At 29.8% G+C, this 64,680-nt stretch overlaps 5 protein-coding genes across 5 annotated transcripts; 3 read left to right on the top strand and 2 right to left on the bottom strand.

Moving 5' to 3' along the window:
- Positions 1-16,631: 16,631 nt before the first annotated feature.
- Positions 16,632-20,421, bottom strand: LOC132939432 (thioredoxin-2-like). The gene is made up of 4 exons (XM_061006591.1): positions 20,229-20,421; positions 17,626-17,730; positions 17,064-17,189; positions 16,632-16,991 (listed from the first exon to the last, which is right to left on the bottom strand). The coding sequence occupies exons 1-4, from the start codon at positions 20,250-20,252 to the stop codon at positions 16,929-16,931; spliced, it is 318 nt and encodes a 105-aa protein (XP_060862574.1). The 5' UTR covers positions 20,253-20,421; the 3' UTR covers positions 16,632-16,928.
- Positions 20,422-27,387: 6,966 nt separating this feature from the next.
- LOC132939170 (ATP-dependent DNA/RNA helicase DHX36-like) lies at positions 27,388-35,894 on the top strand. Its single transcript, XM_061006202.1, has 18 exons — positions 27,388-27,668; positions 28,198-28,350; positions 28,434-28,618; positions 28,688-28,839; positions 28,910-29,081; positions 30,445-30,625; positions 30,709-30,901; positions 31,072-31,246; positions 31,332-31,480; positions 31,545-31,634; positions 31,724-31,935; positions 32,013-32,090; positions 32,152-32,540; positions 32,600-32,785; positions 32,858-33,189; positions 33,270-33,576; positions 34,613-34,710; positions 35,525-35,894. Exons 1-18 carry the CDS (start codon positions 27,620-27,622, stop codon positions 35,589-35,591), a joined length of 3,168 nt encoding a protein of 1,055 aa, XP_060862185.1. The 5' UTR covers positions 27,388-27,619; the 3' UTR covers positions 35,592-35,894.
- A 3,081-nt stretch (positions 35,895-38,975) lies between these two features.
- On the top strand, positions 38,976-43,779 carry LOC132937969 (uncharacterized). The gene is made up of 4 exons (XM_061004612.1): positions 38,976-39,091; positions 40,051-40,277; positions 40,330-40,826; positions 41,321-43,779. Exons 1-4 carry the CDS (start codon positions 38,976-38,978, stop codon positions 43,133-43,135), a joined length of 2,655 nt encoding a protein of 884 aa, XP_060860595.1. The 3' UTR covers positions 43,136-43,779.
- Positions 43,780-46,088: 2,309 nt separating this feature from the next.
- On the bottom strand, positions 46,089-46,870 carry LOC132937966 (probable cyclin-dependent serine/threonine-protein kinase DDB_G0292550). Its single transcript, XM_061004605.1, has 2 exons — positions 46,247-46,870; positions 46,089-46,205 (listed from the first exon to the last, which is right to left on the bottom strand). Exons 1-2 carry the CDS (start codon positions 46,868-46,870, stop codon positions 46,089-46,091), a joined length of 741 nt encoding a protein of 246 aa, XP_060860588.1.
- Positions 46,871-47,001: 131 nt separating this feature from the next.
- On the top strand, positions 47,002-55,923 carry LOC132939290 (calphotin-like). The gene is made up of 2 exons (XM_061006377.1): positions 47,002-49,190; positions 55,301-55,923. The coding sequence occupies exons 1-2, from the start codon at positions 49,170-49,172 to the stop codon at positions 55,640-55,642; spliced, it is 363 nt and encodes a 120-aa protein (XP_060862360.1). The 5' UTR covers positions 47,002-49,169; the 3' UTR covers positions 55,643-55,923.
- Positions 55,924-64,680: the final 8,757 nt, after the last annotated feature.

Here is a 64,680-nt window from a genome sequence, read left to right as displayed (position 1 = left end):
TACAGGTTTAGAAATAATAAACCTTGATGCTTCAATTCATAGTGGGAGTTCGCTATTTAGTACTAAATAGATATCTGTGATGCAAACAACCGCGAAAACATTATGACATATTATTGTCATATGTCCATACAAAGTGATTGACCAAACGTTATAAATTATGATCAACCAAATTATATCATTGAATTACGAATTTATAAAATTTCGATTTTTGAGTATTTGAATTACATAGATATACATTTCATGTTCGTAATATTTTCAAATACTTGACCTTGTCCTCATGTAATCCAAACCTAAAACCATACATGAACTGAATCATTCTCCGTAAATTATGTTTAATTTAACAAAACTCAGACTATTTTTATTGTATTCGTTCGGATTTTGATTTAGAATATTATTCAAAATTTTCAGTTTACAGGAAAAAGAAAAGTTCTCATATTTAAAAAAAAATAAGTTGTTTTATCACCACAGGGCACTCCTTAAATTTCATAAAAATTCTGATCTTCTGAAAATGTAACATTATTATTTATTAGTATAAATTAAAAATTTGAAATAAAGTATACAAAATTAAGGGATACAATAATAATGGAGTGTAAGCATACGCCTCGGTGAATCACCCTTTAAATAATTTTAGTCTCTCGTCGTACCCATATTATACCATACCGAGTGTATTGTAACCACGTGCTGCAGTTAGGCGATTATGTCTGTACCGGACGGTGATGTACGGCGGCGTTGTTTTATGCAGACGAGAAAATTGTATAAAAATAAACGGCTCCAACGAGTGCAGTGATAAACCATTTCGGGGATGGTTCGAGGACCCGACGTCGTTATGATGAGAGCTCAGTGTATATAATATATAATATAAAAGGTGCTCGCAGCGAGAAGGATAAGAACTAGACATGGTATAATAGGTTGTTCCATCTTCGGTCGAGTGCGGTACATGGCTGTGGAAATACTATTATTATACGCTCTTTAAGACAATATATAATATTATTATAAATTATAATATATAATATACGAACCGTTTACCAAGGGATAGTAATAAAGCGCAGCATTCCTATTATATATTATAGTCGTTCATCATAATATACAATTTAATAATTATTATTTCGTTATACATCGTTATGTTTTGCTTCTGGTTAGTCTTGCCCGCCGCCACCGCCATAGGCCTTAAGTGGTCCCATTTTTTTTTTTAAAACGTTTTTTCTTCTTCTCTAGAATCGCAGGTGGTCGGCATGTGTGCCGTTCGCAGTGGTCCGGCGCCGCTTGCACCACATGCCTGCAACAGCTCTCTGGGTATCGGATTACTCGAAGCTCCTGAGGACGAAACACAGAATGACGAAACGTACGAAGAAATACCTACCCTACACACAGAACTGTGTATTTAATATTTTAAATTATAATAATATTATACCAACACTCGAAAAGACTCCATATATAGGTGGATATTTCGTCATAAATTTTAGTGGGTGATGGGGGAGGGGGGGGGGGGAGGAGCATTGTGGTTGGTTTATTTCATCGTACCGTTTTAGATATATCATAGTCAGAAGGCTTATTACTTATAAATTGGTATTTTATTGAAACGTTCTTTTAAGGAATAGCTGTTATCATTATTGAAGTTTCTGAAAACAATTAAATTGTAAAAATTAAACGATGAAACGGGCGAAAAAATATTTACGTTTATTATGTTTTACGATAAATTTCATAATACAATATTATGACATTTCGATATATTTTATGAAATATTAAAATATGTCAATAAAATAAAATCTGTGTACAGATTTCCGTAGAAAATAATATAGGTAGGTATTCGTCAATCATATTGATTGACATACATTATATTACAGTACGTCATAATGTCAAAAATGGGTCGTACAGTACACACAGTATTATATTTAGAAAATAAATAAAACGTCAAACAATTTCAATTGATATATATTTTTATTTAAATAAAATACAATATCTTTTTAATTAAAACAAAAACTCGTAGAGTATTTTTCCACTTTGATTGAAAAAAAAAATCATTAATTGTTACTTTTTTTCTTTACAGTTACAGAGTGAAAACAAAAATCGTCATTGTTTTTTTTATTTGACATATTATTTTTAACGAGTTTGTTTTGAATTATTGGGAACTCGGAATACTGATAGAAACGTGAATCGGAGATTATTATTTTTCATACATAAATATAAATATACGCTCTTTATAATAAACTAGCTGATCCCGTGCACTTCGTTGCCCGTTAAATGTATCAACTCTATATGACTTAAACTTTGTTCAATTCGTTATTTAATATTCGTTGTATAGTATTCAAAATGTATCTTAACTTTTCCGTTTCCCGGAATAAAAATTCTGATACGCAGCAGTACATTAACAGGTAGGCAATCTACATGCGGTAGATCGCGGACCCCGTGCTGTTTGTACGTATGATTTAACTCTTAAGTATCAAATTTTTACCAAGTTTATCGTTTGTACTTAATATAATCAATTTATACAAAATCCTATTCTAACCTAACCGTACTAAAATCCGATGAATGAAATAAAAAAAAAATTACAACTAACTATATAAATACACAGACTATAACTATACAGACTAAACTCTGGAACTACTTATTATATCTTATTTATCTTATTTGACAAAAGACAATAATACAAATCAACAAATATGCCCGATTAACCAATAGCAACCAATATATTATACACAGGTGGATTTTCCCGTATTGGCAGTGAATAATTATAATCGTTAATTACTCCACTAAAACGCAACATTTTTGAAAATCCTTTCTTATTGCACGGTGAAAATGTGAGAAGAACCTATATTCCAAATTTCAAGTCCGTACGTTGAGTAGTTTTTGAGATACAGCGATCAGTGAGTCAGTGGTATTTGGATTTTATATGTATAGATAACTAATTATTGACTAACATTATCGGACTTTATTTATGCCTAAAACCTGCTCCGTGATATCCTCTTTCATTTAAAAAAAACTGCATGACAATTGGATAAGAAGTTTCGAAGCCAAACCGTAACAAAGATTTCCTCTTTTGCTTGATTTCAGTTTTATATATATAGATTGACGTCGACCGCTTTAAAAGTGTGTTTTAAAAATGTATTTCCATGCGGTTTGACCAAAACTTACGGTAAAAATGTAGTGCTGCATACACAATAGCATACACAATAGACGTTTTAGGTATTAATAGACCATTCGATAAACAGCTATTATAATTATTGTGATTAGTAAAAAAAGAAAAAATTTAAAATGAAAAAAGACCAGACAATTTAATACTTATTGCATTTCGTACGGTGCATAATTAAATAATTCCCCCGCAAAACTAACCGTTCGATGTAATTTTATAATAGTTATAACTATTATGACGATGTTATGTGGAACTTGCGTTAATAGTTATTGTTTTAGCAGTTTAAAACGTCTTAAGACATTGCGAGGAACTCTTATTACCACATCAGTTACTAAATACAAAATACACCGAGATTTTGGTCGTTTCATTAACTATTAATTTGTATCGTGTTTGTTTTTAATATTATACATTATATTATTATTTAAACATACTCTGTGCTTACTGAGTTTAAGAAGGAAAATAAACAACAAATCTATTGAACTTATAATCCTAATTTTTTATTCAAGTAACCAAATTAATAATTGTTATGGTTAATACAAAATTGTTGAATTTTAAAAAAATATTTAATATATTATTATTAATATATAGATAGACATTATTTTGCAATAATTATAGTTAAGTGGATCAGTAAGCGACACTCATCTTTAAACATTTTTAAACCTGAACCGTTAAATGGGTTGGACATCAATAGATTAGAAATAAACCATTTCTTGGACATTGTTTTCCGAATTTGGCGGAACTGAGTTTTTGGTCGTTCAATTAATTTGTGTCGAGTTTTCTTATGATAGTACAACTATTTTACAAGTATTATATAGATATTATATTATATTACTATGTAAACATACATCTATTATGTACCTACAAAGTTTAAGAAGGAAAATGAACAACCCATCTTTCGAACCAATCGTAACTTTATTATATAAGCAATCAAATTAATAATTATTATGATTAGATACTTTAAGATAAGTTTAAATTTAAAAAAAATATGCAATACCAATGATATATATTTTAAAATCTTCCAACATGATGAATGCGCACTTGAACATTATTTTGTGATAATAATTATTCAGATCGGTAAGCGAAACTCGACATTAAACATTTTTTTAAACCTGAACCGTTATAATATATGGATTGGACACCAATAAAATATTATAAATAAAGCACTTCATGGACATTATTTTCCGAATTTCCCGGTGGCAGTGAAATAGGTATAATATAGTCGACATTGAGGTCAGAATCTAATGTAAGTGATTGCACTCTTTTTTATTTCCAAAATTAAACCGTTTTTTTTCTGTATATGAGCTCCACTCATCAGTCGTTTTTTTACTTTTTCGATCGTTTGTCACTTCTAACGAGTCAGTTTTTTCCAACATTGTAATACCATAGACCCGTTAGTGAACATATGTGCGGTTTACCAGCCATAATATTGTGTGTATATACACATATCACTATATAGGTGCCTACGCATCACTACAGGGGCGTGAGGTAGCTCCAGACAATTCGTTCTGTCCGTAACCTCCCTCGTCTTCGTGAACATATATTATTATTATTTTCATGCAGTTGCAGCTTAACGCTGTACGTCACTCACTCACTCATTTACCCCCCTCTGACGCGGTTTTTGTGTGTATAGAAATCTAAAAGTCACAATAGTCACGTATACTACGATATGCGTGTGCACTAGGTATATATATTATATAGTATATATTATGTATTATATATTATATATTATATATATTATACTACAACTGTCGTGTCGTTTTGAATTAAATTAATTATTATACCGCCAGAAGGTTTTGTTTTTTTCTCAAAATGACCGATATCGCTTCGTAAAATTGTATATTGTACTATACCTATCGTACGTGTTAATTAACCTCGTATAGTCGTATATTAGCTAGGTAGCTACGAAAGGTCAATAAATATGATTGTGAATTCGATCCCGATTTCACATGTATATATAGTAAAATTAATGTCAAGCCCAACCCAATTTTTTAAATTACATAATATATAACTACAGATACTAGATACTTTCCAGTATCTACTCCTACAATAACTACTGACTTGCAACATTTATCGGAAATTCGGCAAGTATTATCCTGTGTTGAAAATTCCGAAGAAATGTTAGGTTGTCTTAATAAAATTGAAAACTTTCTTGCTGAAACGCATTGTCAGAACCTTAAACAATCAAAAATAGATAATTTTTTTAATAAACAATAATAAAATATGTATGTAATAATAATATTTTTTAAAATTAAATTCAGTAGCACAAAAATATAAGTATGTATGTATATTGTAATTATAATTAATTTATAAGTGTATTTCTCATTAAATTATGTTTAATAATAAAAAAATAAACTCGATATTTCAACCACATCATTTTGTTTCATTCCCGCATAAGACGCTTTCTCGCTTAAGACGTTCTAGAGAACTGGTCCCTTAAAGAGCGTCTTAAGCGAGTTTTACTGTATATAAGTAGCTATTACAATTTGTAAACTGGATTCAAATTGATTTTATTTTATAGAATCGAACACGGAAGAAACCGCATTGAGGAGATTGTTTGTTATCATCTATAGCAGCGTTTTCAAACTGTGGTCCGTGCATTATTATTATTTATTATTGTTAGGTTAGGTTTAAAAAAATATATTATATATAAAATATTTTGCACCCAGTGAGCTAATTCTGCGAGCGTCCCTAAATGACAATATTTTTGCCGCAATATCGTAGTATTCTACCACGGTATACAATAATAGTGAATTTTCGCGGGGATAATTCTGAAAAAACCTTAACCACTTTATATACATAATGCAATAATATTATATTGTCTTACCATTTCCACCGCTCATTTTAAATATTTGATTTTTAATCTTGTAGACTCTCGCGCAACGTTATCGCGTCTACGACAGAACTGATATGTCTACCGGCAGATAAACGATATATTATAATTTATAATAATGTATTATGCATTATGGCTATGTGAAATACTATGTATATGACGCGTATAATGATAATATACGAATAATAATAATAAGACATCGTCTGCACAGCATCTCGTCGACCGGAAAACGGATCTCGCGTGATTAACGAACCCGCGTGAACATTAAACATATTATTACTATTATTATTATTATTATTATTATTATTATTCCACGTGTACCATTTTCTGTATACAGGGTGATTATTTTTCGTGGTAAACCAGTCTGCGTGTCTCAGGAATCGTCACGAGGAATTTTCAATTTTAAACACAAACACTGCTGTCAATCATCTCAATATAATATAGAAACCCGTAAGACAGTGATTGGTTGATTTACGCATTTAAATCGAAGAAATTCGAATGATTTCAAAAAATTACCAAAGCTGTGTATGTCACGTCCTGGTTCACGATAAAACAATCGCTCTGTATCATAATTATTATACTTGTATAGTGTGTACGTGCAGCAGGTGTCGTTTGTGCGTTTGTGCAGCGTAAAGGATTAACGTGTAGCTTTTGTGGCTTTTGTGTGTGTGTGTGTGTGTGTGTGTGTGTGTGTGTGCGACTTGGTCCCCGACGTCTGCTGCGGTGATTGATGACCGCACACGGCGTATACGAGACGCGCGAGCATTCGGTGCGACAGACCGTAAAAAGAATAAAGCCCTCGCGACTTATAATAATAATAATAATAATTAGTATAATATAACGGGCGTGGCGCGTACCATAGTAGTACAACACAATATTGTCTCGGTCTGGGGGTGGTGTGAGAATAATATTTATAATTATTATTATCGTTGTGTAATAATTATTGTAATAATCCCCCACCGAGACCGAGTCGGTTTGCCATCATCGCGATAGTCCCGCTGCGTTGTTTGGTTTTTCTCTGCATTAGACGGTTACCCGCTCAAAATTGAAAAATATAATATTATTACTGTTGACGTAATACTGTTTTCGGTGTTTTCCGTCGACGTAGGTCTCGTACTCTCGTCCTCGCGAGCAATTATATAACTTTCATTTTCCAATTCGACTACACTCACTATATTATCGGCTATCGCAACATGGACTAATGAGGTCCATTAAAATGTCGACCCGCGATAATAATTTAACGCGGCGTTACGGATAGGCTATTTAAGTACAACGCGCTGCAGCGTTTACGCGAATTTGATCGACTGTTAAAAATGAATAATGTTAAAATTAAGCGATTTATTAATATTAATATCGGCAGATGTCGACGATTTACCATCCAATATAATATGATCGCTTAGACGCCTTACGAATTTTTTACCAGTTGCCTTTTTTATTAATCGATAAGCAATACGAACCACATTATATGGATACAAGACGTGAAGTTTTATGAAATGGCATGTTATTAATTAATCATAATAATATGCATGCAGAAAATATGATTATAACCGAAGGGCCGTCGCCGCCAATGACGGACGCCGCTCTGTTGCATTTTGAGAAAGCACACCATTGTGGTCACTATAATATTAATATGCTGTAGAGAATACAATCATTATAAATTATGTTATTAATTATTATTATTATTATTATATCGTTCTCAAAATTCACCACGATCAACGGTAAGTTTAGGGATCACGACACCGACGTATCATTAAATGTCGAACTGAGTTAGGCCTCTGCGGTTACTGATTATATAATACCTAATATTGTTGAAGAGATTACAAATCAATATAAATAGGTGGAACTGAAATTTTCCCGAGAGGATTTTATATATTTAAATTTCGTTATTTTTATCGCTATTGAAATTCTATAAATATCATAAATATTCATAAATATCGTTAGTACGTAGTAACTTTTAAAATTCGATAGAAATTACTATAACGAGCATAGAACGAGATACTGCTTACAACAAGCAAAACGTTAGGTCCCGAGCCCATATATGATTGTATGTTAAGAATGTATACGTTTACAACGAGTATGGTTATTACGATTTATGATAGTTATCAGCTATAATACGAGTGAAATGAATCGAATTATAAAATAAATGTTCGGTTATAACGAGCCGGTCAATATCTCTTTCCTATTATATACGTCATATTATTAGTTCAACCTGCGTAGTTTATATTTTATTTATTAATTATTTGTCGATATATACATTTTATCTTAGATTTTAAGCCACAACATAGGTATTGGCCAAATCTCAGATGAGCCATCACCAGTTAATACTGAATTGTGTTCTGATTGACTCACTAACGTTTGGTTATCCTTCCGAGCCGGTTACTGTGATGATTGACCGGTTACAACGAACGCTCATTACAACTTACGAGGTAACGGTTACAACGAAAAAAACTACCTGGCCCTTGAAACTTGTTATAACCGATTTCTACTGTACTTTAAAATATTTTATAAGGTAAACATTCGATTAAAAATTTTTTTTTTTAAATAAATTTAGTTATAATAATAACTGTTGGCTATTGAATATTTATTTATAGTTCGAACAGAATCATAATATGATCATATGCGTGCTATTTTATAAACTGAATTATAGGTACTTTATTATCTTCAGTCTTTACCTTTAATATTATATACATAAATAGTAATATTACAACAATTAGTAATAGTGTCGGGTTATATATTATAAACGGAACAAATGTAAATTGTTGAACTCTTCCTTGGTCCCTTGCCACTTGCCTGCATATTAAATGATTAATATATTATAATATTATTTTACAATTTCAAAGATTTTTAATAATAATGTACCGTTTGTGTGACCATATCGACATATCCAACAAAAAACCGTTTCTTTTTTGATTATTTTGAAATATGTCATGTTTCTCGTCCAGAATTTTTTATCTAGTGATCATAAAAAACCGTAATAAGTATGTAATAGCATGTTGTTTGCTGCGGTGAATTTATTTACGAATTAATTATAATATAACGAATACGTCATAATGTTATTTATATATTATAAATTTGATGATAAAATATTAAAATGTGCGTTAATACGTTGACGCGTCACGTATTATCGTTTTTTTTATGAATAAAATATTATAATTTTTGTAGTTAACTATAATATGAAAATGTTTTTTGATAGTATGAAAGGTTATTTAATGTAATATTTTATAATTTATAGTGAAGATTGGTATTATGTGGCGCTCTCTAGTATAAGTATCAGTCCGGCGCATATTATATTCTTTGATTTTCGTTTAACAATTAACACACATTGTATACTTAAACATTGAAATCGAAATTAATATCAATTGAAAAATATCGTGGTATAATTATTGTATTTGATTTGTAACTTTTTTAAATGTTCGATTTCCACTGTTGAACTGTTGAATTATTATTAGTGTTCATATTAATATCAAAACATTGGACATAATCTGAATATAGCTACAATCCGCTAGAGTGGGCTTGAGGTCAATTGTTGAAGTAAAATCTTTTAAATTGTATGCCTTCTCAAAATAGTACTTACTACTTAGCTTAACATTGATTAATGCATTGTAATGCTCGTTTTATTGGCAACTTGTTATTAGATAAATTATTATTTAATTTCTTATTTTGGTAGACTGTTTAGTTGATTGGTGCCTATCTCATTATAGTGTTATAAACTAGCAATTGAGTTAACTGCTTAGCTTATAAGTTGCAGGTAGCAAGACCGTTGATAAGGATAAGCACTTACAATTTTTTTAATGCGTGTAGTTGTGTTCATATATTTTTTCCTTTTAGGTGGCTGTTCCCGACCGATTATTAACTGATTAATTTTTATTTCTGTTAAACCTTGTTCTTTTTTAATTATGTTTATTAATTTCCAAATAGTTGGATGAGATGCTCCTAACAATGAAGAAAATGCTCTGTGCCAACCTTCAACGGAGTTGTTTGTTTTTGGCAGATCTGAGAATGTTACATCGTATTGATTCCATAGAGCTAAACTAAATGTAGGTGGGCGTCGAGTTCTACGTCTATTTGGTCTACCGATCCATGTTTCTTCAAATTAATCTGTCAATGGAAGCAACAGTTCTTCATTTTTTACAAAAAAATTTTGTGACCTAACCTAACCTAACCTAACCAATGACACTGGTCGGAAGCTAATATTTTTAAATTTTGTTCAGTTGAAAACAATATTATTCGATTAGCATAATCAGCACCACTATCATAAAGAAGGAATGGGTGATTACTGATTACTTAATGTGAGTGTGTACGGCTCAATAATAATTATTTCTTCTAACGTTGAAGGATTTACGGGTGGTGCATTTTTACAACGCCTTACTCTTTGGACAGTTTTCTTCATTGCGGCTACTGAAGGTAAAGTGCCAGATATTGCTTGAGATGATATAGCAGATATTATACTATTAGCAACTATTTGATAAGGAGTTGAAGTGACTTGGCTGGATGCTGTATCTTTTAATTCGTTTATAATAACTTTAGCACTAATTTCTGTTACGTCTGGTATGTGATTGTGAGTGTCTTTGTGCAGAACAACTTTAGTATTTTTTGTATGTGCCCGTCCTGTACACTTGTAAGTATTATATTTAATATATTTCCAATAGGTCTTTTCCGTTTTCGTTTGTTTCATTCGTATAGTCCTTTTCAAAAATAAATTCCTCATGTACTAATACATCTTGTCCTTTAGTACTTTTTATGTAAGTCATTTTCTAGTAATAAAAAAATAACTTGAATTTAAGTGGGAAAAAATTGTATGGTACGTAATACGAATATAATCGAACACGATCGCAATGATATAACGACACGACGGTTATCGACAAACTGTTCAATTATTTCAATTTGATTGTTAGATTTGGTCATGTGTACTGGGTACTGATCTTATTATCTTTATGGGTACAAGTGTAAACTATTTTATAAAAACCATAAGAATATTTATAGATTAAGCAACAAAAATAAATAGTTTGTTCATATACCTGGTGCAGTGGTGCAATTATAAGATATATACACATATACAGTATGGACTTCTTTTACGGGGAAATATCAAACGGGGAAAATAACTTGACGGGGAAACGGTAACGGGGAAATGTCTGATGGGGAAATGTATTACGGGAATCTGTCCATGAATCGGATTTCTCAGGTAGGTTTGACAAAATAATTAGACTTGTTGAAAAGTTTAAGTTGTTTATTAAATTTCTTCTGCATAAAATACTCTGAGTCCAAATTGACAAAGTTGTTATGTTGTCTCTTGTGAAGGTGCTCGTCTGTACTATGGTGTAACACGTCTAATCTACAGGCCGTTTCGGGTCTGGTTTTATAGGGTCTCCTGCTCTCAAAAATATACGTACAATCCACAATATATTTTTGTTACATTGGTTTTCAACATTAATTACAATTTAATAATTAAACAATTCATTTATCATTTGTTAATTTTTGTTAGATTACAATTAGTATTACAATATATCATTACTAATTATTATCCATGATAGTTTATACTATTGACATATATATATTTTTCTTTTTTTTATATATATATAGGAAAAAAAAATTTCTTTCACAATATCACTTATTTTAGTGTTAGTATTTATAATATCAATTTTTAAGGTTATTACAATATTTTCTTTTTGTTTACATAATATATATATATACTTCCCTTATGTATTTCATCTCCAACACCATGTTAACAATATTAATTAATTATATAATTTAATATCTTATATATTTTTATTTTTTTACCCTAGTTCTATATTTTACCATTACTTCCTACATGTTTTCCTATTTTCTATACATATATTTTTTTTTCTTTCTTTTTAACTTTGAATTGATTTTGAAATGATTTGATTTTCCACACGTGTAACAACCAGTTTTACTTCTATTTTGATTATTACCATAATTATTTCCCTGATTATTATTATTATCGTTATAATTTTGTCTATAATTGTTACTATATCCGCCGCGATTATTAGAATTACAGTATCCTCCACGATTAACATTTTTGTTGAATTTATTGTATCCGTCACTATAACCATTTCGATTGTGAATTTCTATGTGCTAATATTTAGCTAGTCTTTATGTTGTCTAATGTAGCCGAATACAATAATATATCATGTGTATTATTAGGTCGTTACAATTATATTAATGCTCTGTTTTCGTAATTTCTGATAATTTTTTGGTTAAAGGTTTTTGACTCAATATTATTTAGGTACAGTTTAATATATACTCAATATTAAATAAATAATATTATGACAAATTTTCAAAACAGACTCAATCGTAGCTGACAGCAGTACCTAATGAAATCCTACCTATGTATGTAGTATGTACTTACCTATGTAAAATTAACGAATTCTAAATGAATAGGTAGTGGTTCCTACCTACAACATGAATAAAAATCGAAAACTCAATAGAATAAATAATAATCGTTGGATATGTTGGACAATATTATCGTTATACATGACGAATACCACCCACGTTACCTAGTTCTATAACACAAACTCTATACCTACTGCGGAATGACAAAAACGTGGCATTGTTTTATGTACGTAACTTATAAGTGAGTATAATACGCTCAATATTTACGTAATTGCGATACATATAATATCAAAACATTCAAAACACAGCGTAAAAAAAATTAAATGCATTGAATGAATACACTGATTTTACGGCAACCAATAATTATTATTATAATAGTTTTAAAACCCATGGCAACCATTTATAAACAACAATTTACACCGTAAATCTCTAAATTCCCGTTTTAGCACATCCTCTGGTTAGACCTAGGGGGATGATTTGTGAATCTAAACAATCCGGGGCGTCACCCAAACGCATACAAAAAAATTCATTCAAATCGGTCTAACCGTTTAGGAGAAGTTCAATCACAACACACGTACAGTAGAATTATATATATAAAGATAAATCACTTAGGTATGTCGGTGCAACGGCGCTTATATTTATTGTTGGCAGGACCAAGAAGTCGTTTTAAAAAAAAGTTGGTGCAAATGTACACCCTGCACCTCCCCCCCCCAAAAAAAAAAAATGACGCCCCTGCTCCCATCATGGAGTAGTACAGCCAGATAGGCCAAGACTCTTCACCCAGAGGTCCGAGGAATGACAGCAATTGCAGCAGCAACAACAACTACAGCAACAACCACAACAACACGGCATTGCGGTGGTGGCCTTACAGGTGTCAGGTAAATTATTAAAATGATGTAGGTACCTGTGTATTTTGTGTACTATTAATAATATATAATATAATATGTAATATATTATTATAATTTATTCATGTAACCAAATATGTAATTAAATATATTAAAATCCACGTTTCTCCTACCTAATCAGTCTCGGATCCGTGGTGGTCGGTGCCTTTTCAGTGTCCGACCCGCGACCGTAAGGGTGACCTACCAGTTACTACATACCTACAACCTACTACAAGTTACAACAACATTTTATAATTCATATTAGAAAATAGTTAGTTTTTAGAATCTATTGTATCTTTATTCTAGACTTCTATTAGTTCTCATGGTTTTTCTGGATCTAACAACTGTGATTCTTGATAACAACTACCTAGTTTATATTAAAGTTTATTATTTTAGTAAAATAATATATAATTGTGAAATATTTAATACATCTAGGGTATATAGTATAGACTACGCTAAAAGTTTGTGTAAATACAGATAAGTGTATATTAAATATAAATATAAATACTTAATAAATAATATAATATTATTTTAAATGCTTGGTACAAACTTACGAGTTACGGTGTTACCCGGCGTATTATATAGGCAAAATAGGTACATCTTAACCTGGGCGTGGTGAAACGAAGACGTGAAATAAAAAACAGGCTTACGTGAATAAACATTAACTCTTCCAGGGTAACTAGCTGTGCCAGTGTGCTATATCTATTATCTAGACTCTAGATGTCCATACTCAGTATAAGGTCTATTGATAAATAATATTATATTTTTTTATAGAATTCTTTGTGGTCTGATGTTTGTTGCATGCCAAATTGAACCATACAAATTAATCTACAGGTTTAAAGACATTTTTAAAATTGGGAAATAACATTTTTTTATTAATAAAATTACAATACGAATTACCCTTCAAAAATAATTCAGTTTACATGTCACATACAACTTTAAAATAAACTAAACTTGATATTTAAACTAAGTAAAATGGTTGTTATCATATTATAATGATTGCAGTTCTTAAAGGCCTAAATGCTGTTGGTCCGTATGCAATAAGCCTGAAAACAGCAGGCCGTTTGGAAAAATAATAAGTAGTTTGCAAACAGGCTACCCCATAGGAAAGAGCCTAGTATTTTCGCAAAAAGACTAATTTTCCATACGGCCAACGACATATATAAAAGATAAAAAATGTTTGTTTCTACCTATGTCCTTTATGCATTTCTAAACAGTAAATCGTTTATAATCCAATTGCGATGAAATTTGGTATAGAGATAGACTAGACCTTGGGGAAGAAGATAGGCTACAACATATTGTCACGATAAAAAAGGTTAATAAGAGGTCCAACCTGGGGAGGTTCTCAAACAGTGATTTTGAGTTTTACGATGGAAATTTTTGTTAATAAATGGTTATTATTGATTTTTAATAATAATTATTATTATTAATGCGATAAGCCTGTGCATTTTAGTACAGGAAGTATAGAGTTCGAGCCACGATTTCGGTGGACCATTTTTTTGTATTTTGTTGATACTTTATATAGTTAAATTATACACTTACGTATGCACCACGCGGGGTCCGCGATCTACCGCAGATAAATTTCCTATTTATACTGCTCGTATACTCACAAGCTAATCTCACGGACAACGCCGGTCGGGATGACTATAAATTAAAATTATATGTTACTCCCAAAAGGAGTTGAAAAAAACACAAAAACCTAGTAATAGCAATGTATTGCCGTGTCACTGTGTCAGCTAGTATAATATAGTAAAATATTATAATATTTTTGGCAAAATTAATTCAACCTGTACTATATAACTATAGAAGGTTCAAGACACGTCATAATGGAAAATATTCAATTCTTATTTTAACATAATATTATACTTTATAGGTGCGCTGCACCTTACAATACATTTTGTATATTTATATTAAAGGTTTATAATAGTTATAACTTAAAAGTTATAATATAATAGTAGGTACCACCTACCTATGAATAATAAAAAAAATATTGAATTTAATTTTAAATTCAAACATGAATGTTTAATGTTGATTGAATGAAAAATTATTAAATTATTTATCACTCCGAAAAGTCATTTATATAATGTACACACACACAGACACAGACATTTTGTAGTAGGTATGTACATTATTATATTGACAAGCGATAACTATATACCTATTACCTACGATAGGTAGCCAGGTAGGTATGTCGATATTGAATTATAAGTCAATAACAATGATATACGTTAAATTATTATAATAGTATAATATATATTATATACCATGTTTTTGACAAAAATGAATTCAACATAGCCTGTGTATAATATTAGATAATAATAGAAAAACTAATTACTTATTATATTATGAAACATATACTTCGTAGGCGTGCGCACGAGTTGGAGATTTCAGAATTATGTAGATACTTACATATTATTACCTATGTATATTATATTACATTTGTACACTCGTAATTCAATATTCATGCAATTCGCCCCAACCCGCAGGCCTAAAGACTGGACTTTGAGTCGTTTGTGGTGGAGAGGGAGCGTTCGGTTTCGAATATATCGTTGAAACTCATACCATAGAATATTCTAGTCTATACTCATACGTAACATATTAATAAAAATTTTGAAGGACACAAGAACGCCCGTGTGTAGGTATGTGTTTAACACTATTTATATACCAACTGCCTACCTAAGTATATTGTATGTATTATATTGATTAAACCATTAAACATATTATTTAAATTGAATTAATCAATGTCATTTATTATATATGTATACGACCTGGTAGCAACGAATGAGGAACCTTGTATAAGTAATTTATTAATTGTCAAGCTTTTTTATTCACAAACAATATATTATCAATCATAAATTGAATAAAAACTAAAAATTTGAAATATCTATTAATAGCATAAAAATAGCCAAAATCTTATCTAGAAAATGAAATTATAAATATTTTGTAAAAATGCAGTCTACAATTATTCATTTTTAAATTTTTTAAATAATTATTTTTTCCGTTTTTAAACAGATAAAATTTCAGATCCTATTTGCTACCAGAATCCACCCTCCTCAAAGTTGAATATTGATGCATCCACAGCTCCAACAGGTGACAACACAAAAAAAACATTCTAAGACCAATAAATCACCCTGCTCAAAATCTATTACTCACAGTGTGGCAGAGAATGTGAGAGCCAGTCAAATTGAATGACTAACGAGTAATGTCTTTACGAGAGCAAGAATCTTGTATGGAAACAAAACGTAAGAAATGTATTTAGTTTATTCATCAGAAAATGAATAAATAATAATATAGTAATTACTAATTATATTAATTAAAAATGTTTATACCTGAAATACTCGGGAATTGTTATAGGCATGGCTCTTTTATTAATAGACTATGTCACATGACAATTTAATAAAACTCAACACAGCTTCAAACAAAAACAAAACTTGAATTTAGTTGTTAGCAATTTCAATGTGCATTTTAATTTATTTCTAAGTAAGTACGTAACATGTAAGTATACATTTCGGTTTCAATTGCATAGCTTGGTTATAAATAAATTATAACATGATGATTTTTATATAGTATTTTTTTTTTTTTAAATATATATTTATACTTTTTTGTAGGTAATAATTTTAAACAAATACAATCAATGACGTATAAAATCTATTTTTGTTTAATTATAAAAAAAAATTCATTGAATATATGCAGGTCCATTAAGACACTATGGTTGAAGCCAATTTTGATATTATTATTTGTGTTTCAATAAATTATCCTTTAATTTATCTTTGTTAGCACCAGAAAACCGAACAACCTAAAAAATCAAATAACATTTAAAGTAGAATGATACAAATTTGAATATTTACATTATATTAATTAATTTTACTTCTTTTTTTGATTTTAGGAAGACGAATGTGGGCATTGATTGTATGTTATACTCAATAGCCGCTTCTTCACATTCATCAACATCAACTTTTAACATGACTACATCAGGGTACTCATTGGCCAGTTCCTAAAAATAAAAATATTATATTTTTCATTATCTAGTTTGTTTGTTTTAATTTTTCCTTTAACTAATTAGCTAATAGTCAACATTTTGATTTTTATACATTGAAATATTCTGAATAAATGTTAAATTTCAGGAATGTATTCATTTTATATTTAGCAGTATCAAAAGTATGAAATAAATATTTTTGTATTTAAAAAAAATCACTATTAAAAAGAATAATATAATGAATTTGTGTACAAATAAATTATTGATCACTGTAAGAAATTCAATAGATAATACTTTTTTTTTAAATAGCCATACTAATAGGAATTAGTTAAAAATATCTAATAAATGCTAAATATTATTGATGTTAATTTATGTATAATGTAATTTATAATTCAAATGTCATTTTACTAATATTTGTATTATTATTATTATTATAAAGAAACTTAATAATTACTTCAATGAATGGAGCCATTAACTTGCAAGGACCACACCATTTGGCAAAAAAGTCAATGATGACTAATTTTTCTTTGGCATCAGTCAATTTAGTTGCCAGATCGGCCTGCAAAATACAAAATATTATAAAATATATAATTTTTTATAACAAAAAAAAAGTGAATATAATTTACAAAATATTAATAGCTGTTGACATGTATTAATTATTTAAAAGCTCATTAAATGGATTAAATTTAATAATAATTTATAACTATTTAGTATGTTTTTGTGATAAATTTCATAATATAGTTATAGATAAATAAATTATTAATATTTATCTATAAAATACAAGATAACACCTATCTGAACGGAAGTACTTCAAGTAGATATTACCTATTGTATAGTATATTTTAAATAAAACAGAACCTATTATTAATTAAAATTTTTTAAACAAATTTAAATGTGATATAATATATATCAAACAAGGTTAACAGAATGACAATTATGTCATAATAAACATACACTTATACAATACATAGAAAATTAAATTTACACTAGTATAAGCGCTAATACATTTTCAAGAACTTTTTTTTGTCTAACAATCAAATGACTTAATCACATCAATAAACTCAGGTTTAATGCTGAAGTATTAGATTACGTTGCTATGAATGGAATCACTTGAATATTATTTTGAAATATAAATAAATATGTCCAAATAATAAATTGTTGAAAAATTAGACATATCTTGTAATATTCAGTTTAAAATTTAAATACATGCAACAATAAAGTTTTTTCCAAACACCTATACAAACATTTCTTTCAATACTGAATACAATAATACCTACTAATTATTAGATATAAAATTAATATATTATACCTATCAAGCAGTTATTTTGATTGTGAAAATACTAATGCAATGATAATAAAAATAATAAATAATAAAAACTCAACAAAAACATAAATAAATTAGTTTTATCAAACATAATCATCTATTTTAACATCTTAAGTAAATGCATTGATATAATTAAAAAATATGTCAGTTATACACTAATGGGACCAATCAAATAGTATGCACCTATTAGAACATTTAATTCACGATTGACTTTTTTTTTCGTGGTATCGAGGACCGGAGAAGGAACAAGTTTGCCAATACTTATCCTAATTTATGATTGAATATATAACTAAACTATTTGTTTAAACAAGTTGTTTTGTTGTATCCTTGTGGCTTCTAAAATAAAGTAAAAGAACTTTAATTTTATTGAAACAGGGTTTAAAACAATTATTTCTCAGCCACTATATAAAAACAGTTAATAAAATAAAGGCTTAAACTAAATATGTTTTAAAATGGCCATTAGGATTAGGTATGTCATATATAATTATTATTAGGTACTTAGGTAAATGTTTATTAGTTTTCAAATGTAATATTGTTATTTTCAATTTAATTACAATGCAACCAACATGATTATAAATGTGTTGTGGACCACATTTAAGATTAAAATTGTATTAATGCTCTATATGCCTTATAAAAATTAATTAACGATTCACTAGGCCCATTACTGCACACAATATAACTACGATGATGATCAAATTTTCAATCAATTACTAAATTATATTTGTGGTTAAAACTCGAGGCGGGGCTAGTGTTGAATAGAATAAATTATCAAGCTTAGGTACCCTAGGCAGTTTTTGTCTAAAGCAGTTATGTAGGTGTACCCATATTACATAAACTCGACATAATATTATACTACATAGTACTATTATAATGTCTATAGGTAGATTTACAGTGTTTTACGTCATCGTGACGACCTTTCAACTTTCTAGGAACACATACAGGTCGCATACCGATTGGATGATTCAAAAATTAAAATTTGTCGATGTGACGCATGGCATACAACAGACTATTATTACAGTCGCGATTTTAGTGCGAAACGAGCAATATTCGTTTTAAATTATTGCGCAGACACAATATTATTTTTGTTTTAGTGTCGCGCGGGCAAGTCGGCAACCGATGGGTTTATCAATTTATTTATCCGACGGCTGCACCGGGAAACCATAGATAAGAGAACATGTCCGCTCAATAGTCAATATTGACGCGCACACACACAACACAGGCCACGACCACATAATATAAACCCAACAGATACGACCCAATAATATGTGTTTCATATATATTATATTATTCACACACACACACACACACACACGCGCGCGCGCGGACAGATCTCCAAATTAAAAACTTCAATCATCACTGTTGGCGGTCGAGGACAAATTAAATAAAGCCCTTCACCTCACCCAGTGAGGTCCTCACAGCGGCGGCGGGCGGTCGCCTCGCACAGTTCACACGTTATTATTATTATAGTAATAGTAATATAAAAGCAATAAAAACGACGACGACGACCTTGTCGACGTGCGCAAAACGAAAACGCGTTCCGTACGTCTCGCGCAATAATTTTTACGGAAAACACAAAATATCACGAAGATCGTCGTAAAAAGCGTACAATCTAATAAATGCGATAAAATAATATTGTTATTATTATTAGGCGGGTCGAAAGCTCCTCCGAAATAACTACAAACGAGAACATTCGTACCAACGAAAATATTACAAGTTCCAAGCTTTATACTCACGGCGTCGGTGACGAGTTGAACCATTTTGGTTGATGAGTAGTTGATTAGGCGGCGTGAGTACTGCGTGCGGACAGTGCGGCAACGGACGACACGTCTGACGAAGCGTTCGCTGTTCAAGTAATCAAACCAAGTGTTTGGCGTCGCCGCGTCGGTCGATTCCAACCGTTCGACGTCGTCGCGACGGCGGCCGTTGATCGGCGGGCGGTGTACGCGCGGAACAATGGCGACCGCGCCGATCAGCAGTGCAGCCACGACCGCCACGCACGTTTTGTTTTCATTCCGTTTAGACTTTCCTGGGGGTATCGTTCGTCCGCAACACTTGGATCACACGATTCACGGAAATTGGTATTCGCCATTCCGGCACCTTTATCTACTATTGCAATATAAATTGTAATAATCATAAATTATAAATTACAATACTTGGAATACTGAATAACTAATTTATAATTTATAGACTATATAGTTACCTATTACCACACTGCCACACGGTCAACTATAATAATTTTATAATAAATTATTATTATTAACATGACGAAACAATACCAACTTATTGTTTTCAAACTTTTCATGAAACTTATTACGTAGTCAGGTGCCCAGGTATAATACCTATAATATTTAGGTACCTACCTAAACTTATTTTAGATTCTGAGCGAAGCGATGAATGTATTGATTTTACAATGATGTGTGTGTTTTTTTTTATTTTTGTGTTTGTCATCACCTTTTAGGACAGTAAAAGTGCTTGGATTTTCTTCAACAGTAACTTTTCTGATAGGAAAGTGAATCTAGTTGGTACTTTGGGGGGGGGGGGGGGGGGGTCAAAAGTAAAAATGTCCCAGTAGTTTTCAAAAGCGACGTGAAAAACAAAAGAAAAATTAAGGAAAAACGGGAATTTTTACGCAAAATCTGTTTTTGAGAAAATCGATTTTGGTTTTTGGTGTAACTCTAAAACAAATGACCGTAGGGACATGAAATGTTGACTGAATGTTTATATTAGCATTTTCTATACACCATACAATTTTGAAAATATTTTGACTCTCTTTGAGCTGTTTACGGACAAGGTCAGTTTTCTTTTTTTTTCTATAAATATCAATAAAATTTTATCTGTTGAGTAAAAAATTTAATAGAAGGCTCCTAGGTTATTGTTTCAAAGGCAGATGAAAAAAAATTAAAAATCCTTAGTCACAGTTTTTATTTATAAGCATTTAAAGTTCAAATTTTGACAAAATACGGAAAAATCACAAAAATTAGCAAATTATTTTGAGTTGAGAATTCATAAAAATTTTTTTTTTAAATCTAAGATTTGAAAATGTAATATAAGATTACTCATAAGTTAGGATGTCGCTCTGCTGTACAGTAGGTTACAAGTGGGTCACTTTAATGGATGGTGTTAAATTTGAATTCAATGATATAATAGCATTGGATAAGGAAAACGATTCTGAGCGAAAACGGTCAGTCAGCCTATGATATTACATTATTACCAAGTATATTTGATGATATTATTGCAGTGAATAAAGTAATTTATATATAACCTATTTACGTGGAGCCTTGTTTTAAATTTTCTATCCTTAGCTATAAAAGTTGAACATTTTATAAATATAAACTACAAAATAATAATTAAATTTTAAATTTGATCAATTTTGTCAAAATTTGAACTTAATATGATATAAAAAAAATTGTTTTACACATCGTTATTGAAATTTCATAACAAACCTATTTATTGTGCATTTTCGAAAATGTATTATTGACATTTAAAAACAAATTTCCCGTGACTGAAAAATTATTATATGTTTTTATTTATAAATTATTGACATTTTATTACAAATTTATTATTAGGTATGGGTACTAGGTACAAATCGTTTTTATTATAGTTATAATAGGTTATTTTTTCACGGTGTTATTTTTTCGGGGACTAATTTTCCGGGGTTATTTATGAGGCATATCAAAGAAAATTACGTACGGTTAAGTACTTCGATAAATACTTTGCAGATTCTCTATATAAACCAGGAAGACGTCGAGCAAATAGATAACATACGAGACTCTAAAAAAAATCTCGAAGAAAACAGAGGGGCCCCGACCGAGTTCGCAGCCCAGCAGTCACGGTCAGGCAATTTAAATTTGGGGGAGGGGCTGAACAAATGTATGTCAAACATGAAACATGTGGGAAGGAAGTTTGTTATTTGTGTGACCACCGCACAACTCAGCTGGGGACAGGAGTACACAAATTTCGTAAGATTTTCCCCTATGCAGCATACATTTTATCAGTGACCAGTGTTATACGATTGAGAATGATTGCGAACGATTGACAGAGCTACAGATCAAAAAAATAATATTTCATACCTTATATTCAAACGATTTCAAACGTTTTTTCGAACGACGTTGTCGTTTATTTTAATCTTTCATATCGATGTATACAACGTTACAACCGATAAAAATTATATTAAATACGATATCGTGGTTTACCGAACCGATATTCTATTGTAAATAATTATTAATAATGCTTATAATCGAAATTGTTGGATAAGCTGTTTTAAAATTTATTTGTTTGGTGGACAGCGATAACTAAATTTCCCCACGTTAGTAAATATTAAACATAATATAACTATAAATATATTATAATAGATAGGTACATTTTGGTTTCTATATTTTCATATAATCAGTTCTATTATTTTCTATTATGTTTATTCTATGTTGGAGTAGGTATTTATTTATTGGAGAATTTCATTGAAAAAATAACAAAAAATGCACTATTATTAATTTCTCTCTAGGAATATATTTATATATTAGTATATTACTATATAGCTCTAGCTGAGTTTAGCCATACAACCCGAATTCACGGTTTGACAACAAAATAGTATATAAAATACGATGCTATATCAATGATCAGTCACGATACAGTCACGTCTTGATTTTAGCCATAGATCTTATACTAATGGTTTTAGCCCAGTTTGAGTGTAAGTACCTCAGTAACTCAGTTCACGGAAAATAGGACTAACTCGCTTTGTGATATAATTTTACCGATATGGCCATGGGCGATTCCCCGTGGTGGATTGTATGTTGGAATTGAATTGTATATTTTTTAATGTGATTCAAACTACACTCCAAACTTTCCTGATATGTCTATTAGAACAATCTCCGAAACGTTCGTCAAAATTGGTTAAACACCTAGTTTACTTATGAGTCTATGAGCTACAAATGTCCGGACATTATCTTTTGTTGTACATTTGAAAAACAAACAAATAACTAAATATTATTTTGTTAAATTTAAAAAAAAAATACCATATGAATAACGCATGTAGATTGTAGGTGGACGGCTAAACTAAGCGAATTTTTTTACAAAAAATTTTCTTTAACCAACGACAACCCTAATCCCTATATACTATAGCAAAACAATTATTCGATTATGAAAAATATTTGTCATAAAAATTAAAAATAGGTAATCATTGTAATTGTGTTTATAAGTATGTTTTTTTATTTTAAATATAATATTTGTAACCATTTTTATATGCCATATTATGTTTATACTAATTATAATGGTAATTATATAATAAATAACCAATAGTAACATTTAAATTTTAAAAAAGTACTCAATTTTTGTGGGCCAAAACAAACGTGTTAACCTTCTTATTACTACCTACAATAGGGGTTGAATAAATGAGCTATAACACCCTCCAACTCTTAAAGAATCTATTGATGTAACTTTTATTGAAGATGGTCCAGTAGTTTTTGATTCTATAGAGGACAAACAAAGATCGTAATACTATAATATTATGTTACCAATTATTAGGTTTTGAAATAATAATAATAATAATACTCCATTCACGACCTTGAAACTAGCGAGACCTTGCGTGTATCGTGGTCCGTGGACTTGACTCATACGAAACACGCATAATAAAATATCATGTACAACATAATCGCGGATCGATTGGCGACCACAGTATCACACATTTACGCATTAACTCGTATAAGTTATATGTTATATTTATATATTTATACCATTCTAATACATGTTTGGTATTTATACATATTTTGTCAGCGTCCGACCGACGAACTACGCAATTACAGCAGCTGTTGCATCCGAAAATCAAATTATAAAGACCTGGGAGATTGCACATTATTAAGAAAAAACTGCGTTGTTTGGTGCAGCACCCAGACAAATCTGACTGTTAAATATAGAGATAATAATATCATATTAATGGAAATGTCTTGTTTTTATTTTAGTGCAATAATACTAGACATCTGCAAGTTTTATTTTTTAGTTTTGAGATCGTACAAATTTGATTTTGACAGTTTGTCACTGATTACTACTACACGAATTGAAGTTGGATCTAAATATATTTTTCATTCGTTTTTAAAACATTTTTAAGTGCCTCCTGAAATATTCGGTAATTCAGTAATTGGAGAAGTCTCGTAGTTGGTCACTTGTTCCCAGATCTTCAGTTATTATATCCTTCATCCGGATAACCTTTTTTTCTACTATATAATAATTAATATTATATTAGTGTATTACTCGCGCGATATTAAAGGATTTGAGTAACCTAACCTAAGGATTTGAGTGATTGAAAGTGTTTTTGTGGAATGATTAATTATAATAGTGAGCAGCAAGTGTATGAATGGTTGGGATTTTGAGGTCCCGATATTCTTGTACTTTATAAACTCGAATGCGACGATTAATATTATTGATTTGAAAAGCTTTCACGTAAAACTGTATAAGTAAAACGATTCTGATCAGGGTTTGATAAGTAATTATTTTTAAACTTTACATAATTATTGAATTCCATCGTAACAAATATTTATAAACTAGAAGATATACTTATAAAGACCTATACTGTTGGTACATATTACATCATCATAATATTATATAATAAAAGAAGGGCATTGAATTTATTACATAATATTTATATTTAATTGATCCATGACAAATCAAAACAATAATTTTATAGTTGTCATAGTTTTATATTCACCCTAAGGTTTTGAAATTATTATTTTTACATAATTTGAAGTCGTTACAAAGAAACATTTGTGGCAAAAATTACATTTTTAAAATTTTAAAATTTATAGCATTCATTTTAATTTCATATTCCAAAGCAGGAAATTATTTGAAGTATTTTAGTATATAGTTATAAGTATTTACAGTTTAGATGGGTGAAGTAGTAAACCAACATTTCGAGGGGTAGATACTCCTGTATCACTCCATACCCTTCATCGAAACTTATCTACACTCAGTGGCGTAGCCAGGATTATGAAATATTATATATAACATATATTTTTAAATAAAAAAATGTAGGGGGATAAGCATGCTTGGTGAATCACTCTGTATATTATATTAATTATAATAAAAGTACATAGTATAATATTATAATTTATAATATAACATCTTAAATCGTCAATAATATAGTAAATATACATTGATGGTTTTAAGTTGCCTATCCTAAGCGCCGTAGGGAATTTTTAAAATATTTGCTCAGGCAATGTGGTTGGTGATATTTTGTTACCGTTACTTACCAATCGTTTTTGACAAGTTAACTGCCACAATAAATTTAGCAGACTTTCCACCATTGCCATGAGCGTTATATTTGGTTCACAAAACCCACACATTGATGCTCAAGTAATTTATAATTAAGATTGAGCATTTGAGCATCCCGGTTGATGCTCAGTGATAAAATAAACCGATTACTTGCTCAAAATTAGTGTGGCAACCAAAAACATAATTTATATTTTTTGCGTGGTAACAGTGGAAAGTCATATTGTGAGCACCTCTTATGATGTTCATGGCAGTCAACTTGTTTTAAGGAGTTCAAATGTTCAATATTGGAAATTATCTAAGTGAAAGTGTATAGTATTAATGTATCATTAGAGTAAAATAAATAATGGAGTGTTCCCGAAAGTGTACGCAAATGCCAATAACGCGCTACACGAATATTAATTACAATTTTTTTACTAATGGTATTAATATTTTGTGAATTATAAATAGTTCTCCAATAATTTTTGAATACAAATTACTTTAAATCGACCTTATTATATTTTTAATTTACTTTTAGTTCAATATTATTAATTTCAAGTTAATTTTATGATAAATTCAAATATTTTTAATATGAATTGTTATCCAATTACTAGGTAAGACTAGAATACTTAATTCTAATTTATCTATGACTTAAGTCTATTTTGGTAGAAAATGTAGTCAAAATCGAATCCCATTAATGCCGTGTTGAATTTTGAACCTTCAGAGGCGCGGGAACGATTTTTTATATGGCGGTGAATTGTTTACAAATTACAAAACTGATAACCCTTTTTTCTTTGTAAACCGGATGTCGATAAAGATCAATTTCTAGCACTGGCTTCAGTTCATCCATGGATATAAAATTTCAAACATAACTTAAAAGCAAAATGTCATTATACAATTAAACATCCCATTAGCACACAAGCATTGGGATACATATTCCATCATTCTGCAGTATCAGTAGTCATTCTGGGTTACTTACCAAATATATTATAGTTAAAAAAATCTGTAAAATAAAGTAGTATATAATGAACTGTAAAAATTTTTTTTTTAGTTTTAACTTATTTAGTTTAAATTTATTTTAAGCCAAATATCAGTTATGCTTATGTTTTAAAATAATCAAATAACTGTATTTATTGGAATCTACATTTTTTTTTTTTTTTTGGGGGGGGGGCCTCAATGTTCTTTGCATTTTGATGAGAAACAATAATATGCTGTGAAACCTTTATGGTTACAAAATAAAAATTAGCTGTATTGATTCGTATATTATTGAAACATGTTATTTTAAGCAAAGAAACCATCGTCAATCAGGTTTTAAAAAAATATGCAAAAGTCATCAACATCCGGGCCCTAATCATTATCATTTATTAGAAGGTCATTAGTCGAGACTCGAGAACATGGTTATATTATTATTTATTAATATTGTGTTCCAAAAATAACAATAGGCATCTGTGAAAAAAATATTGTTGATACAAATATACAATCGAGTAATATTGACATACATGCATAGATAATATATTTTTATTTTATTGACACACGTTGTAGTGGTCACCCCGATTGCAAATTATCGTCGATCAGATTGTCGACACCGTATGATATCGGCCGACTTATGATAATGATGATTATTGATAACGTTGTTTTACTTAATTTTAAGACCATTTTTTAATCTCTGTTTTGTGTGACTGTGACACTGTGTCTATACATTATACACATTGTATTACTTATACTACTATACTATTAAAGGTTGTTTAACGTTAAACTGATGGTAGAACGTTTTTAAATATTCTTAGATTTTAAAGTGTATTTAATAATTACCTGTTTTAAGCAAATAATGTGATAATATTATTAAAATTACTTATATTAAAAAAATCAACTGTTAAACATCTTCATCACGATGCCGCCAATGAAGCCTTTTAGAATTAATAAGCAAACTGGGCCTAAAGGTAATATTTGTCGTTTGTCTCTTGTGAATGTTAATCTCATAGTAATGATTACAATTTTTTTTTTTTAAATTGTATGAAATATATTTTCCATTGCATGCATATATTATTCCAGATTTAGAAATTGTTTATAGTTTTTTTTGTTTTGAACATAAGCTTAATCTCTATATTTATTAAGATTGTTTTTACATAAAATATTGCTTTGCATGGTAGGTACCTAATAGTCTAATAACACTGAAATAATGATTTATTACTTTTAAACTTTTAATAATCTACCTATACAAATTATTTTTAGTAAATTAGCTACCTATGATTATGTTCATCAATATGATTATGAAAAATAATATAAGTAAAAAAGATAATATAAAATATAAGTATGGTTGTTCTTGATTATTATGTATTATATCCTATGTAAAATAGCTTGTCCCGTTAAACTTATTAATAAATAAATAAATAAATAAATAAATAAGTACAGCTACATAAAAAAAAACATATATTTATATTTTATAAGTATTACTATTTGATATTTTAGACAAAAATAAAGGATCTAGACAGCAGTCAAAATCATCTTCATCTAAAAGTAATCGTGATGATGATGACTTTTTTCTGGACAATGGTGGACCATCAAACGATAAACAAAAATCAAGATCATCTCATCCTTCACATTTAAAAGGACGAGAGATTGGTATTACTTGTTTTTACATGACTACCTATATTTCAAAATTATATATTGTATTATTTTGATATTATGTTGATTGATTACTACAGGCTTGTGGCATGCTCGTAAACAAGCAAGTATGATGGAGGATGAAGAAATGCTTGATATGGCTAGACCTAAAGTTAAGCCACCTTCTCATTTAAGAGGGCGTGAATTAGATATGTGGCATAAAGAACAAAATCGATTATGGCAGAAATCCAAAAAGAAAGAACAACAAAAAGAACTAGGAAAATGTGTAAGATTTATTAAAAATCATCAAACTTTTAAATCTTTAGTTTTGGTACATGCAATTATTTTTCTTTAGTTTATTAAGCTAAGAATTGAAGGAATTAGTCGTATGGAAATGCAGTTTCAACAACTTGAAGAAGAAATGCCGATACCTGATGAAAACATTAAACAAATCCCATGTGTTATACCAAATTCCAAATTAAATACAAAAGATTATAGCAATCATAAGTAAGCTTACTTAGTGCTTTACATATTTTGTGTTAATAAATTAATTGTTATGACTTATGAATTAATGCAGTTATAGGGCTTTAAATCTTTTGACTTTAAAAGATGAAGATGTAGATGAAAACGCTGAGTACATAATAGATAGATATAAAAAACTGGAAGATTCAAATTTCAAAAGAAAGTTTTTAGATAACATTACTGGATCTATGGAAGAAAATCTTGTCGCATCTATTCAAAGTAATATGGTATGTTTCAAAGCTTTTAACATATTGCCTATTATGTGGCCACCTGAATCCATTTGACTACAGTTTATAATATAATATCTCTGCCTCTTGATCAATCCAAGATGTGCTTCTTTCTACATAATATGTCAAACATCAATAGGCTTTGCATATCCTATATAATTTTTATAATTTTCATAGCGTAACAATGAAATTTATTTTAATATAATAAGACTAGGGGTTGGCTACCTTAATATCAAGAACCAAAAACATATAAGTACAAATTTATCAAAACCCACCCAAAAGTATATCATTTTTTTTTTTTAGATAGTTAAGTAGGTATCATTTTTTTAATTTTGTAGGAAAAACATGTTCAACAAATTACAATCCACAGTTAAACATAACACCAAAAACTAGAATATTGTGCATGAAGGTATTTATTTAAGAACTACTGGTTTCATGTCATTAAAGATAAGCACAATAATGTTCTCCTTATGGATTATATTTATTTTTATATAAATTATAAAATGTATTATGTGGGCCACACAAAAGGTGCATGTGGTCAACTCGATTTTAAACAGTACAAAAATAAAAACATTTGCATCGTTACTTACCTTACATAATATTTTTAAAACTTTAAACTTATTAAATAAGATAAAAAAATTATTTGGTCCGATTAAAATGCATAGCTTAATAATGTGATCAACTATGGTATATAGTATTAGAAGTAGCAGTTACTTACATATTTACTTGAGAGGAACCAACACCCGCATGCATTATTTCTGTCTTGCAAACGCATAACATAGCAAATTGTATGTTCTGAAAAATGAATAATCAATTTAATTCTGTTATGAGCATTTTAAAATTAAAATATAAAAAAAAACCTATGATAGTCCCTAGATAATATTCTTACTTTTAAATTTGATATTAGTTTCATTTAATTTGATTCACTCTAATATTAAACACTCTAAGGGCCGCTCTTACAATGTCCGGTTGAAGTTAACCCACACTTAACCGACCGAATTCTGCCGGTAGTAAAATGTTTTATCAGTCTGTTAGCGTTAAGCGAAACTTTACCGGACATTGTAAGAACGGCCCTAACAGAATTTAATTGATTATTAAGATTACAGAACCTACTATTTGCTATGTTATGCGTTTGTAAGATAGTGTAAGAGATGGAATGTGTAGAGTTCTCTTAAGAACTTTAATAGTACCAGTTATTAGAACTGATTTAGTTAATTATAAAAAAAAAACATTAAATTTACTTAACTAACAGATATTATACTTTTTTATCTAAATACCTAATATACCTAACATAGTATTATAATTATTATACTTATTGTTGTTTAAAAAAAAAAATAATAAAAACCTAATATATAATTTTTAGAAACTTCGAAATGATGAACATAAAAATTCATTTTTGAGAAATGAACTTGAAAATAAACGTAGAATTCCTAAGTATAGATCTATGTGTGAAATCAGAAAAAAACTGCCTTCATATACTAAAAAAGATGAAATTTTAGAACTCATCCGTATGAATCAAGTTATACTGATAAGTGGGGAAACAGGTTATTATTATAAAAATTAATAACTATCAATACTTCTATTAAATACAATTATATATTTATATTTTTAAATAAACTGTACATAGGTTGTGGTAAAACTACCCAAATGGCACAATTCATTCTTGATGATGCTATTATGTCAGGCCGTGGTTCAACGTGTAGAATTGTTTGTACTCAACCAAGAAGAATTAGTGCTATATCAGTGGCTGAACGTGTTGCTGATGAAAGAGCTGAGCGTATTGGAGAAGCCAGTGTTGGTTATCAAATTAGGCTGGAAAGGTTTGATATATTTTATAAAGTTTATTTTTTTATGTATTCGTGTAAGTTGAGAAATACTAGAAAATACAAATATATTAATTTATTATAAATGATTTATTCTTCAAGGTACATGATTATAATATTAAGTAAATAAAATAAACTAATATCTTAAATAATGTATTATATTTTAGAAAATTGGGTCGTGAATATGGATCTATATTGTTTTGTACTACTGGTATTTTACTTCAACATATCCAAAGAGATTCAGCTTTAAATTATTACTCGCATATTATCATTGATGAAATACATGAACGTGACACCATTAGTGATTTTACATTAACTATTCTCAAGAGCATCATACCTGTTGTAATTACATGCATATTATGTTTATTGATATACACAGTATTTTATTAAAATTGTACTACATTTTTTTTTTGTATTGTTAATCCAGAGACCTGATATTAAAGTTATATTAATGAGTGCAACATTAAATGCTGCGGCATTTTCCAAGTATTACAATGACTGTCCATCTTTGAATATACCGGGATTCACATATCCAGTTGAAGAACTTTACCTTGAAGACATTTATACATTAAATAGGTTTGTTACATTTTTTTTATCATTGCTAATATCTATTAATTTTATTTATTTCTGCTGAATATAGGTTTAGATATTTTCCTAAAAAACCAACACAAAGATCTCGCAAAATTAAACCTGGTGATCCATTCACTGAATTCGTAATTCCTTATGTAAAGTAAGTATGCATATAAAAGATATATTAATGTATATATTATTTTTAACAAATAATCAATATTAATATTCAAATAATAAAATATTTTGTAGTGAAATGAGGAGATTCAAAAAATATCCTTTTGCAATATTGAATTGGTTGGAAAATCCAATGTCTGAAGATACAGATTACGAATTGATTTTAGAACTCATATATTACATTTGTAATAATAAAGATGATGGTGCAATACTTGTGTTTCTTTCTGGATGGGATCAAATATCAAAACTGACTAAAATTTTAAAAGATAAAGGCTTTGGAAATACATGTAAAGTATATTGTATAAATGTATAATTTCATAAAAATTTTGATATATGTTTATACATATTATTTTTTATTTTGTAGCTCGGTATATACTGATTCCTTTGCATTCCATGTTACCTACTGTATCTCAAAAATCTGTTTTTGAATCACCGCCTCGGGGTAAGTATTAAATGTTAAAATTCTTTAAATGCATTTTTGTTTAATTTTAGCATTATAATAGGTGTTCGTAAGATCATATTATCCACAAACATAGCAGAGACTTCAGTTACCATAGACGATGTAGTTTATGTTATTAATAATGGCCGGATGAAGTTAAAAGGATTCGATGCAGAAAATAACATTGGAACTCTTAATGAAGAATGGGTGAGCTTAGCTAATTCTAGACAACGTCGGGGTAGAGCAGGTCGTGTAAGACCTGGTATTTGTTATCATTTGTATACAAGAGGACGTGAAAGATCATTTAATGATTATGTACTGCCTGAGATGATGCGAACAAGCTTAGAAGAAGTAATACTTCAAGCTAAAATATTACAAGTTGGTATGGTAACCCCGTTCTTGGAGAAAGTTATGAATCCACCAGAAACCAAAGCCCTTGAAGTAGCTTTAAAAGTATGTTATGGGTTTATTTTATATTAGTAGATGTACTATACTATTAATTTATTTTTTAGCTATTGATAGACTTGAATGCTTTGGACGAGAAAGAAAATCTCACTCCATTAGGTTTTCATTTAGCAAAATTGCCAATCGGGCCACTTGAAGGTAAAATGATTATTCTAGGTGCAATGTTTAGTTGCCTGAGTCCAATAATGACAATTGCTGCCAGTTTAAATTTTAAAGATCCTTTTGTCATGCCAGTAAGTAATTTATTGATTATATTATTTGGTATTACATATACTTACATGTTAAAAATATTTTCAATTATACAGGCAAACAAGGAATACCAATGTCGTGAAATAAAAAAAGAAATGGATGAAGGTCATCAAAGTGATCATCTTATGGTCACAAGAGCGATGAGCAAATTTTTACTAGCAAAACAAGAGAACAGAGCATGGGATTTTTGCAGAGACAATTTCCTCATGTATAATACAATGAATATGTTGCATGAATTAAAATCACAATACGCAAAGTATTTATGTGATCTGGGATTCATTAAAACTTCCAGTTATACCGATTCTGAATACAACCAGAATTCAAACAATGTTAAGCTTTTGAAGTGTGTTCTTGCTGCTGGTTTGTGTCCCAATATTGCTGTTTCTAAGTAAGTAAAAACAATTATTAATAATGTTTTTAAAATCATATATTATATACTATTATAAGATAATAATAATTATTTTAAAGCCCTAAAATTAAAACGAATGGCCGTAAACTTTCAAAATTTATTACTGCTGAAGATGGAAAAGTTGAAATTCATCCAAAATCTGTGAATTCAATTGATAGTTACTATGAGAGTCCTTTATTATTATACCACACAAAACTGAAGACTACTTCAATATTTTTGCACGATACTACTATGATTTATCCATTTCCTGTGGTGCTGTTTGCAAAAAGTCTTAAAACAACTGGTGAAAAAACTGATTATGTTACATTTAGTCTTAACCCTCAAATAAATTTCACTTGTTGTGCAAGAACAGCAAGTTTTGTAAAGGTAGTTATAAAATTTTAAATTATTAATAATATTGTAGATTTAATGATTATGTCACATTACTGAATCGTGTTAGATTAATTGGTTTATTATTATTTGGATACTAAATAATAATAAACTATTTTTTTGTATTTTATTTAATTATTGGTTGTTTGATTACATGATTATGTTTGTCCTAATAATTAAGAAGACACTTTACAGACATTTGTTGCCTCAGTCTTACAAGTACATAACATAGTAAATTTTACTCAGCATATCATGTTTAGCAATCTTAGTTTAAAAATTAGATTGAATTGACCTCTTATAGAATGTAAAGCTAAGATTATTATCTAGGGCATCTCATAGGCTTTTTATTATATTTTTATTTTAAAGCGAGTTATTTTAAAATTGTAAATTGTTTGTATATCTTAAAATACTTATAATTTACTTTAAAATTAAAATATAACAGGTAAATTCACTCTAATTTTTAAACTAACAGAGCTAAATGTGATCTTCTGAGCATTATATTTGGTATGTTACACACCTGTAAGTCCTCTTAACTGACTATTTAAACAATAATGTTTATTCATGTTTTTTTTTCAAATACATAATATTACCTAATCTCTTATAATTGATAATTCAGTTGTATATTTTATTATTCTGTTATAAGCGTATATTAAAGATGAGACATAATATAGCCGAAAAACAATTTCTTTTGTAATATAAAATTTAAATTAAACTTATATGGCCAGTTATAAATTAAATAAGTGATTTTGAGATATTTTCACATTTGTAATATTTCCGAAATATCCTTTTTAAATCCTAAATAATGCCTATCTATTTAAAAATAAAAAAAACAATTGTATTTGATAATTCAATATTTCAATATCAATACTATTGTCTCATGGATAATTCCCATATTTAAATTATATTCATAAATAACTAAAAGTGGCACATTGAATATATTTTACATACTTAATATTTCTCTCAACATGGCTTTATATTAACCACAAACAAATTAACATAATTTTTAATTACTATTTATCTTTACATTTTTTAGCAAGTAAGAAATAGATTGAAGTGGTTGATTGACCATTTAATGTCGCATCCTGAAGAAATAAGTTTTAATTCAAATTCAGGCAGTGGAAAAGCGCTCAAGTAAATATTAAAATATTTACAAATTATGTATATTTAAAATTTAAATACTTAATGAAACAATTTTATTGAATTATTAACTATTTATTAAGGTACATACATTTAAAATTAGAACTTAATATATATATATATATATATCAGATGATCCATTTAAGTGTGTACACTAATTATTGAAAAGTTCTACATTTTTGAAATTATTCTTTTAATATATGCATTTAAGGTTTATTAGATTATATTATAATATCTAAGGAACTACTTGTTGACATTTGATATTTATAGATTGAAATACTCCGAATAATATAATAATTTAAATTAAATACATGTGTTTAAAAATGTTTATACTTTGTCGAAGATAAGTTAAATATTTTTTTTATGATCTAACATCATTACCCATTTGGATCTTGTTTGAAAATTATTTGGCATTTCCCCATATTATTTGAATTAATATATCTAATTAATATAAGATCAGACATAAACCAAATTTAATATTTTTCTATTTTGCATTTACTGTAAACATTTTATTACATTATCTGTATTAAGTGCACGGTTAAAAATATAATAACCTACCTAGCTTACAATATTCTTATTGGATTTAATGATTAATTATTTAATTATGTTATGTTTAAGAGAAAATTATTTTTTTTTGTTGATTAAAAATTGATATATTTTAATTGTTTTTCATTTTTAATTAAGTACCCTGATCAAATATTTTAAACTTTAATTTCTTAATATATACATTTAGTTAAATAATTTTTAAATATTTTCTGTATATTAATAATAGTTTATAATCACTAATCATCATAAATTATTTTTTCAGACTTGTTGTTGATCTCGTTTCTGCAGAAGAACATCCTGGTATATTAGAATTTCCTTTTATGTTTTAAATTTAACTCATCAAACATTTTTATTTATTGATATTGTACAATTTATTAAAATAACTTATGATATATAATTTTTTTTAAATACATATGTATGTTTTTTAATTAATTACTTATTAAGGGGCCCTGTCCCAATGTAATTATTGTCCAAAATCATATTTTATTAAAACGATGTTTCTGTCTTGTAGAATCAATAGTATTTTTTTTTTTTAATAGTGTTAAATATTTTATATTTAAACATGGATTATATAATTTAATCTATAGTAATTAAATTAAGAATGGTAAATAAATTTTATGTTTACATCTCAATCTGAGAGTATGACATGCTCTTATTCCATAAATATCTGTTTACAATTTCCATGGTGTTTAAAACTACAGTACAACTTGTTTGTCGGTTAGCAGTGGTAAATTATTCACATTAAAAATCAATAATCATCAGTTCAATTAAACCAACATAACAATACCAATAGTTACATTGATAATAATTTAGTTATTAATTTCATTACATTACTTAATAAAATATAGCAGTGGCACTAGAGGCCTCTTAATGTGATTATAATTAACAACTTTAAACTATTATAGGTACATTAGTTTTAGTACTAAATGTGAGTGTTTGGAATGTTTGGATGGTTATTGTGTTATTTTAAATAACTACTTTGAAGCAGGGGCCGTTCTAAAACACATATTGAACAGGCATAAATGTATATTTTTAAATAAGCTATAGCCTACAGGCACAACCTAAACTCTCTAATCACAAATTTATTTTTGCATTGCAGTTCAAATATGAATACCAAAAAAATGTAGATTGTTTTAATACTTTTAAACAAAATACAATGTGATTTATATTAAATATATTATTAAATTATTCTTTTATAAATTAACTTCTATAAAAAAAAAATTAGGTACTTATAAATTAGTAACAACGTATAACTGATAAGTTAAAAAAACAATATTATTTTAACAAAGTGTCAAAATGAATAAACTATTTTCTCTCTTTCAACTACTAATTCTTAACTTTACTTATCAAAACGGCACAATATAGAACTTTTTAACAGGTGAACATCAAATAATCTGGTACAGGCAGCTGCCTATCCTACCTATACGCTAGAACCATCACTGCTTTGAAGTAGTATATTTAAAATTGTTTCATATTTATAATAAAACTTTTGAATACATTTTTTTTTCAGTTCAAATTAAGTTTAATATTTTATATGTTTGTTACAAATTAATTACCATGTTCTGAAGTTCAAAATCAATCATGCATTACTCTTTGCAAACTAAATATTTGTAATGTGCAGAAACTAGATGAATTTACTACTGCAGTATTGTATTGAATTCAAGATAAACAAACATTTGGTGTTAATACAGTATGCGGTCTACCAGTAAAAACATTTACCACAGTAAATATAACAAAATTTGACCATCTTATAAATGTATTATTATATGCTGGGTGCTATGACAAAGTTTCCAGCATTACCAGTGTAATAATCTTGGTGCTTGGTACCTACTATTGTAGTACTAATAGTAGATAAGTGGCTGCCAAGTTATTATAGATGCAGGTCGCAGACACTTTATTTTATGTTGAAGTCGTGGTTGATGAATAAATAAAAGACAGATGTTGTTTATCATGAATTTTATTATATTGTTCGATAATTTTCTAAGTCCAAAATAATGTTGTACAAAGTGGCGTGAAGGTGCTTGCACTAATGGGTAGTACACGTCTGAATTTCTGAAAACAGGCTGATTCGGGCTCCCTTTTATATGAAGTTCCCCGTACCCTTTGCCTATAGATACTGTATCTCGGCTCACGGATGTGATTTGTGTGACCATCGTTCCAGCCCACGCATTTTATGACTTCCCAGTATAATTCTGCGTATTGCTAAAATGCTAATCTATGATTCAATTGAAATAATCATTCTACTCTTTTATATTTTTATATTGAATATCGTCGCGTACAGCGTTGTAATTAAAATAATCATTCTACTATTTTATATTTTTATATTTGAACATTGTCGTATACAGGGCTTCCCGAGTAATTATATTATTCAGTGAGCCTGTCTTCTTATGCTAAACAGTAGGAAATCCTATTTCTGTTTCTAATATCCGATTTATGCCGAATTACAGTATAGCTAAATTTATTACAGTATAGTATAATTATGTACCTGTGGAATCTGTTTTATTGTTAAGTAGTAACTTGCTTACTACATCTCCCCCTTTAAAAGTTGATTTTTATCGTCTAAAATGAGAAAAATTAACTCAAACTTCCTCCATTAGTTCAAGCACTTTCCTATGATTACAAATTTTACATATATCAATTATTACATTACATTCAATTATTACATGTTTACATGTTATGTTTTACATTAAATACATCATTATAATTATATGGTTCATTCCACCATATTAATTATTATTGACAAAATACAGATTATAATCCACAATATTACAGTATATATTTTGCTTATTATCTAGGTTAGTATCTTATGTGAATCAATATATTCTTTTTTGTGTTTTTGCTTACATCAATAATCTTATCTTAGTGTTAATATAATATGTGTAATAATCTTTTAATATAATATGAATTCTTAAAATCTATTACAATATATATTTTTTCTTCGTGCAATATATATATATATGATAAAATAGTGGTGTGTACTATATTTTATTTTTCCATTACCATGTTAATTATATTTTAAATAAGTTAGATTAATACATTTCTTATTCCATCACCATGTTAATTACGCCAATATATGCTAATATGTTCCTTTAAGGGTCTTCGTCACTAGATTTTTCAAGCGCTAAAATGGTCTTTGAATTTCCAAAAATAAACACGGTTCAATCTATTCGATTTCAATTTTGAAAACTGTTCTGAACTCGTTACCTAGTCTTCTGTGTTTACACCAGATCATTTTTAATAATAAATATTTTTTAATTAAATACAAGCTATTAAGGAACTGATATTTTAAGAATTTAAAACAGCTATAAAAAGCTTAATATTAGATTATTTCAAAATGTATCTGGTGTGAACTTAGATTAAGATCTTGGCTTTAATTTTGTATAGGTATGTTATTTCTCTAAACCTGCCTCGGAAGCCGTAAATATGGAAATACTAGAACATGTTTATTGATATAATGATAGATATAAAATAATTTGTTGCACAACCTGTGCTGCTCAACAATTCCAACGGCGACCAAGATTATTAAATCCCCCACTCCTTATTCCTGGAAATGCGTCGACGGACGCGACTCGCGGCACGAGCGATAACACGACAGCTGCCGCCCGCCCGCCTGGCTATTTTTATCCATTGCTTTTGTATACACAATACAGCCTACTAATTGATTATTATTATGAAAATCATTTCCGTCTTGAGCTTCAAACGTGAACATTGAAATGAATTCGAGTAATTCCAATACGAGAATATGCAAAAAAAAGAGAGGGTTTCCATCAAAAAAGAAGAAATCTAAGATAATAGGTTCACAAAGCTTGTTTAAAAGTCGATGGACAAGGTACATATTTTATTATTATATTTTTTTATGGTGTATAGTAAATGCTAATATAAACAACCAGTGAAAATGTCATGGTCATGTGTTTTAAAGTTACACTAAAAACCAAAATCGGATTTTGTCAAAAACCGATTTTGCGTGAAAAATTCAGTTTTTGTTTAAATTTTTTTTTTTTGTTTTTGTTTAAAATTACGTATTTATTTGACCTCCCCAATGCACCAACTAGATTCACTTTCCCATCGAACAAGATACTGAAGTAGAAAATCGAAGCATTATTTCGACTACTTATCGTGTACACAGACACAAATAAAAAAAAATAAAACATACATAATTGTTAAAATCAATACATTCATCGCTCCACTCAGAATCTAAAATAGACGTCATATTGAATATTATTATACTATAGGTATAACAAATAATAACCATTTCAAAATTTGGATTTTTTTGCCCTTTTTTTTACACATGAATTATTAACGATTCACTATCAAACGGTTTTATATTTTTGTTATTATTAAAAATAGTAGTTTTATAAATAGGTCTATTTTTTAATTTATTTTTAATTAGTAGTCATATAAAAAGGAAACCTTCGCCAAATGTTTGATTTGGCCTTTTATTTACTCATTATATAGGCTATAGGTTTTTGAAAAAATTTGGTTAAACCTGCTGTATGCAACCGCCAACCCACCCTAATTGAAAAATAAATTACTTGTATCAAAATAAAATATATTACAATTTAAATAAAATGTATCATAGACTTAACCATATTATTATAGTGACTTAATCTATGACCGAAGTCCACTACAACCCTACTATACAGCAGAGCGAGTTCCCGGTTTTTTTTTTAAATTAACTTCTACATTTTTAGTATGGTGTAAATATTACGAACATTTTAATGATTAACAAGATATATAATTAATTGTGGTTTAGTTTTATATATACGTATATACTTTTAATTTATCCAGAGAGCACAGTGATCAAACTTCTTCAAATACACAAATTTCAGTCTCACCTGTACCTGTTGATGTAGTTCCAAATCCTGCTCTAACTGAAAATTGTACACCTGCTATTTCCCAAGCTGCAAAAGTCTCTTTTTCATTATCTCAAGATGATGTTAACCTAGCCCAACCATTAGCTACGTCTATGGAATATGACGTAAATTCTGATGTTGATACGCACAAGCTAGAAACAAGTATTTCACCTATCAAGAATCATGAACACTATAGTTGGACGACGAATTTTAGATTTAGCTTATATATGTCAACAAATTAAAGAAAAAGATAATCACGACCCATACGGTTGCTCATTTAAGGACATGGTTTGTGTCAATGAAAAAAAAATTGGTTTAAAATCATCTTTTGCATTTAAATGCAATTTTTGTCTGAAAACATATACAATTGACTCGGAAAGTTCAGAAGCGAATATGACGGATATAAATATTGCTGCAGTAGCTGGTATAATGAATGTGGGTGGAGGATTTAGTCAGCTTCAAACTATGACCGCTTCTTTGGAAATACCTCCCTTAAGTCAGTTTGTGTACAATAAGTCACATGATATAGTTTGCAAATCATTTAATGAATGTGCTCTTAAAGAAATGGAGGCAGCTGCAAAAGAAGAAGCTCAACTAGCCGTAAGTGCCGGAGACATAGATACTGACGGAACTCCCCTTATTTCAGTAGTTGCAGATGGATCCTGGTGCAAACGGTCTTACAGGTCAACTTACAATTCATTATCAGGCGCTGTAAGTTGATATTATATTCTTATTTTAATTTAATAAATTTATGATATGCTATACAAAAGTAATATATTTTACTATTTTTAGTATACCTAAGTATATTACAGTAGGTTGAATTAATTTTTGCCAAAAACATTGCATTTGAAAATTGTGTGTAGGTATATACCCATTTTATATATAAAATGTAATAACATAATATGTTTTTAATGTTTCAAATATACCCATAAATAATATTTTTTAGTTACAGCAAAATAAATAAAATCGTTATTCTTCATTTAAATAACTAATTTTGTCGAAATTTGAACTTAAAATATCTATACCTATAAGAACTTGTGTTGATACATTTTTTTAGAGTTTTTGGTTATAATATGAACTACTCATGAGAAACCTTGTAATTTTTCTAGATACTGTTTACAATATTGTACATATTATAATTAAATAATAGATTATATTATGTTCTTATTAAATATTTAAAATTGTTTTTATTTTTGTATATTTAGGCTGCAATAATTGGGTATAGAACGAAAAAAGTTTTATTTTTGGGAGTAAAAAATAAATACTGTTCAATCTGTATTCGTTCTGGTCTTGGTTCAAAAGAAGTTAAAGAACATTGTTGCACTAAAAATTGGTCGGATAAAAATGGATCGTCGGGTATGGAAGCAGCTGTAATAGTTGAAGGTTTTAAACAAAGTGAACCTATGTATGGTATAAGGTATCAAAAATTGATAGCCGATGGAGACTCAAGCGTATACAAAAAAATTTTAGAAGCAAGGCCTTATAAAAATTTAACTGTACAAAAAGTTGAATGCCGTAACCACCTTCTTCGTAATTTTTGTAACAAACTTAGAGATATAACTACGAAAAAACAAGCAGGTCAATTAGCTCATAGAAAATTGTTATCACGTAATATTCTACGAATGCGAAAAGGTATAGTGAAAGCTATTGAATATAGAAAAAAAGAAAATTCAGTTATAGGACTCAGAAATGATATTTTAAATGTTGTCAATCATGTTTTCGGTGATCATAGTAGTTGCTCAAAATATTTTTGTGACATAACCGACGATAATAATTCAAACGATATTAATTACATGGAAAAAATTTTTAGTACAGATAGAGTGTTTATAGATAGCGTAATGCAACCTATTAGGTATCTTGCTAGACATACTTCAAGCTTGATACTGAATGTTGACAGCAATATAGTTGAATCTTTTAATGCCATTATTGCAAAACTTATAGGAGGGAAAAGAGTGAATTTTGCTCTAAAAGGGTCATACGCTGGACGTTGTGCGATTGCTACAGTTACTAAAAATTCTAAAAGACCTTTTTATTCTTTGCACAAGACAATTTTAAAAAATAGTCCCTTTAAAAAATTGCCATCAGTGAAAATGGAAATAACACGACGAGATAATCAATTTCGTCAAAATAATCGCTTGACGAAAAATAAAAGGTTTAAAAAAAAATTATTTGGTGTGAATGACTCAAATGCTTCATATGGAGAAAATTCAATGAAACCAGATATGAATGAAAATGAATATAATATAGAAAAATTGGAAGTCATTGAGTCCATGAAAAAAATTGCTGCACAAAGAGAGGTAATAGAAAGACAAACTGTTAACCAAAGTTCTTGTCAGAATTGGTTGGACATTAGGCGTAAATTACTTACTGCTTCAAACTTTGGAAGCATAATTAACCGTCGTCCAGACACGGGTTGTGAAAATCTAATAAAAAATTTAATTTATACTAGTGATGTTGATACAATAGCAATGGAGTATGGAAGAAATCATGAAAATGAAGCTAAAATTTGTTTAGAAAATTTACTAAGTATAAAAATAAGAGAGTGTGGATTGTTCATTGATGAGTTTAATTATTTCATTGGAGCAACTCCAGATGGATTAATTGATGAAGATGGCTTGGTCGAAATAAAATGTCCTCAATCAGCTGCAGATCTGACTCCCGAAGAAGGAATTGAAAAAAAAAAAATTAGCTGTTGGAAAAAAACTAATAATGGGACCACTTATGAAATTAAAAAAAATCATAAGTGGTATTACCAAGTACAGGGACAGTTAAATGTTTGTCAAAGGGATTATTGTATTCTCGCCGTGTGGACAAAAAAAGGAATGAAGTATGAAATAATTAAAAGGGACATTCATTTTTGGACTACTATCATGTTGCCGAAACTTCAAAATTTTTTTTTCAATTGCTTTTTGCCGGAATTGGTCGACCCGAGGCACTCACGTAGTATGCCAATACGGAATCCAGAGTACATAATTAGAGCACAAGAAGAAAAAAAAAATAAACGTTTAAAGCTTCTTTAATATTTTGTTTTAAGTAATATTGAGTTTTGTTAAAGTATATAGTTTAAGTATATACAAATATTAAGTTTTTTTTTACAATGTACCTTAACATATTATGAAATCGTCTATACGTTAAAATAAAATAAAAATATTATTTATATATTCGTTTATGATTTATTGTCTTACTTATATATACACATATACATTACAAACATAAATTAATATAATTAATGACTAAGGGACATTCGTATTGCCGGTTGTACTAGGTTTCTACTAAATGCTATTCACTGACGACTGACCGTGAGAGGTGGAACATTTAAATTATTATATCCCCAAAATACCTATTGATTTGCATAGTAATAATATTGGAATACAAGCGTATATAATAATAGGTCAATAAAAGTATAATAGGTTATGCGTCTGTAAAAATAAAATTACCAAAGCGTATGCGAAGCGTACCGTAAATTATTAAATAAATCGAACGTTGCGTCGCGCTTGAATTGTGTAGTCAATACGAGTAGTATTGAGAGAATGATGCGCCGCTCCCGGAGACGGTTTCAATCACTCGCTCACGCGTCGGTAAGCGACCGAAGTGGGCGTGGTATAAAGCATTGCGTGAGAGGTTTTACGACATCTAGTGAGCGTTGTTACGTTTTAGTTTTACTGTCGAAGACCCTTAAGTATTTGTATATTATTTTATAAAAATTTAATCCTAACTTGAAATTTTTTTTTTCATTCATTTAATTTTTTTTTTTTTTTCAATTAAGATACTATGTGGTACTCCGACGGACTATTTATTAGTTCGCCGTGTACTTCCTTAACGTCTTTATTAGATATTACTGTTGTTTCGAATTTTTGCATAAAATTATCATAACTTTCGTCCTTAATTTCCGTAATATTATACACACGCGATAACGCGTCGACATTGGGGTTTAACTTGTCCATTTTGTATACTATCTCATATTCGTATTCCTCCAATTGTAGTCTCCACCTTGCCAATCGGGATAATGGGTCTTTTAAATTAAATAGCCATGACAAAGGCCTATGGTCCGTAAGAATTGTAAATTTCCTACCATATAAATACGGTCGAAATGTTTTTACGCCGAATATAATCGCCAAACATTCCAGTTCCGTTGCCGAATAATTACATTCCGCCCTATTTAAAGTTCTAGAACTGTAAGCTATTGGTAAATCCGATCCTATTTTACCTTGAGATAATATTGCACCTAGCGCCCTACCGCTAGCGTCTGTTGTTAGTATAAATTGTTTTGTAAAATCTGGATATTGTAGAATTGGTTCTGAACACAATATTTCTTTTAATTTATCGAAAGCTTTTTGACAGTCTTCGTCCCAATTAAACTTTACGTCTTTTCTTAATAATTTCACTATTGGATTAGCAATAGCACTATAGTTTTCTATGAATTTTCTATAATACCCACTAAGTCCTAAAAAACTTTTTATTTGTTTAACATTTTTAGGAACCGGAAAATCTTTTACAGATTTAACTTGCGCTTGGTCCGGTTTGATTCCTTCGTAACTAATTACATGACCTAAAAATAAACATTCCCGTTGTAAAAAACTACATTTGTCTGGTTCTATTTTTAGATTGTGTATACGTAATCTCTCGAATACGTCTATTAATTTTTCATTGTGGTCTTGTAAATTTTTAGCATACACTATTATGTCATCCAGGTATACTAAACACTTCATTCCTATTAACCCTGATAACACGTTTGTCATCATTTTTTGAAATGTCGCCGGAGCTGAACTTAGACCCATAACTAATCGTTTAAATTGATAATGCCCTTGTCCCGTTGAAAATGCCGTAAGTTCTTTTGATTCTTTAGCCAAAGGTACCTGGAAATATCCTGATTTCAAATCTATCAAACTGAACAGTTGACATTGTCCTAATTGGTCTAATATTTCCGTTATATTTGGTAATGGGTGAAATTCATTTAAAGTTACTTCATTAAGTGCCCTAAAATTATAACTATTCTGAATTTTTGTTTCCCCGAGGCGTCCTCCTTCTTTTTGACTAATATTAATGGTGCGTTAAACCTAACCTAACCTAACGGACTCATTGATCTTTCTATGATTTCATCTTTCATCATTTGACCTATTTGTTTTTCTATCTCCGGTTGTTGTGAAAACGGTAAACGAAGGAACTTTTATTACGTGTTCTGCTGCCGTAGTACACGTAAGATTATCCCCTTCTAAATAGAAAATGTCCGCGTAATGTTCACATATTTTTACTATCGAATTATATTCGTGAACTTGAAGATGATCAGTACGTATCAACGCCCTGACCCGACGCGAGCGTTCAGTATCAATTGTGTTTATACACCGTATACGCTATCTGTCAAAACATCCGTGTCGTATGAAATATTACGCGCTTGACCTACATTTATTTCCTGCGTCATTTCAGATATATTTAATATGCTTATAGTAATTTTGTTGTTTTTGACTGTATTGTAAATATTCGCGCAATATACGCCCGGTATTAATTCTTGTTTATTAATTAAAATATTTTTATTATTCATTTCTTTATCGGGTATATCGATTTGTACTATTGTTTCTGAGCGCGGTTTTAATGTAAAACAGATATCACTATCGCTTCCGGTTTTATTATTATTTATTGTTAGCGTGTTATTAGCGACGTCTATTACTGCATGATTATCTATTAGAAATTTATTACCAATAATTCCGTCTGCCAGAATCGGAAAAATATTGTTTACAACATAAAATTGTGTTTCGAATGCTTCATTATTAATTATTAATTCTATTTCTGTTTTTCCTATTGTAGAAACTATTTTTTCATTGATGCCTTTCAAATAAATTTTTTCGTTTTCGTTAATTTCAGTGTTTCCTTTTAATGCATTCATTTTAATAATATTTAGATCCGCCCCAGTATCGATTAATAATTTAATTTGATTCTTATTAAAACTGGGTGATTTTAAAGTAATGTGGTTGTCTATTAATTTTGCTGTGATGTGGAAAATCCTGTGTGTGGGTCTTGAACTATTTCTTGGACCAATCTGACTCCCACTGGTGATGGTCCGTTGGCGTTTCCCGACGTGCTTCTTTCGTTTTTCTGTTTTGTATAACAGTTTGAAATTTCATGACCTATCTTACTTGACTGCAAAGTACGGCCTGAGTATTGTTATTGTCCCTACGAACATTATTGTTGTTGTTCGCATTGCGCGTGTCGTTTACACGATTATTGTTATACGTATTTTGTTGCGCATTAGGTCGATTGCTCCAGCAATCTCGTGCTATGTGATTAGATCTGCCACAAGTGTAGCATCCGGTGCCTCGGTTAATATTATTTTGTTGTACATTATTGGTATTGAAATTCCGTCCATAGCCGTTTCCGCCTCGATAACCGCCGCGATTAACCATGTGTGAGCCATATCCGCTCTGATTGTTATTCCCATAATTATTGCGGTTGTTGTGATTAACATATCTGTTGTTATACCCGTTGAAATTATTATTTCTATTGCTTTGATTTGAATTACTGTTTCCTCCGCGATTAACTGCGTTATTTGCATTACCACCATTTTGTCGTTTTTCCTCGTTATTGACGTCTGCCTGTTTTCCATTACCAATTTGTCTCTGCAATTTGTCCATTTCTACTTTTGACTCATATTTGAGCATCTCATCGATCGCCGTTTTGAAACATTGTTCCAATGTACTGGGATTTCGACTTTTCAGTACTGTATATAGGTGATGAGGTAACCCTGTCATAAATATGATCATTGCCTGTTTCTTTGTTTGTTTTTTCACTATATCTGCCTCGGCCTGAGCTAGACCTATCGTACTTGCCGCGCAGAGTTTATAATATAACCATTGATTATAAATACTAATAGTAATAATACTAATAGTATTTATAATCAATGATATAACTCTTCGATTCTACTAGCGAATTTTGCCACACTTTCTCCCGTACGTGCCGTGTTTAAAGCTATTGATAGGGCCCTCTCCGATACTTTTTGTTCGAATGCCCCCTCTAATATTGTTCTTATTGCTCCCCATGTTTCTAAATTTCGATATTTTGTTACTTCTAACGCATTTCCTGTTAACTTAGAAGTAATTATTTTTAACAATATCGGTGTATCTGCTTCCGTTGTCTCCTTAATCGCGATTTCACAAATATTTATAAATTCGGCTACGTCCTTTTTGCCCGTGTAAATAGGTATCATAGCAATTGCTTTATCTAAATCCATTTTACTCATTTTTTTCTTAACCACTGACTCTAACTGCACGTGAATTACGCTTGAGTCTGACCTAGTACCTAAACGACCTACGGTTCGTTTTCGTGGCGCGGTACCTATCTGTTCTGTTAAACTATGTGTTCTTATTAACTTTTCCTTAATAGTTTTTTCAGTTTTAACTATGTGTTTCCTAGTTTGTTCTAAAAATTCTTTCTTTACAGCGTCTTTTAAAATTGCCTCTTTTAACTCTTTCCTAGATTTATATTTTTCAACTTTTATTGAACTGTCCGCAGAACTAGTGTCAATATCTGAACTATCGGATTCTGACATATATTTATCTAAACATTACATATATATAATTTTTAATAAATTATATCTACTAAATTTATTATTATCCTATCCGCGTGAGTAATTACCAACAGTATTTACTCTACATGTATATACTATTATTGATTTATAAACTAATAATACGTATCTACCGTCACCAAAATTAATAATACGTAAAAATTATTACTTATAAAATAACTATCATGCACAAATAATAAAAAGAAATTACGTAAACGCGCGTCGTACGTTGGATATGGATGAGTACCTATCTAATAACACGTAAAACGTTCGACCGCCTATGTTACGCGTGTTAAATTTCGATACGGTATCCCCTCACCCGTTTCCCTCGCACTGTTCCGCGATGTTTTTATGCGTACGCGCTCGTACTACGCTCGAATATTATAACAAAAAAAAATCCCCGGTTAGCTACTCCGTAAATCCCTCCAATAATATTCGACTTCCTATCCCTTATTTTTCTTATTACTAATTTTTTCCTAAATGATTTAATTTCCTAATTTACGCGCTTTACCATTTAATCTTCTATAAACACTAACAATTTATTTTTTTTTAATAATTATTCTATTAACTTATTCTTAGTAACGTTATACTATTTTTTATCCTAGGGCCCCTATAATTAATTCCTTTTTTTCTAAAACTTTTCAAAATTTGACGTCAATTACTTTAACAAGGTCATCTACTGCCTTTTATTTCAAAATCTATTTTCTTTTATTTCAATTCAAAATTCAACATTTCACTTTAATCAATTATTCTCATATTATATAATTCAAAAATGCTACGCGCGTGCATCAATTTTATTTCCTAGATCAGCCTATCGCCGTCTACTTTAATTTATTAGATCAGTCCCCGCTGTCTATCACAAAATACCATAAAATACTTAGGTCAGTCCCTGCTGCCTATCACAAAAAAAAATCTTAGATCGGTTCTTGCCGTCTATTTACCATAAAAATCCTAGATCAGTCTACAGCTGTCTATCATAAAATACGTATATAGTTCTTCCCAAGCTTGTTTCCTGTATTTTTTTTTCTTTATTTATTTTTATTCGAATATTTTTCCCTAATATTTTACACAACCACTAAGTATAAAATAAACGCTGACATATATGAATCAACGTGAGACGTGCACTTCAAGCTATACAATTTTAATTTAATCATCTATCTTCACTTAATTAATATACTCACAACAACGCTGTCGCCACTGCTGTGTTCATTTTCCTTGATTGTCTGCTGGCCCGTCTTGAATTGTTCGTTGATTCCGGAGTCACCTTGGTTGATCAGACCTTAACTGTTACCTCCGTGGAGCTGCTGACGTGGTGTAGTCGCTGCGTCGGTACTGGATATCCGAAGTTGAATGTAGCCGCCTTGACTGCTGGACTCGCCTTTGGAAATTTAAATCCGCCGCTTCGACTGCTCGCCTCGTCTTTAACTCCTTGAACCTCCTTTGTTCGACTGCGCCAGTGTAATATCACATCAACCTACCAAACCAAATAAAAACCAAAAATGAACGCCATCATGAAAATTGTAAGTACAAGTATTTAACAGTTGCAATTATTTATTTATAATCCTATAACACAGTGGCGTCCACAGGGGGGGGGGCTAACGGGCTGAAGCCCCCCCCCCCCATTGCCCGTATTATTATTACTTTTAAAAAAAATATTTATGAAGTTTCAACTGTCAGCTATAGTAAACAAGACGTAAATTGCATATACGTCTTACCACAATGAATTCATTTTTGAAAAAAACATTGTATTTGCATACCAATTTTCCTAAAATTATCTGTAATTTTTCAGTAAAAGTATGAACTACTTGTATGAAAGACCTTGTATTAAATTTTCTAGTCTTAGCTTATACAAATTTAATATTTTATAAGTTTTGAACTACAATTAATTAACTGTGGTTTTGACGAAATTTGAATTTAAATTTGCTTATAAAAAATAACCATGATGCCTATGTATTGTTAATTTTTTAGCTATATTAAAAACTTACGAATTACATTTTTAAGCTTTTTGACCGGATAAATAATTTTTATTGACATTTATAGAAAAAACATTTTTTTAATTAATCAAATACAATCCAAGTGAGGACGATATTATAACCAAGCGGTTACCAAACAATTTTAATAAATTTTCATTTTTTTCTCCAATTATTTTAAAAAGCACTGAGCATTTTCAATTTTGACCTCTTAACCAACTATATCTAATTTGCTTCCAAAAACATACATCGGACATCAAAGTTTATGATCAGCGCATTTCTTCTACCAGAAAAGTTGAGAAGTTACAAACATTTTAAAATACCTCAAATAAACGTCTGAAATTATTAAACTGGACAAAATAAAAATCAAATTGTAACTAACTTTCAAGTTCCCCCATTGAAAAATCCTGCGTACGCCACTGCTATAATATTCAGATACTAAAACACTATTGATTTGATGATCAAACTTGTTTTGTGAAGTAATTACTTTTTAAGACATGTTTGCGTGTATGACATTTAGAATTTAATACTAAATCCAATGGTGGTTGGTTAAATAACTTACACATCACAATTCATTTTTACTAAGCAATTAATAATAAACATCGGTTAGGAAGCCTGTTGATTCATTACAGTTTTTACACATTTTGTGAATTTAATTCGCTTCTTATATTATCAAAGGAAAAAATTCATTTACGATGAGTGGTGCTTTTCAAACACATACATCAATACTTGTATCTGGAAACTAAATAATCAATTTATAGGAACAACATTTTAAATTTCATGAGCGTTAAATTATGCCGTTTTTGAGAAAATAATAATACAATTTGATGACGTTAGAAATATGATGTATATGTGCGGGTGTGCAGAGCTCATCTTTTGTTCCTTGTGAGGTGTGACACACTCGAGTAGTCGAGTATAAATAATTTTTTGAATTGTGACCGTTACAAAATAGTAGCAATCCACTCGATCGTTACACGGTATAATTTTTTTTTTTTTTTTTTTATTTTATCGAAAAGAAAGAAATACATAAATTATTTTTAAAGATAACATTTTCGATTATCTATCTCCTTTAAGCAAAGCTTGTGTTGGAGATAGAGAGTTATTAAATTATGTAATATAATTATTAATAAAAGAAATTATACTAAATTAAATTAAGATTTTAAATACATATAAAACTAAATAAACAAATATCAATATACATTTTCTAGAAATTGTACATTATAAAAACAAAACTATAAAATAACATTATATTCAAACATACCCGTCTAAAACAAATATAGATTAAAATTTTTTACATAACTTAAAATATAAAAGAACTTGATTTAAGGTAAGTTGCACAATAACCATTCATTAATTAATTTTTTTTTTTTAATTTTGTTTGTATAGTATTGTAATTTCTGTTTTAAATCATAATCCAATGAATTGTATGTAGTAGGCCCAAGGTAGTCAATGAATTTTTGACCACACGTTGTTTTAACATAATTTACTAATGCATCTAATGCCCTGTGTTGTCTTTTATTTTTGTATAACTCTGTATTGAACCATGTTTTTCTGTTAGTATCTAACCAAAATATTACAATTTTTTTGTAAACCGATCTAATAGGCAAAACCTTAAACTCTTTATAATTTTGATTTGTAGAGCCTACCATAGTTTTTTTATCTAAACAGATTCTTATTATTTTGTTTTGTTGAAGTTGTAATGGCTTTAAATAAATTTCGGACAGTCCACCCCATACTAAACATCCATATTGGAACACTGATTGATATAGAGCTAAATATATATTGCGTAATATATTTACAGGCAGGATATTTTTTAGTTTATAAAATTTGTGGAGTGAAGAACGTAGCCTCATTACTATATTATTTATATGTAAATTCCACTTTAAATTACTGTCAAATGTTATACCTAGATATCTGGTAGACTGGACCTTTGAAATTTTTTTACACATATCATCATTACATTCAGCGATATTTTTACAACAATGTACTGTTAGTTCCTGAAAAGGAATAACCGAATTGTAAATACTGAAAGCCATAAAGTAGGTTTTTTTTATATTCAAAGATAATTTCTTTGAGTTAAAAAGATTTACTACTTTTTTGAGCTCAGATATTGCTTTAAGTTGTACAGAATGCCACGAGCTATCTGTGAAGAGTAGACAAGTGTCATCCGCATAAGTTACAACTTTACCATCTATATTTATATTACATATACAGTTAATATATAAAATAAAAAATAAAGGACCAAGAACACTACCTTGTGGGACTCCACATATGATTTTCCTTTTTTGACCCAATGTTTTGTTTATTTTAACTATTTGTTGCCTATCTTTTAGATAATTTCTAAACCAATGTAAACTAGTTGTTTTTATGCCAAAACTAGGTAGAGTCTTTATTAGTTCTTCGTGATTAACCATGTCAAATGCCTTTGCTAGGTCTAAGAAAACAGCTAAAGTTTTTTTACCATGATCAAGGGCATTATATACGTGACTCGTGGCGTTATAAAGTGCATTAACTGTCCCTAAGCCAGGTCTAAAACCATATTGATTTTTAGACAGTAGTTTATATTTTTCTAAGTAATTAATGAGTCGATTTTTGATTATTTTTTCAAGAATTTTTGAAAAGTTATTTAACATTGATATCGGCCTATAATTATTTACGTATTTATGATCACCACCTTTGTATAAAGGAGTTACTACTGCAATTTTGAAATTATCAGGAAAAACACATTTTTCAATACTTAAGTTATATAAATAAGTTAGTGGTCCTATAATAATTGATTCAATGTACTTAATTAGTTTTACCGTTACTGTATCAATTCCAGCAGCTGTTTCATCTTTTAAATTCTTAATTATATTTGAGACTTCTGATTCTGTAATTTTTGTACTAAAAATATCATCAAATGAGTGATCACTTTTATTATCTTTAAGTTCGTTATCTTTAAAATTTGTGTTATTCTCTAATGTATTTTTCCCTATTTCAGTAAAAAAGCTATTAAAAAAATTTGAAACAGCGTGTGGATTATCTACGGCGTTTACGACTTTGTTATCTATTAATATAGATTTTATTTCGTTCAATGAGTTAACTTCAGTGTTTGTAATTTCCTTAATTAATTTCCATGTCAATTTTGGACTTGATGCAACATTTTTAAATTTTGTTTTAAAAAAATTTATTTTAGTGAGTCTTAAAATGTTTGTAAAATTATTTTTATAATTGATATAATACTTTAGTAAGTTTGTATTATTTGGATGTTTTTTAACTTTCATTGCGATTTTCTGTTTATTTCGTGCTGAACACAGTAGCCCTGCAGTCATCCATTGTTTTATTCTTTTGTACTTAGCACTTATATTTTTAACTTCCGTTGCCAGGGATATACTATTGTTTAATTTGTTATAAAAAATATCACAACATTTATTTACATTCTTGCTATTGTATAGATCTATCCATAGTTCAGTTTTCAAATTGTTAACTATTTTATCAAAATTTATTGATTTAATATTATATTGGGATTTAGAGTTATTTTGTTTTACTATTGGAATTGCTAATATCGTAGAGTAATGATCAGTAATAGTTGTTTGAATTACACCAGCTTCAATATTTCCTACTAACTTGTTATTTTTTACGAAAATATGATCTAAACATGAATGCCTAGAGTTTAAAGGAGTCCTTGTGTATACATTAATATAAGATTTGAAACCACACATAGATAACATATCCAAGTAATCATTATCTACTGAATGTGTTCCCACTATATTTATATTCATATCACCCAGAACTACTGTAGACGTACTATTTACATTTTTTTCATTTAATAATATATTTTTAAAAGTGGTCAAAAAGTCATAGCTATCCATAGCCGGTGATCTATAGATACAGAAAAAAATTACAATACTATTTACAATATTTAAAGTTATTTTTACAATGTTTGCCTCTGTTTTATCAAACTCAATACAATCTAAACATAAATTATTTTTATATAAAATTATTACACCATCATTTTGGTTTCTTTTTTTTTTTGAAAAAAACATGTCATAATCTGGTAAAAATATATTACAAGAATTTGTATCATGCCAGGTTTCAGTTAATACTATAATATCTGGTTTAAAAATATTTTTTTCATTTTCAAGTAAAAGTAATAATTCATCTACATTTGCATTTATACTTCTAATATTACAACTCAAAATATTTATAAAAGATTCTTGTACAATATTATATTTAATTTTAAACTCTGAAAATGATTCAAAATAATTTGTTTTGTACTCAAAAAAACTATTTATTGTGCTGATACTGTCCATAATGTAACAAAAAATTATTTTTTTATTTTATATTTTTAACTCTAGATTATTTTAAACAATTAACTTTTAATTTTATCTAGGATACTTTCATCATCTATATAGATTGTATTGGAGTTTTCTGATTTTTTTATAAATAGTTTATTGTTTTTAAACCATACAAACTTGTAACTGTGTTCTTTGGCTAACATTCGAGTTTTATAAAAAAGATTTCTGTTCGATTGAGTTAGATAATTATTGATATAAATACCATTATTATCCCATTTGTCATTTACATTTTTCGCAGACAGTCTTTTCTTTTTTACTAAATCGATTAAAGTTGCTTTATCTTCTTTTGTCTTCATTTCCGCCACTATTTTCCCAGACTTATTGTTCACAGTTTTGGATCTTACACGATATGCATTTACTGTAGTTAATTGAACGCCCAGTGCTGATGTAATAGATTCTACTATTTTTCCACAGTTTTCATGTTCTTGAATGGGTACACCAATTATTTCAACGTGTTTCCCAAGTTGTTCTTGTTCTAATATGTTGATTCGTTTATTCATTATATGTAATTCGTTTCCTAATTTCAGATTTTGTTCTTTTATTTTTTTGTTTTCCTCTTTTAAATCTTTAACCGCTGTTACCAAATCTTGTATTTGGTTACTGAAATCATCAAATTTGTCACTCATGAATTTAACTGAGTCAGTTAAATCCTGAAGTAATTTATTCGAGCCAGTAAAACAATCATTCTTTATAGGCGAAGTAGTAGCAATAGATAATTCATTTCCTGCAATGATATTTTTACATTTTAGACATGACCAATTTTCTATAGCTTTTTGGCTCATTTTTCTAAAATTTGCTTCCCTTTGACCAGCACATCCAAAATGTAAAAACACTTTACATTTTGTACACTTAATATCGTCATTTTCAAATATTTCTTCATTGCAAATTCCACATAACAACATTTTATTTTTATATTATAGACGTAATTGCCAAATACACGGGAAAAATGGATATAAAACGGTAACTACGATAAGAGACCGACGTAAAACGCAAACGACCATACAGGTCAACGTACAGCAGATAACTGCTAATAGGCACACACATCATATCATGTGTTTAAATGACAAACATTTCTGCCTTAATAAATAATAATATTGTTCTGTTGTTCGGCGGTTCTACATTCTTCGATTTCCTAGTTTTTCTTACGCGATTGGCGTAAAAGTTGCCTATACCGAATCCCTTAAACAAACCACGGTGAATCGGACGACAATGTCATAATAAATAATATTATTGAATTTACAAACCACGTTATTATACATATTTACACGTTCTCTTAGAACACAAATGAACACTTATGATTTTTGTACTTTGTGTTTGGCGCAGACATTAGCCGCCGTTGCAGTTTTCGCGTCCGCCATGATGACCGCTTCTGCCAAACCAACTGAACTCGTGCCCGCCGCCGCCATCGCTCCAGTGGCCGTTGCTACGCCATACGCTAGCTCGTTCACGTCACACAGCGTGGCCCACAGCGTAGTCACCCCGGTCGTACCGGCCGCTCCGTACGTGGCCGCCGCTCCATACGCCGCGGCACCATACGTCGCTTCGCCTTACGCGGCCGCACCTTACGTCGCCGCGGCTCCTTACGTGGCCTCTCCTTACGCCGCGTCGCCATACGGGGCCTCTCCTTACGGTTACTACCCGTACGCCGCTCCAGCTTACCTATAAAGGACGTTCCGAACTAAGATGACCACCGCACAGCAGTCTCCACGCGACAACGGACGAGAGACGACCGCAACAACAACTGCTAACGCCACTGATTCTTTTCATTTTTATAATATTTAGATCGTATTTTTTATACAAATATCGTACAGACGATATAATATTATATAATTTGTAAACATAAAAAACCGTAAATGTCACGACGACACGAACATAATGTGTATCGTGCGTGTATATACATGCAAAAATATAATGTATCAATATTATAATATAATATACCTATAATATATACATACTATGAAATAAATATTTGTTTGTTTGTCCTCTGTAATATATTACACCTTTTTTATATTCCTCTGTTTATTTGAATTAGTTTGATCGGTTATGAACCAATGCAAATTAGGGTGCAAGTATATAGACACGTACGAGGCAGTTATACACGTGGCTTATATTTAAATAATATTAATCTTAGGTACTATGTAAGACTTACCGATGTTTCAAGAATTTTTTTCATCGGTTAGGTATAAGTAACCAATGTTTTTGTCGTCTTCCGTACTCTAAAATTTTTTTTGATTCAACAACAATTAATATTGAACACATAATTTATGCTTTTAAACTATCATAATAATTTACAGGGGACGGAGTGGCCGAGCGGACTAAGGGGTCGGCTGCGACGCAGTCGACCCGAGTTCGATTCCTAGGCCATGGGCGGCGTTTTTCTTCGGACAACTCACGGTGTCCGGAGAACAATTGTCGCCATCCCACACCCGGGCATGGCAGACACCTACAGGTGCCCAATCAAAAATTCTGCCAAACTAAACACATACGTGTTCCTCCCCCTATCGACTTAATATCCTACAGTAAAAACTAAAAAATAGCTAATGGCCTCAGCTGCCGGGCTCAAGATCAATAAAAAAAAATAATTTACATTTTCGCTGAACTGCACAAATAGTTAAATTAATAGTCCATCATGATGCCAATAGAAAATAGTCTTATCTGAACTTTCAAGTGCTTATAAGGCTAGGTATTTAATTCAGATATATACTTCAAAGTTTAAATTGTGTAAAAAAATATACTACATTTTTAAATAAAACCGCAAAAGTTACAGAAAACTTATGTCTTAATATTATATAATATATATGTTAAAACAATTTAATTATATGCTGCTGTACCTATATTATAATACATTCAATATTATAAGATTATACGCATATTACGTTGTGTACAGTCAGTGGCGTGGCGAAGTGAAATATTTTATCATTTTAATTCATTTTTTGAACGATCTCCCTACCTAACCTTGACTACTTGATATAATACTAATTTTTGATTTTATTATTATTATTATTATTATTAAATAGGTACCCATCACATTCAGATGAAGTTATAATCTTGTACTACAATTTTTTTTTTTTTTTTATTTTTATAATTTTTATTTACAATCTGTTACAATAAAATGGACAATAAGTAAAATAGATAATAGAATAAGTGGCTTGAGGAAAGGACGGATTTAAGAAGCCTTCCAGTGAAGACACTTTGTCAGCTGTTTACGTACATTTCAATAAGTTAACAATAAAGTTATGAATAGAAATAAAGATTAGGTAGTTAACTAAATAACTAAATTAATAGGTCCCGACACCACCGCCTTTTTAGTGTTTCCTAGGATTGTCGGGTATGTTTGCCGACGCAAGTCCTTTGATTAGGGAATTATCATGATTTTTAACAGATAAGTTAAATCGTCTATAAAAAGTTCTAGCTACATCACAGACGGGTGAGATGGTAGTTATAGCCTTTAGTTATAGCTCGGAGCGTTTTGGATTGGAAGCGTTGGATACGGTTAGTGTTTGAAATTTTTGCAGAGCCCATAATTGAATTCCGTACGTCCACATTGGTTTAAGATAAAGTTTATATATTAGAAGCTTGGTTGGTAGTTTTATGTGGTTGGAGGTTAGGAGAGAGCGGAGAAGACGAAATCGATTGTTTAAGGATAGTAGTTTGCTGTGAAGATGAGGAGACCATGTGAGGCGTTGGTCAATAATTATGCCTAGATAGCGAGTGCTCTGCGCGGTTGGCAAGATTTGCTCATTTAAAGTAATAGATGGGCATATTCCCTTCCTAAGAGTGAAGGTACATTGTATAGATTTAGATTCGTTTATTTTCACACCCCACTCCTTATACCATTTTTCGAGGAGGGATAGGTGTTCTTGGATATGCGAGGAAGCAATGGATGGATCATGGTTATAGGTTAAAATAGCTTTGTCATCGGCAAAGTCAGCGATGAGGCTAGTGGGCAGCGTGGGTTGATCAGATACGAATATATTAAATAACAGAGGAGCAGTGACTTCGCCCTGGGGGACTTCTGCATTTATGGGTTTTGGTGAGGAATTAGATGAACCATAACGTACCGAGAAGAAACGATCTTCTAGGTAGGACTTGAGTATAAGATAATAAGTAGACGGTAGGATGAGTTTCAGCTTAAATAAAAGCCCTGCGTGCCAGACTCGGTCAAAGGCTTGAGAAACGTCAAGGAAGGCCCCAGTGCAATATTGTTTTTCTTCTAGAGAAAATGATATTTTATCTACTATACGGTGAATTTGATGTATCGTGGAGTGTTTGGTACGAAAACCAAACTGAGAGTCAGGTAAGACTTTGGAGTCAGCGATAATGTTTAAGATTCTTTTTAATAATATTTTTTCAAACACTTTCGACAGTATTGGGAGCAGGCTAATAGGTCTATATGATGTTGGACAGTCGGGTGGTTTTTTTGGTTTGAGAATGAGTATGATAGTGGAAAACTTCCATAATATAGGGAAGTAAGATAATCGGAGCATTGAGTTAAATATATAGGTGAGAAGTACGATAACTTTTTTTGGAAGCTGGTTGAGTATTTCAGAAGTTATTAAATCATAGCCAGGAGACTTTTTCCTGGGGAGTTTAGATATTATATAGCGAATTTCAGCAGGAGATATATGCTTCGGTGGGAGGGACATTTGTAATAGTGAGTTGAGAAATTGTTCAACTATATTAATTTTTTCCGGAAGGAGAATGGTATTGTGAGGTTGAAAAGTATCAGCGAGATGGTTTGCAAATATGTTAGCTTTCTCCTCATCAGAGTGTGCCCAGTTTCCATTTGCATTGCGTAGGGTGGCTGGGGGATTTCGTATACGAAGAAGTTGTTTGGTAGCCTTCCAGAGAGAACCGTCCTTAGTCGTAAGCGATTCTAAGTGGTTAGTATAAGATTTGTTTCTATAGTTTGCTAGGGTCCGTTTGAGTTTTTGGGCAAGCATATTGTAGTGAGATTTATCAGTGGGATATTTTGATCTTTGCTATAGGCAGCGAGCGTGACGTTTTTGTGCTATGAGACTACGGATGTAAAGGGGAATGATCATGTTACATGTGTGTGATTGCGTGGGTTGCGCTGATTCCCATGCTGAAGTTTGGATGTTGGATGTAAAAAGATTCACTGCTTCATCGATGTCATTGGTTGTCTTTAGGCGGACTTTTAAACTAGTTTTTTCCAGTATTGACTTATGGAAGTTATCCCAGTTGATATGAGAGTGTAATGGTGTTGGGTTGCGTTGGTTGGATAGAGGCTGGCAGTCGATTGAGAGTAGAATGGGGGAATGATCTGAGCATGGAGCGTGTAGATTTGTAATTAATGAGTGGAGTGTGTTGTGTGTGTCATTTAAAAGTTTAGACATGAGTGCTGTGATAAGAGAGATAAGTGGGTTAATTAGACATTTAAGTTCTTCTAAAAATTTTTTTATATCATTATTATCAGGACTGGGTATAGGTAGGGTGTTGGAGGACGGAGTTGGCGGTGGTGCGTTACCTGTATTTGCTGTTGCTTCTGCGTATGATTGGTTTGTTAGATTACTTGGATTTTGCGGATTTGACTGGTAATTGGGTTTCGTAGTTCGGTTGGTTGATTGCGATTGGTGATGTTGGTTGTTATGTCTTGAGTTGGCTGGTAGGCGGCGACGTTGTTGCAGCTCTTTGTATATAGCACAGCCTTTGTAGTTGGCTGGGTGTTCGCCTTCACTGTACTACAATTAACTTAACAATTCACACCAAACATTAGTCATTACCTGAAATATTTTTTGATCGATGTGAATGCACGGTGTGCGTGTGTATATCCAGCAGGCATCTCACCGTCGGCTCGGCGAAGGTGTTATTAAATATACAAAAATAAATGATAATAAAATTACAGTAGGTTGCTACCTACCACTACATACAGTAGGGTACGCTTTGAATTCAACGTTTATTTAACCCTTTGTTGACCAGACTTAGAAATAAAATTATTTTTCCATTTTTTTTTGCAAAAAAACATATTAGACCTATTGATAAATAAGTACACCTTTTTTAAAAAAATTTTTAGCCCAAATTTGATTTAAGCACTTGGTACTTAGAAGTACCGTTGGACAGTTTAACATTTTGATCTTGGTACTAAAACGTACCGTTGGACATTTAACACATTATTTTGTTACATACAATCTTTACAAATCAATGAACTATTTTTGCAAGATTATTTTTTAAAATTGTAATATTATGTTTGGATTCTAAATAATACAAATTTATCAAAGTATGTATATGCATTTAATATAATAACAAATATTTAAAATCTTATACATATGTTTACTATCTTATTTTTAATTCCAAAAAATTTGCATCTAAGAATTATTTTATATCATGAAATATATTAAAACAATTTTTTTTTCATTAGAACAAAGAAATATGCCACATTGTGTACATTTTGAACGTGGTATTTACTGTATCTGATTCATTGAACATACCTCACATCTTCCTCGTTCATCCACATATTTAATCCAGTGTATACTGCGGTTTCCAAATCTTACATCATTTGGAACAGACCAATTTTTTCCTCTGCACTTATTCATTTGACCTTTATTTTCTTTATGTTTTCTTTGAAAGAGACCTCGTACTGGAGTTGGCTGTTCTTTTTTATTTATTAGCCTTTGAATAACAATGTGTCTAAATTCTAATAGTGTCATTGGGCCTTTCAGTTCTTTATATATTATATAAGCGTTCACAAATAGAATATCAATCATACCCCAGAAGAGCCTGTGCCACCACTTCTTTGACTGTCTTTCTACTCCATATGTAACTCTCAGTTGGTCTGCGTGGTCTACTCCTCCCATATAGTTGTTGTAATCCTTTATTATCTGGGGACAAGGTATTTCTGTAGACACTCCATGCTTGTTTTTTCTGTGCCATGGTAGTTTGATGCTAACAAAACTGTATTTCTATCTTTCCACTTAAAAACTCCAATTCCAGAGTCAGTTATTTTGTAATCTGTAGATCCTCTTGCTAATTTTGAGTCGTTGTGAAGTATAGGAATACCTTTTCTATGAGCTCGTATTGTTCCACATGCTAAACTGTTCTCAATCTTCAATTTTTCAAGCAGTGGTATAGATGTAAAAAAATTATTGAAAAAAAATTGTTTTTTTTTCCCTATTCATTTTTTGTCAAAGACGCACAACTCTTTCACCTAGACCACAATCTTTAAATTAATTTTCTTATTGTTCATCTTTTCCTTGATAAATCTGAAATTTTTTTATGTTACCTTTTTGGTCTGCTAGACACCATAACTTAAAGCCTCTTTTAATAGGCTTCATCGGGTTATACTGTTTTAACGTACTTCTACCTTTAATAAGAATCATAAATTCATCAATAGATAATTGGTTGGTTCCATGATATACTATAGTCGGGCTCACGAATAGTGAGCGCTGAATACAGCGATCTCCAACGGCCGTTTTACATCAGTGATAACCAAAACAATTTTGCGCGTTTTTTTAAATATTTGATATACGTATTTTATTATATCATCATTCAACATACAATACTAGAAAATCTGAGAACCCCTGGCCCAGACATAATTTGAGCACCACCCATCGGCCGCCAGCGCTCACTTTTCGTGAGCCCGACTATAGTTGAAATTTTTCATTAAGATAATTTATTAAAGGTTTCAGTTTGTAAAGTTTATCCTTATTATCTTTTGTAATAAGAGTATATCATTTAAATGTAAGTTTGTCAAAATCAAATCAAAAAGATTTCTTGTCATCGTGGCAGCCACAAAAGGAACTGATAAATCTGGTGCACAACTCCAAATAATGTTTCCTACTTGGTAGCCTATAATAGCCCATTAAAAAGTTAATTCCCAAAAAATTCAAAACTTCATATGGATTTATATTTAAATTTAAATTTTTTAGTGTGCCATATAAATTAGTTTGATATACAATATGATCAAGTATACCTTCAAATAAAGTCAAAAAAACACCAGTAGGACTTGTATCAATAAATAAATCTTCAACTGGACCTTCAGAATAATTATAGCTTGGAACATCTGTTTTACTTTCCTTTTTTCTCCAAATGCGATGGTATTCATCTGTCACTTCCTCGGTTACAGGAGCATGTTCAGTTGTTAAAGGTGTATTCTTCTTTGGTTTTGTTTTCTTCAAGTTTGATTGTTTGCTCTTTTTTACTAAACAACTTTGCTTTTTCTTTCTCTTAGGTGTTGGTTCTATAAATATAAATAAATATATTTATTTTATAGATTTAATAATTAAAAATGTATTTATTTTATTCTCACCCCAATTGGTATCACATTCTTCATCAAGTGGGATAGCAAGTGGTGAATTTGATGGACCAGGTTGACATGGATGAACATTTGCGAGACAAATATTTTGTGTATAATACTATGTAATCTATTATTGTATTGAAATATACTACCTATTACACAGTGTTGTAAAAAATACTTTTAAAAAGTATTTGAGTAATTACTCAAATACTTATAAAATAAAGTATTTAAAATACCACCCAAATACTATCTATTGTATAGTATTTGAGTATTACTCAAATACTTTTTAGAAGTATTTGAAATAATTTTCAAATACAAAACAAAAAAATCAATTTAATTCTGAATCATTCATAATATAGGTATTATATTAATCGAACAATTGAGTGTTGCATTTTAAAAACATTATTTCTTCAAAATGCTTATCAGTCATGTTTGTTCTTTTTTTTGTTATTGTTGCACCACCAACACTAAACACTCTCTCTACTGACACAACTTAAGCACTTCACTTCCAGCTTCTTATAAAAAAAATTATCCTCAATAACTCTTAAAACTTTAAAATATTTTTGATAATTTGGCCAAGGTAAAATAGGTTCTTCTGAATCTGCAACCTGATCAACTTGATCTACTTGGGTTGGAGAATCACAATCACTCATTGTATAACAATTTAAAAAATTTTTAATAATGAAAACAAGAGTATACCGTATACGGTTAATGCAATAAAATTGTTAATAATCTGTAGGAACGTCATGCAGACAACAGAGAACACAATACAATTAATAAGAACTCAAGTAATAAATATTACAATACCTAGTGTAAAACAGCGTCGGGTTCCACATGCAATATTGTAAAAGTGTATAACTGATTGTGCGCTAATGACCAATTGGAAATTTGTTATTCGTAGTTCGTAGACACAATAATAATATTATTTTCTAATAAAATTATGAAAATAAGATAATAGTGATATAGTACCATGTTCCCCATATTAATATGGTGCCATATTAATAGCCAATAGGCAATAGTTATATTCGGATATTCCGTACAGTCGACGATAAACGATAAATATAATAAATTGACAACCATTTACTCAGTAATTAGGTATAGTACTAATAAGTAATAATATTTTTGTATAGCAGAATCAATATCAATGTATATGTTATATAATATTATATTTATAGCTTATAATTAAAAGTACCTACGTCGTACCTGCATAACATAATATTATGTTGTCTCCGCACACACCCGACACCGTACGTGTACGACATACCTAATGACTAATGTTCGTATTATATTTCGCGATAATAATATAATATTATATTGGTAGGTACCGAAAACGTACCGTTGCGATCCTCGTCGAGTGTCGACGATAAACAGACGGTTTTTCGGAGTAACTAATATTTAGTTCAGCTATTAATAGACGAAAACTAAAACCGATATAGAATTGTTCATAAATGATAAATATATATTATATTATAATGACATTATTATTATTTGTCAATGAATAAAAAATTGAAGAAATAAAAAAAGTATTCGATAAAATAGTATTCAATAGTGAAAAAATGTATTTAAAATACCGTTCGAATACTTCAAAAATAAAAGTATTTTAAAAAGTATTCAATACGGAAAAAAGTATTTGAATACTTTTACTCAAATACTTTTACTCAAATACTTTACAACACTGCTATTACAGTATACATAGGTATTAATGTATTATACTTTATAGTTATTGTAAATAATTTATATGTATATAGTGTATACCTATAAAAAGTAAAACTGATTGTGTATAATAAATCATAAAAATGTTTATTAATTGGTATTAATGTAAAATAATAACTAAAATGAATAACCAGAATTTTATTGAAGTAATTAATAATAAAGAAGTATTATATTATTAGTAGAATCACTAATCAACATTTGTAACATGGCTGTTCTGAAATTGATTATCCTACAATTTCTAACAAAATTAATTTACAATAAATAATTTATTAAAATAAAATTTATCATATTGTATCCTTAGAAATTGTTTATGTATTATAACTGTTTTTATTTTGTTGGAGTGTGGTAAATTTCAAAAATTGATTATAGTTTTTATATTTTACATTTAATTAAAAATTAATATAAATATTAATAAATAGCTTGTCACATAGGTATATCTAGTTAGCCAATATAAAATAAATAAATATTGAAACCCTGCATAAAAGTTGTTAGCGAAATATTATACTAGCTACTAATAATATTTTGAAAATTCATGATACCCACAAATTGAAATAAAATCTTAAAAATTATACTTTTGTACATTAATGTTTTATAGTACATAAGAAATAGAGTCTATTGTTTGGTATAGTTAAGATTTATAAAGTAAAAATATAATAAAATAAATATTTACCTATATCATAATATTACGATTATGATTGGTAACTTACCAGAGTTTTTGAGAAAATTTGTTTCTTCA

Source organism: Metopolophium dirhodum, chromosome 2, assembly GCF_019925205.1.
Source record: "Metopolophium dirhodum isolate CAU chromosome 2, ASM1992520v1, whole genome shotgun sequence".
NCBI classification, from domain to species: Eukaryota; Metazoa; Arthropoda; class Insecta; order Hemiptera; family Aphididae; genus Metopolophium; species Metopolophium dirhodum.
Note: the sequence above shows the minus strand (reverse complement) of the source record. Positions and strands in the feature narration are given on the sequence as shown.

What these genes read in the sequence shown, in the direction of transcription:
- LOC132939432 (XM_061006591.1), bottom strand. Translation starts at nt 20,252, where the DNA reads ATGGTTCAACTCGTCACCGACGCC. An exon ending in TTCAACTCGTCACCGACGCC is followed by an intron (nt 17,731 to 20,228) that starts GTGAGTATAAAG and finishes TGTATTTTGCAG; the next exon opens with GCCGATCTGGCAACTAAATT. An exon ending in TAATGGCTCCATTCATTGAA is followed by an intron (nt 17,190 to 17,625) that starts GTAATTATTAAG and finishes TTTTATTTTTAG; the next exon opens with GAACTGGCCAATGAGTACCC.
- LOC132939170 (XM_061006202.1), top strand. Translation starts at nt 27,620, where the DNA reads ATGCCGCCAATGAAGCCTTTTAGAATTAATAAGCAAACTGGGCCTAAA. An exon ending in TTTAAAAGGACGAGAGATTG is followed by an intron (nt 28,351 to 28,433) that starts GTATTACTTGTT and finishes TGATTACTACAG; the next exon opens with GCTTGTGGCATGCTCGTAAA. An exon ending in TAAAGGCTTTGGAAATACAT is followed by an intron (nt 31,936 to 32,012) that starts GTAAAGTATATT and finishes TTTATTTTGTAG; the next exon opens with CTCGGTATATACTGATTCCT.
- LOC132937969 (XM_061004612.1), top strand. Translation starts at nt 38,976, where the DNA reads ATGAATTCGAGTAATTCCAATACGAGAATATGCAAAAAAAAGAGAGGG. An exon ending in TACGCACAAGCTAGAAACAA is followed by an intron (nt 40,278 to 40,329) that starts GTATTTCACCTA and finishes GACGAATTTTAG; the next exon opens with ATTTAGCTTATATATGTCAA. An exon ending in ACAATTCATTATCAGGCGCT is followed by an intron (nt 40,827 to 41,320) that starts GTAAGTTGATAT and finishes TTGTATATTTAG; the next exon opens with GCTGCAATAATTGGGTATAG.
- LOC132937966 (XM_061004605.1), bottom strand. Translation starts at nt 46,870, where the DNA reads ATGATCATATTTATGACAGGGTTACCTCATCACCTATATACAGTACTG. An exon ending in AGGCCGTACTTTGCAGTCAA is followed by an intron (nt 46,206 to 46,246) that starts GTAAGATAGGTC and finishes TATACAAAACAG; the next exon opens with AAAAACGAAAGAAGCACGTC.
- LOC132939290 (XM_061006377.1), top strand. Translation starts at nt 49,170, where the DNA reads ATGAACGCCATCATGAAAATT. An exon ending in TGAACGCCATCATGAAAATT is followed by an intron (nt 49,191 to 55,300) that starts GTAAGTACAAGT and finishes TGTTTGGCGCAG; the next exon opens with ACATTAGCCGCCGTTGCAGT.